The sequence below is a fragment of the Erythranthe guttata genome, chromosome 12 (genome assembly GCF_056151865.1).
Source record: "Erythranthe guttata isolate IM_541 chromosome 12, IM_541, whole genome shotgun sequence".
NCBI lineage: Eukaryota > Viridiplantae > Streptophyta > Magnoliopsida > Lamiales > Phrymaceae > Erythranthe > Erythranthe guttata.
Genome location: NC_142544.1, coordinates 5,036,588 through 5,108,676, shown reverse-complemented (window position 1 = coordinate 5,108,676; position 72,089 = coordinate 5,036,588). Strand labels below are relative to the sequence as shown.

Here is a 72,089-nt window from a genome sequence, read left to right as displayed (position 1 = left end):
GAGTAGAGTCGGATCACTGCCCGCTCAACATTCATTTTGAGCAATCTCAGCCTCGTCAGAGCCGGTTTTACTTCCAAGAAATGTGGTGTGAACACAACGATTTCGAGTCCTTACTTGCAAACAATTGGCCAGTGGAGACTCAAGGGGTGAGGTCGAATTTTGAGGTGAAATTTGCCCATCTCCGTAAATCCCTCAAAAAGTGGAACTAGACCACGTTTGGAAAACATGATGAAAACATTCCTGCCCTTCAGTTTCGAATTGAAGGGATGGAAAGGCAACTTACGGAGATCTGGGACGGGGAAATCTTTATCGAATGCGAGAAAATTAAAGTGGAGTTGGCTCAACAACTTCAATGGGGAAAGGATCTACTGGCGAGCAAAGCTAGAATTAAATTGGCAGAGGATGAAGACCGAAATACCAAATATCTCCATGCCCGAATCAAAGAGCGTAGAAAAAAAATACCATCACTCTCAAGCTTGAGGATGGGTCATTTACATCGGACGGAAAGATATTTGGAGAAAAAACGGTTGAGTACTTTTCATCTCTCTTCATGGCCTTGACGTATCATTTGGATGCCTCTCTTTTCACTCACGTTCAGCCCAAGCTCACGATCGAGATGATATCGAAGATTGGCATTATCCCTGACGAAGAAGAGCTCTTCCAAGCAGTGAAGGACTTAGCTCCAGATAGTGCCCCAGGCAAGATGGCTTTACGGGTTCCTTTTATGTCAAATGTTGGACTACTATAAAAAAGAACCTCATGCAGCTAGTACACGAGTTCTTTTTAGGTGACTATTTATCCAAGGGCATATCTACTACTATCTTGGTTTTATTACCAAAAATCACGAACCCGGAATCATTCAATAACTATCGCCCCATAAGTCTGGGGAATTTCGTTAGTAAAGTCATCTCTCGTATATTAGCTTCCCGGTTGAACAAATATTTACCCACAATAATTTCTGAGGAAGCAAACATGCTTCCTAAAGAATCGCAGCTTTCATGAGTCCATCGCAACTGGTCAAGAATTGGTCACTGGTATTGACCGAAAAGTCGAAGGAGGGAATATTATTTTTAAATTCGACATGTCGAAAGCCTATGACCGTTTGGAGTGGCCCTTCCTTCTTCTCGCTATGCAGGCCTTGGGATTTTCCCACCAAGTGTGCGACCTTATGTACAGATCTTTCTCCAACATTTGGTACACATTCAATTAATGGAGCGACGCACGGGCACTTTAAATCTTCCAGAGGAGTAAGGCAAGGCGACCCTTTATCACCTCTTATTTTCATCATCACCCAAGAAATTCTCACCTTAAACATCAAACATCTAGAAGAGCAGGAACTCATGAAAATGTACAAAGTCCGACACGGCTCACTCTCTATATCCCATCTTTTCTACGCAGATGACATGCTGTTGTTCACCAACGAAAGTAAAAGGTTGGTGCAGGCCTTACGAAACATGCTCCATAAATACGAAGCTTCTTCAGGACATCTTATTAGTTTGGAAAAAAATAGTTTTTACACGTCCAAGGGATTGGATGCGAGAAAATTCCAAAAGATCAAGGAATGGTCAGGTTGCTCGCATAAAAATATGCCTCCTAAATACCTCGGAGTTCCTATTTATAAAGGTCCCTGCCTGGTTAAGCACTTTGACTATTTGGTCCAACAAGTGCAAAACCGCCTCGAGGGATGGCAGTCCGAATTCCTTAATTTTGGCGGGCACATTATTTTCGTTAAATTGGTTTTGTATAGCCTTCCCAATCACACCTTGTCATCGGATTTGGTCCCAAAGTAGGTTCTTGATCGCATGGAAAGGCTGTTCCGCAAGTTCCTCTGGGGTAAACAAGATCGTAAGGGCATTAACTAGATCAGTTGGGATGTTCTACGTCGCCCTAAGGTGGAAGGTGGGCTCGGATTTAGATCCCTCGGAGATACGTAAATGCTTTTAACGGGTAAATTAGCATAGAAAGTTATGGAGGGAAGATCTTTATGGGCTCGGTTCTCGAGAGCTAAGTATGTGGCGGATCACAGTCTTACCCTACCATGCTTCTCCATTATGGCGAGAAATTCACACTCATTTCGAAACCTTGGAGCACAATAGGAATTGACTTGTCAGTCAAGGAAATATTGATTTTTGGAGAGATAGGTGGTACCAATCCGAGATTATTGATGAGAATCGCTCAATGTCTTTCAAGGTCGCCAAAAGAGACGCTCAAGAGTATCGGCTCTTCTTGAATTCGGATCAACAAAATCTCTTTGACATGATCAATTTGGACGAATCCCTGGACGATACTTTAATTTTCACTAAATCTGTCAACGACAAATTCTCGATCGCGGCCTACTGGGAGTTTCTTAGGCCGAAAAGACGGAAGTCAAAATTTGCTAATCGGATGTGCCACTCTAAAATCCCCATCAAAATTGGCGCCTTTTTCTGGAAATTGTCGTATGGAGCAATCCCAGTTGACTTGAACCTCAAGAAACGGGGTTTCATTATTACGTCCCGCTCGCACTCTAAAATCCCCATCAAAATTGGCGCCTTTTTCTGGAAGTTGTCGTATGGAGCAATCCTAGTTGACTTGAACCTCAAGAAACGGGGTTTCATTACTACGTCCCGCTGTCTCTGTTGCTCGAACGCCAAAGAGGAGAGCTTGTCGCACGTTTTCATTCAATCTGACGTGGCACAAGGAGTGTGGAGGTACTACGCCTCTTTATGGCACATGCCCTATTTTTATGGTTCTATGAAGCACCTCGTCAAAGCCTGGACTTCCGACTTTAGTATGAAATCTCAACAAGGTATAATAGCTCTTGGTATATTGATGATAGGGTGTTGGGAGATATGGAAATCGAGATGTAGAGCTGTGTTCGAGGATATCCCCATGAACACGACTGGCATCTTGCATATCATGGCTCCCCAGCTTGACGCTCTTAATGAAATTATGATGGTGAAGAATACGACGGATACTAGCGGCAAGTTGGCCCTGCAACAGCTCAACCTGCGGATCAATGACCCAACGCTGCATAAAGGCTGTTGGATCAAATGGCACCCACCTAACTCGAATGCCTTCTTGTTTAATGTCGACGGTTCGAAGATGGGAGATGTGAGTACAGGGAGGGGGTGCTATCAGAAATCATAAAGTTCGTTTTATCTATGGTTTCTCCAACTATTATGGACACGGGAAGCTTCTCCTAGCCCATGCAACCGCCATCCTCGAGGGACTGCTTCTCTGCCACGACTTGGAGCTGGATCATGTGGTTATGGAGTCTGACTCCAAAGCAGTGATCGACATGATCACAGGTGAAATGAGTGTTGCATGGGAATTATATTACGTGGTTGCTCGTATTAGTGATACCATCAAGGATAATTGGTGTATAGAGCATACTTTTTGAGAAGGCAATCAGGTGGCTGATCGTCTAGCCAAGTTGGCGCACGAGCACAAATCTAAATAGATTATTACCATTATACGGATCTTCCTAGTAGGGTTAGACATTGTGTTTTATCGGATAGACTAGGTTTTTGTACTTTTTGTAATCATTGTAAATATGGGGTACTCTTTTCCTTGTTCTAGGCCGACAAGGTTTTTAACGAGGCCCCCCTGTGCCTTATCAAAAAATAATACATTTTTTTGTCCAAAACAAATAAATAAATAAAAATTAATAGTACATTGTTTTCATCAATTTAATTTGTGAAACTGCCACTGGAAATATCAAAGTAAAAGCAATAACCAAATAATAATAAAATCTAGGGTAAATTAGGGCCACCCCTGAGGTATGGCCAAAATTATGAAAACAAACCCCACTTTTTTGGGTAATTACAGCCATGCCCTCCTTTTAATTATTTTTTACATAAAATTTAAGTAATTTGGTTATTTACCGAACCAAATTGTATATTCAGTTCGGTAAACGGTACGAATGTTGGAGTACCGAAATTTCGGTTCGATTTTACCGATCTAACGTCCCTAAATTTACCTCTGGAGAGGTATTTTCGTAAGATAATACAAAGTTGAGCGGGGTGGCTGTAATTACACAAATAGGGGAAGGGGGGGGGGGGGGGGGGGGGGTGTTTCGTAATTTGGTTGCCTTTTGCATATATATCGTTCCACTAATTATGCAGACATGTAACAATATGTGCATGAATATGTCTTTATTTTATTGAGCTTTACACTTTTATTGACCACAGAAGGTGACAACCAAAACGCTTTAATATATATATATATATATATATATATATATATATATATATATATATATATATATATATATATATATATATATATATATATATATATATCTCCTAATTTCAGATACCAAGAAATGACGTAGACGTACAAGTACATTAGAATTCCGTAAGAAACGAAGAAGATTATTGGCACCACATGTTCCGTCACAAGATCCCGCAAGAAGACTAGCTCAGATTATTGTCATGACTATGATTTCACAGAATTTGGAATACAACAACGAACTCACTTACAACCTTAGCGTGGCATCAAGATCAGCGAGAATCAGTCTTTTTTCGAAAATGGTGGAATGCAGGTCCTATTTTAGTAATAACCTTCTATGATGACTCTACTTTCTTCAGTTCACTCATCTAAAAGTCTTGTTGCATGTACAGAAAGGCTTGGAAACATCTCCAGATTTCTAAGTGGCATTAACAATCACACAAAGTAAGTCTCTAAAGCCAATCTTCTTTTCTTAATAGTAGAAGCTATACCTGGTGAATGTCCATAATTGTTATATATACCCCATCCATTTACACACGTAGACATTGGTATGTGTGTAAGAATGATGAAAACACATTTTAATTTGTAGTGAACGATGTATTGTAACATCTTCAAGAACAGTTTTGTTCTAGTTATGCACCTAAACCGCTCACTAGATACACTGCTCATTTATTAAATTTTTTAGTTATGTATACCAATTAGGTGTACGATACTTTAATTTGATGTATGTTCTTGATATTGTTTTTTGTAAAATGGTTGCTCTTTTTTTAATTTAGTAGAAGAAAATTAATACAATGTATGGTATTGTCTTGTTAAAGACATCATTTGATCTTTTACTAGGAAGGGATAAAACACAAGATATTAAATATGTGAGGTACAAAGTAGACGAAGAATGTGTGGTGCTTCTAGATGCGAATCGTGATATCACAAAGGGTGAGAGGCTATATTACGATTACAATGGTTGTGAGTATCAATATACAACCCATAATTTCGTATAATATAAGTTTTTCCTTCAAAATATAAAGTTGTAAATTTATTTTTCCTTTAAATCAAGCCCTCACAACATATAGAAAGAAAGAAACCAAGTTTTCTACTTCAATTGTGTTGTGTGTAGAACTTTAATTTAGATTGTTCATGTTTTGCACAACCTTTTCACATATATGGAACTGGTATTGAGCTAAATGTGATCATTTTTATTGAATGAACAGTCCTATAGGATATTAGATAAGTTCAAAAACATAAATTCATCTTGTGTGAAAGTAAACTTCAAAAAAAATTCAACATATCCTATTTACCATTATTAATCACTAAACAATTAATAAATAATTAGTAACCAATTATTTATTAATTTATCATAAATTACTAAACAATCTACTACTACCACAACAACTACTATTACTATTACTTATTTTATTAATCACTAAATAATTAATAAATAATTAGTAACCACTTATTTATTAACTACTCATAAATTATTAAAAAATATGAACCAATCATTAATTCATAATTTATATTTTTACTTTGCACCTGAAAAAAGTAAACCAATAAAAACAATGAAGTTGTCGTCATTAAGTTTTAAAAATTCAATTCAAGGGTGCAAAGTGTTATTAAGTATTTTCGAGGATGCAAAGTGCCCAAATTCTACATTTCAAATTTTAAGAAGTGGAATTACATCCTTATTAATTATAATGTTTTGCTTGTCGTGCAGACTTTGTCCAATGCTCGGGGGCTAAAATATCACGATATGAGAAAAGGGGTGTTCAAGTATTATTATTTATTGAAATATTTGAATGATTTTGACAATATATTGGACTATGTTGTTTTAACATACAAGTTTGATAATTTTTATTGGTTTTTGAACTTATCCTATTATGATTGACAGGAAACTCATGTTTTGAGTGTTGTAGCCAATATCGCGATAGAATACGATTATATAAAAAACGATATAAACCGGCATATGTATCGGTTATCTTTAAAAGTCGGTAAATATTTACTATATTTGTTTTGGTGTTGATTTGAGCAATTTTTAGCTCAACTGTTGATTTTTGCGATTTCAGCACATTTTTGATGATTTTGTGCAATTTTCAGCATGCTTGGAGTGATTTTGTGCGATTTCAACACGTTTAGGATTATTTGTGTGATTTCCAGCACGTTAGAGGTGATTTGTGCGATTATCAGTAAAATAAATTTATAACAACTGTGTTTGGTGTTTTTTTTCTTTAAATAAAGCAAAGTCAAAATAAACTATTTCAAATAAATATTATTATTCTCCTGATTAAAATATGAAAAAAAAAATTTAAACCAACAAATTTGTTCAACATTACAAAATTGAAAGGCAATTTATATCAACAAAGGTAATAACAACCAACACTAGAATTTCGAACTATTAACTATGACTTTTTTTTTCTTTTTAATAATTTGATGTTGTTGAAACTTGCATTTAGATCTTACCATACACTACGATAAACGATACGATGCAATATGTACAGAAAAACGATACATTTTGTCTTTTCGATGAAGTTTGATTTGGTATCCCATGGCATTTCACCATATATGTCCCCAACCTATAAGTTTAATGTTTATCACAATTTTACTATATTTTATTTCATAAATATTAACTATAGATCTAAATTTAAGTAATTATCTTTTTAACTTGACAATTTAAAATTTAAAATTATGTTATAAATTGTAAAAAACTATATAAACATGAAATAAAATTAAATCAAATTATTTTACATAGAATAAAATCATACATAACAATAATATCATAAATTATTGCATGAATAAATAATATTACAACATATATTAATCTAAAATCATAGATAAAAACACAAGTTTTAGTCACCATTATTATCATCATCATCACCATCATAATTTTGAAAATCATCTATTTGACCACGTTTATCAAAAGTGTTCTACCAATCTCCTTTTTAGTTCATTGTGTTTTTCTTGATTTATCAAATTTCAATTTAAATAGCTCGTTATGTATTTCGTCAATTGTGTATTTCGTCAATCATCCTGTTGTTGTTTATTATATTTTATTAGTAGCAATTAGTGTATTAGCTAAATAAAAGAAAATGAACTAATCAACATTGATAAAAAAAAATAAGACACAATTTAATTAAAAATAAGTATATTTATATTTATTAGAATTAATGTTTTTATTAATAGTCAAAAATGAATTTATATTTTAAATATTAATTAACACTAATATATTTACAATAAATATTGCTAATAAGTGGGTAATCACATGCAATTAGTAAAAAATCATTATTTTATATGCTAATTAATAAAATGATGTTAATGACACCAAATTCTATTTTCACCTTTATATTTGATAGGAAAATTAGGATTTGGTGAAAAAAATAATAGAAAAATGGTCAGCCGGTGGGAGAAAGAAAAAAATGAAAATTCCTTCACCATAAAATTTGGTGGAAAACTAGAATTTGAATATACGGTGATACATAAATTCAGGGTGGGAGACTAAAAGCACATAAATAAGGTAAAAATGGCGATATAGAGACAAATGGGAGATGCTCGAATGACCCTTTTGCGTCTTCAAATTCTGAAAACTCTCGACGATTGTTTCATTATCGAATCATGTGGATGTATCTCTTAATAAATATAGGGTAAACAAAACTTTATCCTTTGAATATAGGGTATTTTACACCTTGCCCCCAGCCTTCAAAACGTTGCACTTTTTCTGTAGACTTAATTTGTTGTGCAATGGTCTGAAAGTTGCCTATATTTGGAAAATTATGCTGGAATTAAAATAATAAGTCCCAAAACCTGATGACAATCAATCGTTCAATGATCACAATGATCAATACTGCAGAACATCTCTTATATTTATCTTTAAATTTATTAATAAGGTACCATCATATAAATAGAAATTAAAAGAATATGTCCCCAAACTTGACGCAATGGTTCCCAGATCAATATTGCATTGTCCTGCAAGGGATGACCTAACAGTTAGAACAAATGAACTTGTGTTAATTAATCCAAGTTTGAATCCCCTTGTCAATGGTCGCTATCATTATGTGAAGTTTATCACACATGGTTAGTCTGGTGTTGTTTATGTTTCGTATGGTTTGCAAACTATTAAGATTTTATTTGTTATAATTATTGTTGAAGCGTATTTATCTTTAATTTCGCAGGATATATAATTATAAATGACTTTTACTTTGCTTTAGCGTGCAAGAAAGTGCATGGCTGGAGTAACAATTAATAACTTAGGGACGCCATATATTTGAAGACTGTGAGAATGATATGATTTTTCAAATGAGTTAATATACTATAGTTTCTCAAACTAAATCTAATTAGAATTAAATAACAATTCTAAACTATCATTTTTTTTCAACACACACTCTTATTTCAAAAAATAATATGATCCATCTTCCTAAATTTTCTTTTGTCCATAACTTGCTCTTATACCGTATATTAAAGGTGATGTCGGTTCGGTTCGGGTTTAGCCTCAAACAAAAACCGAAGTGGTCGTTCTTAAAGAATCAAAAACCAAACCGATCGTTTTCTTACGGTTCGGTTCCAATATTCGGTTTTGGTTTGTTTTTTGTCGGTACTGGCACTCCCTAAATCCATCATCATTAACGATATTGAATGGCCTATTATCCTTGATGCACATCTGTGCAAGTGCCATTCTACATTTCTCTTGGCTAACGTATGAGTAGTAAGCTCACCACAAGCATCCTCCCCCTTCACGCTAGGCTTGGCTTATAATTCATGATTGACTGCTCTTTTTTTTCTTTTTTTTTTTTTTATCAACCATGCCTTTCCCCTCTTTCCCACATACATAGACGATGTACGAAATTGATGTTTCGAATGGGTACTAAGAGCATCAATCCCGTTTTGTCTTGTATCACATTTAATCTTCTTTAACAATAACGGCATTAAGTGGTCAATGCACCCTTTATGTTAGGAAAATGATCCCAAACCCAAGAAGTACGACGACCGTCTTTTCTTTTCAGTTGGTTCCACATTTGCAGTGTCCTGTTCTTGCTTAGTGTCATTTTGTTGCTCTGTCAAATTTTTGTTTTCGTTATTCTCCAACATTGTGAGATCAATCACAGTGTCCAAATCAAATTGATCCCCAGATTCCATCTACACAATATACATAAAAAATGAAATTAAACACAATTTTTGCATAAAAGTAAAAAATATTCAATATGTAATGGACTTTGAACAACTATATACAGGTTGTGAAAAAAAAAAGCCGTGATTTCAAGAAAACAAACATATGTACCATTTTCCATTATTCAAAATTTCTCCCATTATTCAAAATTTCAACAAATTCAAAATTTTCAACAACATCCTATTTGATGGTTAGCAACCAAAAAAAAAAAAAATTAAACAGCAGCAGGAAGAATCACACACCAAAATAACCCAAAACTAAATTTAGAAAAAAAAGTTGTTATTTATTTTACAAACATTATGTGTCGTCGCTTCTGTTCATAAATAACTATCCTAGGCAAAAAAAGAAAGATGACAAATATTCAATGTTGGTACCCAACAAAATAAATAAACAAATAAAAAATAAAGAAGAAAAGAAAAACAACTTACCCTTAGCATGTTTCTTGAACAGTGAGGCCTTGGAGGGAAATTTCAAGGGCAAGCGAGTCGCAACGATCGGTGAAAATCCGAGGGCTGTAATGTAGAAATTGAGAAGCGGCGTTAGGGTTTCAGTTTGGGAGTGTGGAAAAAAATTTTTGTTAAAAAAAAAAAAAGACAGGTATATATACTTATTCAAACGACGTCTATTGGTGTCGACTCTGTTCATCGGTTCGGTTTTCTATTTGAGAAAAATGAATATGAACCGAAATTTGCAGTTCCCAAAAAATTGAAATCCGAGTATGCGGTTTATGTTTCAGTTCGGTACAATTTGTTTGGGTTTTTTTGGTTTTCAGTTCAGTTTTTTGGTTTCTGGATTTTTTTCTCACCCCTACTATAAATATAACATATATATTTATGTTTCTCCAACTCAAACCTATTTATCTTATTTGTTTTCTTATGGAGGCGACTATAGTGGGTGGCAACGCCTATGGAGGCGCTGTGTATTGTTGGGGGTTATGGAGGCCGGTATGGTGGGTGACAGTGACTATGGATGCAGTGGGCATCGTGGGGGTGGTTAGGGAGGCTACTAAGTGGAGTGCCAGTGGCTATGGAGGACGTGGTTATGCGTGGAGGGGGGGGGGGGGGGGGGGGGGGGGGGCGTGAAGACGGCTATGGCAGTAGCTATGGAGGTTGTGGGTATGTAGAGAGGTTAGGAAGGCGACTATGGAGGTAGTGGGGTATGGTTACAGAGACAACATGGCGGCGGATACGGAGGTTGTGGGCGTATGGTGGAGGTGGTTATGAATATGGTTAGGACTTTGGTGGTGGCGATTATGGTGGCGATGATTATGCTATTTTTATTTTTTACATCCTTTATAAAAAAAAAATGTTCTCAACTTTTAAATTTTATTCCAGCACGTCTTACTAAATTGAAATCCATTACATGAAATCCACTATGCAATCAACTTAATACGCTATAAAATTAACATAATTCACTACAAAATTCATGTAATCCACTATTAAATTAATAAAATTTACTACGAAGCCGACTTAAGTGTGTCGTTTTTTGGAGGTATGTTGGCCATTTTGAACACTTACATTTTTTTCTAAAACTTTTTTCGGTCACCACCGTAGACTGCCAATCTTCGGCATTGTTTATTTTTTTTCAATCTTATTTATTACTATTATTTTTCCAAAATTCTTTTCTTCTGAAATATAATTTTTCCGCCATCGCCTTTGAATTTTTCCGTTATTGCCTGTGAACATAATAATATTACTCTGTAAGACATGAAGATTATTGCATTGTGTTCACAACAATCATATTTGTGTTGAACGGTCAACGGCAGGAAAATAAAAAATTTCAAATAAAGAGTTTAGAAAAAAAAATAAAAAAAAAATAAAGACAATGCCGGAGACCAACGAACAAGGTTGTGGGCGAAAGAAAGTTTAAAAAAAAAAAATAGAAACAAAGTCTTTTTTTAAATAATAAAAAGAAAAAGTAATGCTAGAGACCGGCGATCGATACCGGACAATGGCTGGAAAAAAAAGTTTAGATCTCTAATTTTTTTTTATAATTCAAAAAAATGTTAAGATGGCTGTTGATGTGATATTTTTGTTAACATTAGGGATGAATGTGTACAATATTTGTTAAATTAGTATATTATAGATGAAACTGATGCAAATTATATTACGCGGGTATTTTAAATAAGAGTCAAAGGGATTAGTTTTTTGTAAGAACTGAATTTGGTCTTAATAACAGTGCAAATAAGTTTAGCCCAATGGAATAATATGCAATTCGAATGTTAGAAGTGAAAGTCAAATGATATCACAAATGTTATATGTCAACTCTACTCTAAAAAAAATAAAAGAACTAAAATAGTACATGTCAACTAACCCAATGTTGCAGAAAACTTGGTCTTCAGCTAAATAACGAGAATAAATTATATCGAAATCATAACTTAATTATGTCAATTAAGAAAAAAACAAAGGGAATTATGTTATAACTGACCAAATTTGATTTTAGGAGAACCATTTTGAAGTCATAATGATAGATAATTCACACAATATAAAGTTTAATCAAAATTATTCGATGTATATAATTCAAGACTGTTGTTAAAACTTTCATTTGAATTTGATTTGTAAACATAACGAATCAAGTTTGAAACACATATTTGCGCTCGATAAACAATAGGCTCTGATTGGTTCATGGATTTTAAATTAAGGAAAATGAAAATAATGTAAAGGAAAAGGAAATCAAGAACTTTTGAAATTTCCCTTGTGTTTGGTTCCTAAATAAAATGGTGATGAAAATGGCTCTGTGAAAATTTTGTTTGGTTTCTATGAAAAAAAATGTGAAAATAACAATGAATTATTAAATGAAGTAATTTAATTTTCTATCAAAGACGTCAAAGAAAAAACAATTGTTATGTTAAAAAAAAAAAGAAAAAAGAATTGTCAATATTAATCTAATTTAATAATTTATTGTTATGATGTGTGTAAGAGAGAAGAGGAAGAGGAGAGAAGAAAGGAAAAGAGGGAGAGAAGAGAGAGAAGAGAGAGAGAGAGAGAGAGAGAGAGAGAGAGAGAGAGAGAGAGAGAGAGAGAGAGAGCTAGGCTAGAGAGAAGAGAGAAGAAGAGAATTACATGGCATTTTCCTCACTTTTTTTGAGGAAAATGTATTTTTCTAGTTTTAGTGTAATTTTTTTTCCATTTTTTCCTCTTAATTACGTTACCTAGTATTTTACCTTACAAGCAAACATGAAAATTAATTTACCTAATAATTTCACCTTTTTACTCATCATTTTTCTTGAACTAATCGGAGCCATAAAGTTCGACACAAGTTAGACCTCAGTCAGAAAGTTATTCGAGCTCGGTTAGTATTCAATCCGATTAAATCTTATTCGAGGTCAACTGGAAACATAACTTTGAAAGTTCGAAAAGTATTCAAGTAATTACTTGAAATAATCAACATGCACTCAACTTGGCTCAGTTAGTTTACTCCTTTAATGTTTAATCTATATAATATTGAGGGTTGATTGATGATAACTAGTTATAAAATAAAAATATATTCAGACTACCTCTGTAGATGAATTATATCACATTAAAATTTGCAAATTGAAATTTTATAATGAGATGATGAGATCAAAAACTTATTGCTTCTCTTGTAATTGTCAACCCAAAAAACGTAACGTGGTGTGATGAGTTTATATCGTGTCGTTGACTCGTCTTGCATTTTTATTTTTTTACGAGACGATGTTCATTCCGTACCTGGCCGGATCTACTGCCTCCATTCAGACAAATATGTATATGCCTATGCCAATATAAAAACAATATATATATATGTCCACTCATTCCCCCCAAAATCCATATACGAAAACCTTGGAAAAATATCTTCCGGCCGACCAGGTGCTTTATATCTCCGTCGTCCTCCACCATGGCCACCAGCACCATCGTCGTAGATGAGAGTGGCAATTATGGGTTCGAGAGAAGTGACATGTACGAAAGCAAACTCGCCGGAAGTGTTGAACAGTACGGACAACACTTGTTCCTATGCTACAAGTCTCATGAGTCGTGGCCTACACGCGTCGAGGAATCTGATGCCGATCCTCTCCCTAAGCTTCTCGCCTCTGCCCTAAAAGCTCGTAAAGACGACATTAAACTCAAGGTCCGTACTTAAAAAAAAAATATTAATAGCAGAATTGAATATATTATTTTAGTTGTTTATATTCTCACTGTCTTTAAATGTTGTGGAAAGTAGTCGGTACGAGCGCACCATACACCATGCATATTTGTTTTCCTATCAACTACACATTGAAGAAGAAGTGAAACTTGTGTTTATCAACCCCTGTATTACTATATTTATGCATAACAGATAGTCAACAAGAAAACCTAGGTTACTCGATCTGCATCGATTTATCATTTATACATAATTCGTAAAAACATGATATAAAGTCAATACATACTTAGTGAAAGCACAATATATATATATACTAATTTGTTGCACTGATAACTAAAAAAGTCCATTTTTGACCAAAAGCTACCGGAATTGCCCATGTGCGACTCATAGGAGAGAATGGATGGGCAAATTCGCCAATCCACAAGGTTTTTGGTAAAAAGAAAAAAAAAAAATAAAAAATATAGTTTTGGGGGGCAACTAAAAAACGGCTAAAGTTTAGGGGGCTAAGTGCACTTAACCCAAAAATATATAGTTTTGCATCTCGCGCGTGTGCCTGCATTTTGTCTTTCTGGTATTTAATTTTTTGGTGTATTTAATTTCTTGGAAATATATCAGAAAACATAAATATACATTTTAAATTTGATGATTTGGGAATTTGTAGACTCGTTTGACCATATGCGAGGCAGGCGACAATGGGAAGTTGTCCGATGGAGACGTACTGATTTTTCCCGAAATGATTCTATACAGGTATGAACATACTTGAGGAATATATACATGCAGCTAAACATCTATAAATTAATACAGTCCCGACTGACAAAATTCTATAATTTAGCGAAATATTAAATTATCGATCTAATAATTTAGTACGTTTTTATCGAGTCGGGACCGTAAGAAATTATTACTTAAGCAAAATTATTAGTTTATCGAGTATTAATTTATCGAGGTTCTACTGTTTATTCATTATTAAATTATTGATATTGCCTTTATTTTAATTGGTTGGAAATCGTGCGTCTTTGTTTTGGTTTACTGAAGGGGCTTAATAGAATCCGAAGTCGATAGCTTTGTTGAGGATGTGCTTGTAAATGAAAAGGCTAAGTTGTCTGGAAAGATCGAAAAATTGAGTGGCTCATACGTATTTGTCTGTTGTCATAACAATCGAGACCGAAGATGTGGGGTTTGTGGCCCGATTTTGATTGAGAAGTTTAAGGAAGAGATTGAATCCAAAGATTTGAAGAAGCATATATCTGTGACTGCTTGCTCACATGTAGGAGGGCACAAGTATGCTGGCAATGTGATCATCTTTAGTGCAACTCCTCATGGAAAAATTGCTGGTAACTGGTAAGGACTACACTTTTCTGTGCTTTGTGTTTTATTTTGTTTCAACTATTAGTACAAGACTTATTTTTGGCTAAATGTGAAATTCATGAGTGACAAAGTTCCGGCTTAAGAGCTGAAATCGCCGATTTATTGTCTGGAACGACGATAAACGCCGCTTTGGCGCACCAGAACCATGAGTCATCCCTATTTGAAACAATATCAAAAGTTGTTACTAAAAAGTGACAACATTTTGTATGATGTCAGTAATTGCTCATTTTGTTGTCACTTAATAATTTTTTATGTCACTATATAATTATACATAGAAGTGACGACTGATAATGAACATCAAACTGGATAAGAATTGCAAAATACATATTTAATTCGGAGAAGGGTTATTAATGGACATTGGTGAAAATATCGAAATAAGTTATGCATGAAACAAAACTCATGAGCAAAGCTTGTGAATCACGTCAGATTTCAGTAATCCATTGTCGTTTAAACTCCTAAAAGTTCGTTTTTACCATTTTAGGCAAGTTTTGGATTCAAATCATAGAAAAATCGGATTAGGATTCCGCAGATTGGGTTGTTTCCAAAATTACGAGATCTACTAGAATCACGCTCTAACTCATTTTTGAGATTTTTGGTAATTTTTATTATTTTCCTAGTTTAATTAGGGTTTTCAGTTTCATTAGTATAAATAGCTGCCTTCAGACTTTATTTTGAAAGAATTTTCCAATTTTAATAAAATATTTAGAGTTTTCTCTATTTTCTAGTGGATTTCAGAATTTTCGGTGGATTTCGAATGTTATTTTGTTATTTAGGATTAATTCATTCCAATTAGTTCTTCACCGTGCTTTCGCTCTGCGTCACTGAAAATCACATTTTATTGTCACTCTATAGAGTTAATGCCACCTTATTAGTAATTCATAACATTTGTTTTGCCTGATTAACAATGTAAAAAGAGGTGTTATCACTCCAAAAATTATTTTGTTGCATGTGTGTCCACATACATCATAAAATGATTCATGCTCTTTTTTTAAGGTACGGGTATGTTACACCTGGCGACATTCATGAATTGCTTGATAAACAAATTGGGCGGGGGGAAGCCATTGATCGGATTTGGAGGTGTGCTTTCTTTCTTCATCTTCCTTTTCTTAATATCTAATTATTGTTTCGCAACAATGAGAAGGTATATAGTACGGAAAATTCAACTTTTTAATGTTTCTGTTTCGGACACGTTTTGTGTACAAAACTAAAGGACAGAGTTGCCGGACACCTTATGGACCATTTCACAATTTCTGCAAAATTGGAAACGTATTTGAATAGTAAATTTTGAGATATTTGTGTTACTTCCCTAATCAATTACATGATTTATTGATCAACTACAAAATGATAGATTATAATAATTTTAATTTTGAATATATTTGTATTGAAATATAAAATAAAAATTATATATAAACAAAAACTTATATTTGTTTATATAGCATATTTATAAATATACCCATATACTTTTAAAATTTATATGTTTCCCCTAAGTTCATGTATCCCCATTTTTCCAACATGCCGTTTCGACATGCCCGTTTTCATGTTTCCGTGTATGTGCTACATAGATGAAAAATGAATATTTTATGCATATCATGATTATATACAGGGGCCAAATGGGTGCTAATGTGAAAAGAGTTGAGGAACCGAATCATACTAATGGAACAAATGTGAAGAGCAGCGAGAAACAACCCGAAGAGATTGTTGCTGCTTCGGCAAGTAATGGTGGAGGGTGTTGCAGAGGTGTTACTGGATTTTCATGCTGCAGAGACGAGAATGTTGAGAAGAAACCAGTTAAAAAAGGACTCTTTTCGTGGATAGGGAATGTTGAGCGACGCCACGTTATCACTACTGTTGCAGTGGTGGGTGCAGTTTCTGCAGCTGTTGTGGCTTATGGTGCGTACTGAACTCTACTATGGCGACCACTGTGCGCGAAAAAAATGGAATACACTAGATAATCGAGTTATTTGAGATTTTGATATACTATTGATTGGGTTTGTATAATCATTTTTTGTTTGATCTTATATTCTTGTATGTGTGTATTTATTGTTGGAATTATTTCAATAATTATGTGGGCTCACATATGTGACGTAAATGTGTATGGCTATCTAAAAGAAAGTCCAAATTAATTGTGATCTAATAAAGATTATTGGGTTGGACTTATGGGTATTAGACTATAATTATGGGCCTAATGTGTAGAGACAATTAGGGCTTAATTGTGATTTATTGATGGGGCTGAATCACAATTATAGAATAACTGGAATCTACAGTTATATAAAGGGTCGTGGTCCCCAAAGAAACGCAACCATTCCGTCTCTTCTAAAATCCATCGTTAGAGAGATAATTAAGGAACTGCGGATTCTTTGGAAGACCTGTCCCAAATCCGGTGGAGATTCGAAGACTCGATTACATGATGTAAGGTACGCTTCCGTGTTTATGTTTAGGTTTAATTCTCGTTGATTCAAGCATGTTGGTTCTTGGGAATTCGTATGTATGTACGATAAATTTTCTAACAAGTGGTATCAGAGCCACCGTGTTTTGAATTTTCGAGAATTTATGAAATTTATGAATTTTGTTGTGTTGTATTCAATTCGGCACTATGTAGCTTTGATTTCATGAATTCGCTGTCATGGATCAACATATAGGGTTTCTAATGCAATTTTATATTCAGTGATTCAAATTGCATGGTTATTTTCGTTTTTTGGATTAATGATTTTTTGTTTTGGTTAAGTCAATCATGGTTATCGTATTTAATTGTATGCAATTATTCAATTGATGGTTGATTTATTTCATTATGAAATACGTTCGTCTGGCCTGGTGTGTGTTGATTGATTTCAATTTGAATAATATTTCCATGTTCAATAATATTAACCGAATTAAGGTTTGGTGTATATCTGACATTCGGATCAATGATTAAGGTTTAAGGAATTAATTTTCAAATTCAGTATGATTCTATGAAGTTATCAATCGTTGGTTGATTAATTTCTATTAGTGTTAAAATAATTTGGTTTCAATCCATTGGATTGAAGAATTAAGTCTTACGGCAAAAATCTGAGAATTCCAAATCTGAAATTTGGGGCAGCGGCCATCAGGTCAAGCCTGCTGCACCGTTTTTCAGTACCACCAATTTCATCGGCCGTCGTCGACCACCAACCACCGCCCCCTCACTTCTTTTCCGGCGTCCATTAGGTGAAATGGGCGGATTGCGTGCGGTCCTATTATTACTGATGTTGGGTGGCGTGATTCGCCTAAAGGGAAGCCGGAGCGCCGACGGTGGATTCCGACGGCGTTGATATTTGTGGGTTGTGTGTTTCCGGCGGTGGTATGTGGTATTGATGGTGGCGGTGGAGTTGGCTGAGAGGTATGACGGCGGTTGATTTGCTAGAGAGGCAAAATTAGGTTGATAAAGTTCTAGCAAATTACAACTTACCCCAATCAAGTTTTTTGAAATTACAAATTGACCCCATATTTGGGTTATTCCTGATTTTGGGCTGGGGTCAATTTATAATAAATGAAAATCTGATTTTGGGCCCAAAGCTTTCGAAAAGTGCATTTCAGTCCCCACTTTTAAAGTTTCTTCGAAAACAGTCATATATTTTTCAAATTAAGTATTTCTGAATCTTAGGTCCCTTTTCACTCAAAAGCTTTTCTTTCAAAATTTCAATTCAGTCCTTTAAGTTGAAAGATTTTCTGGTTTTGGGACAAAGGCAAATTTTAAGGAATAAAAAGTTGATTTAAGGTTTTGGGGCCATTTAAAACATTTCAATTATTTTGAGGGACCGAACTAATATGTGAATTCTTTTATATTCATTTAAGGTTTTGTTTGGTCAATAAAGTGAAATTCATTTTGAATTTCAAATTCGGTTTTCTAATGCTAATTTGGGGAATTTTCAGATTTTAAAGTTCATGCCTTATTAGGCTTAAATGTTTTAATTAATGGGTCGAATTAAGGATATGAATTAATTTTTTAATTCAATACGTTTCTGACCAAGTATAATTTAAACATTAACGAATCAAAATATGAATACGGTTATTAATTAACCAAATAAGGTTTGACTCATTCGGCATTTGACTCAAAACCCTTGTTTTAAGTCTAAATTGAGTTACTGATATAGTCCAAATCCATATAAAGTTAGATTTATTGGTTAAGATTTATTTTGGCCACTATCTAAATAAGATTGAATTGTGAGCCCCACATTATCTTTAGCTCAAATTCAAAATAAAGATGGGTTCGATGTTTTCAATGCATACTCATTTTTTTATGAATAACCATATTACTGAGTTTGATTCGAAAACAATACAGTGAGGTCTTTAGAGCCTTAGCGTTCAACGACGACTTTTAATTTTTTGAGTAATTTTTGGGTACATCTAATGACTTGTTATTAAGTTTGTCTGACATTTAAAAGAACTAATTGAAGCATGACGCCACCCTACGTGACCTCTCTGTGTAGATTAGCTAATTGAGAATGTCAAGATGTTTATGTGTATGTGAATTCATGCGAATTTTAACACTACCCCTACGGTAGGTTAATACTTGGCCGAACCACATATGCAACTGTGGTAATAAACATGTGATAATTATTTGGCTCCATGTGAATAAAAGTTACATCCCTACGATGAACTTATTATTTGACAGGATTTATTATCAATGTTTGATTACTACAATAAGAGTGTCACTTACAATTAATATTACTGTCCCTACGACTTGATATTAATGTTGTGCTAGACATCTTGAGATGTATTCCATAGTTAGTTAAAATTTCAAAGTCAAACTTTGGATTATAATGTGAGCATATTGATTTTATTTACGTTCTCTATTTAATTTATTTATATGCTTACACATTATCTGCCTATAATACTTTGTGCTTAATTGCACAAATATTTTTATTATTACATATTATGGTGCATAGATCTTGAATTTGTTTTTGGATAGAACAATAGAAGAACCTAGAGTATATCGTCGTTCTATTTATAAAATTTAAGATCATTAGGTGCATCCATTTTAAAATAATTTTTTGGGGGCATAAGGTTTAATTTGGGGCTACGTACTAGAAGGTTCCTTAAAGATAGTAAGGATACGTTTTATTTTAAAACGATAAAGTTGCAACAAATTAGATAATGATATCTATTGTTTAAATAAGGTATAAAGAAAAGGAACATAAATGAGCACATTAAGTAATAGTCTAATCTCATTTTGAGGTATATCACTTCCGTTAGTGTGGTTTCGCTGACTTGAAAGTGAATATGGTTTAATTTATTTTTCTACGTGAATGGTCAATATAAGGTTTGTTGTAAAACATAAATAATAAAACTTTGACCGTTCACACGAAGAATAAATAATTAAGGGAGAAAAGACTAAGTGCTAATTTGACTAGTACATCTTAAGATAAATCATTATAATTGCAGTTTACATCTGAGGTACGTTGAATAACGTAATTATGCTTGTTTCTCACTTTAATCTGTTCTAAAATATATTTTGACTTTGTACCTAGACACATTTAGTGAATAGATCATGGGTTACACTGTTCACATAAATGTGTATATAAAGGGTTATTCACATAACCAACATTTAATTGATGTTGAAAGATATACATGATCTATAAAGGTTACGTAAGATTTGGGATTGAGACTATGAGGACTCTTAGGTTTTCTTTTGAATTATGAAATAGACATTTGGTACCGTCATTAGATGAATTTAGATTTTCTCTTGAACAAATTCGGTTAGCTTGTTCATTTGAAAACATTAAGCTTGGTCTATTTCATAATTCAAAATTTGACCTATAATTTAAGTAAAAGTCTCATACAGTAAAATCTTACATAAGCAATTTAAAATGGTACAAATTTCAAGAATAGAACATTCAAGACATTCAAAGAAGTATGATAAGTCATTCTTCTTTGCTAAGGTACATTTAGGAGAAACATTAAGTGCTGCAATATATTATGTTTTAAAAGGGGAAATTTAAAATCTTTTAAGGATGTTGAGTTTGAGGGGAGAAATTTAGATTATAGACATTGTCTTTAAAGATGAATCAATTTGATTCCTAGTACTGCTTTTGACAATGTACATGTCTTTGTACTTGTCATTGTTTGAAAAGTAGATATAGAGTTTTGATAAGACAATATTGAACAATTCCCAATCAAGCTTTGGTAATAGTCACTTGAGAGCAAACTCAACAACCTTAAGAGAATAAGGCATTAAAGATGAGTTGAAATTTAGAATGACAAGACATTAGGATCTTATCGAAATGCCATAAGGTGTGAATTTCTTTGGTTACAAATAATTGAGACCAAATGTAATTCAAATGGGCAATATTGAAAGATATATGGTACGTTTAGTCATTAAATATTTCACTCATATCGACTCTATTAAGAGATTAATGGACACAAGGAATATGTTTCTCAAATAGTAATATTTTTGGAACAATAAAGTGCAACCATAAAATTTTAAAGATTTGAAGGATATTGATTGCAAACTAAAGTAGTCCATTAAGGAAATTAAAATTCCCGTTAATGATGTTACAATCCTAAGCTTATAATTATCTCATATGTACTTTGAGATAAATAAAGTTAATGATTGTACATTCTCAAGGATCAGTGGGAGATAATCTCACAACAAAGTAGACTTGTTTAGTCTCAATTCAATGCCCAATAAATATTTTAAATAAAAGAATGTACGTATTTGGTTAAGGTGTGCATAAAGTTAGGCAGATATTTGAATAACCCTATAAAGTGGATCATTTAGCAAAGCAGCCAAATGGGTTATACAGTAATTATAGGGAATGTAAGTTATATACATATGCTCATTTATCAAAATCAGATATTTTGGGAGATCGTGTGGTTTATTCATGATTTTGATTTTTTATGATGCTTAAAGTATAGATCCATTTTGGTTAATGTAAACCTAAGTGATTGAGCTATTTTGACATGAGTGTTAAGCAAACACTTTAAGCTCTTTTCACGATGGTTAAGTTCTGGTAATTTTTAGCATCTTATTTTTGAATATAGCTATAAACACTCGTTATTAGGCTGCACATGTTGATTTGTATTAAAGTTATACGGTGACAATATTTAACAGCTATAATTTCGAACAACAACAAGAGCTTGTGAAAGTTCTTTGTTGTTAAAGGTACAAAGTGAACAGTACATAGAGCATATTAAGATAAACTCCACAATTGCGGATCCGCTTACTAATGGATTAACACATAAGGTATTCATGAGCATTGCTCATGTAGGTGTTATATCATTTAAGGATATTTTGGTTCAGTGGGAGTTTGTATGTATGTGTACATATAAATACATTTTGGTAGCTCTATGATATGTTTGGACACAATTTTGTGTATTTGGTTTTCTGCAGAAATAAAGTATTTGGCTACACTTTGTACAATTATGTAAAGCTTTGGTCTCAATAAAGTTTAAAGTAGGACCAGTTGGAAATAGGCATGTTAAGATCACATTATATGTAATTTCCATGCTACACACCATGATTTGATCTATGTCGTTTGGCTATATTGGTATACGTGATTACTGTTGGGTTTAGACACGCTCAATGTGACGAAAGCCTCTTTAGTCCTATATTAGTATGGTCAATGGACGAGATTGTAAGGAATACCTTTTTATATGATAGCAATTTTGAGCTCATAAGGTGTACACATTTATAAGGTATATAACATATGTGGCCCAAGTGGGAGATTGTTGGAATTATTTCAATAATTATGTGGGCTCACATATGTGACGTAAATGTGTATGGCTATCTAAAAGAAAGTCCAAATTAATTGTGATCTAATAAAGATTATTGGGTTGGACTTATGGGTATTAGACTATAATTATGGGCCTAATGTGTAGAGACAATTAGGGCTTAATTGTGATTTATTGATGGGGCTGAATCACAATTATAGAATAACTGGAATTTACAGTTATATAAAGGGTCGTGGTCCCCAAAGAAACGCAACCATTCCGTCTCTTCTAAAATCCATCGTTAGAGAGATAATTAAGGAACTGCGGATTCTTTGGAAGACCTGTCCCAAATCCGGTGGAGATTCGAAGACTCGATTACATGATGTAAGGTACGCTTCCGTGTTTATGTTTAGGTTTAATTCTCGTTGATTCAAGCATGTTGGTTCTTGGGAATTCGTATGTATGTACGATAAATTTTCTAACATTTATTACTTCCTTGGTTGCATGATTTCCGAATAAATAAGTTGTAACGGGAATCCCTTTATTGTGGATATATTCTACCTATTAAAAGGTCGTGCAACAAAGTCTTTTATGTATTTTTTGAATTGATGTTTGTGTGCTACTTTGACATTATTAATCCGTAAATGTGGTTTTAATATTTTTGATATGATAGTGTTTTATTTTTGTGTACAATAGCTGATAGTACAGGTTAAATTTGCTAATTGAAAATAATAAAACTAAACCAAATTTAATATTAAAAAACTAAAAACTTTCAGACTTACTCACACTCGTCGCAAACATAATCGACACTTGGGACAAATCACATTACGAAATCGTCGCAACATTGACGAGTGGCTTGCGACGAAAATGTTTTTTAGTCACCAAAATATTCAAAGCAGTTGCGACGAAAATATTCCAAACGATGATATAGTTTGCGACAAAACCAATTATTGCCGCTAAATGTTTGCAACTTATTGTGTATTCATCGCGAGTAATTTGCGCCAAAATAATGCAATCCCTCGCGAGTAATAAAAAAAAAAAATCCAAAAATACGAAATTGGCGATGATTTTTAGAATTCGTCACAAAACCTTATGTCGCAAATGTATTTTACTGGCTTTGCGACATGGCAATTGGCGACTATCCTCGCTCGATTTGGCGACGAATTTTGTTCGTCGCAATACCTGAGAAATCGTCGCGAGAGGTCCGTTTTCGTCGCAAGTCTTGCATTTTGGCCTAGTGCGTATATCGCAAAAGTGAGCTTCTTCGCGATTCAAATCTCATTATAATAATGAGTACATGACAAACACATTATATTTTAGTTTGAAACAATATAGAAAATTACTACTTGCACCAGAGCAATGGACGTTATGAAGTGAATTTTGAGTAACTAGAAATTCATTTGTATTTGAGATCTACCAAAAATTATTTATTTTGTGTTAGTTTTGAGGGAGGGTGCACTCCCTAAACTCCGTCATTTTTAAGCCCACCATATTATCATTCCAGGCTCTGGAACTGTAGATCAACCACTAAAATTCGAATAACTTTGACTACAATTTTGAATTCTCTTGTTTTTTACATGAATGATTAACAAAGTTAAAAAAAATCCATAAGCATTTTGTCTATAATATTCTATTAAAATCATTGTTTTTGTAAAATAATTAAATATTACATTAAGCTACAAAACATTATTTGAAGCTAAAGTAGTCTTTTATATTTATAAGAATACTTTAAAAAAAAAACATATCAAGAGAAAATTAATTTTATGATTAGAACGATGTCATGTCATTTTTTTTTTTTTTAGAAGAAATGTGATATTTTATTACTCATTAAAAGTCTCCATATCAGGAGGTAGAGAGGGTCCATACAAACCAGCTAGCTTAAACAACTCACTGGCAAGCACATGAGCCAAGTTATTACAATTTCTCTTAACAAATGAAAATCAACAAGAGCGAAAAGAGGTAGAAATAATCCTAAGCCAAGTCGCCGAGGGGCGTGAACCAACAGAAGCGGACCAGAGATTCACGGAAGGAAAATAACGAGCTCTAAAAAGATTGGAAAGAAAGAGATTTGGATTTGTGAGAATTCGCCAAGTTTGCTTTGCAAGCATGGCAAGATTAAAGCTTCGTAAGTCTCGAAAGCCCATGCCCCCGTTTTCCTTGGATTTGCACAAATAAGCCCACGACATCCATGCCATCGATCGTGACGTTCCATCCCCCCCACCAAAATCTCTGGATGGCCGATTCAATTTCTCTAATTAATCCAAGGGGTAAGTTGAAGCAGCTCATAATGTATGACGGAATAGCTTGGAGAACGGCCTTTATAAGTACCTCCTTGCCTGCTTTAGAGAGTTGCTTCTCCCCCCAACCTTTGATTCGGGCCCACACTCTATCCCTCAAAAAAACTGAAAATTGCTTTACGAGATTGTCCAATTCTCACTGGCATCCCCAAGTATTTATCGTGGCGGTCCACAACATGAAAACCTGAAGTGGAACGAATGATGGTTCTAACATCCAAAGAGGTGTTCGGGTAAAATGTCATGGTGGACTTGTCCAGGTTGATGACTTGACCTGAGGCAAGAGCGTTGTCATTCAGGATCTGGCGAAGGGTAAGTGCGTTCGTCTCAAAGGCTCGGTAGAACACTAGTGTATCATCGGCAAAGCAAAGACATGAAATCGTCGGAGCCTCATGATCAATCTTAATCCCTTGAAGATCTCCCCTCGCTGCAACACTGTGAATCATAGCCAAGAGAGCTTCAGTACAACATATGAATAAGTAAGGTGAAAGAGGATCTCCTTGCGTGAGCCCCCGTGACGGGCAAAGTGAGCCAAATTGATAACCATTAAAAAGAAAAGAGTAAGATACCGAAGAAACACATAACATGATCAAGGCAATGAACTCAACAGGGAAACCAAGTCTACATAGAATTTTCTGTAAGAAAGACAATTCAATTCGATCATATGCCTTACTAATGTCCAATATAATTAGTTTGCTTACTAGAATTTGATATAATGAAATGATTGATTTCGTAAGAAATGAGAACATTATCGCTAATCAAGCGTTTAGGAACAAAGGCAGATTCGGTAGGCACGATAATACCATTTAAGAAGGGTTTAATCCTATTAACTCTAACTTTCGAGCCGAATTTATAAATAACATTACACAAACTAATGGGCCGATACTCTGTGAGTTTTTTATGGGCACTTCACTTTAGGGATAAGAACAATGAAAGTGAAGTTGAGTTTACTCGAAAGTTTCTTGTGATTAAGAAAATCAAGTACGCACTCAAGAACATTAGTACCAAGAATATTCAGTATTTAGTGTAAAATAATAAATACTGGAATACTCTATCGATCACACTCTCTTCTGGATTTGTTGATTGGAAGATAGATGTAAAATACTCTGAAATCACCTTCTCGATATCCTTTTTTCTCTCTTTCCATGAACCCATCTCATACTTAATCCTATTCACCCGGTTAGTCCGCTTTCGAGAAGATGCCCTCGAGTGAAAGAAACTCGTATTTCTATCCCCTTCACGAATCCAGTAGACCCTACTCCTCCGACGCCAATACATGTCGAGATCCACATACAACTTTTCGAGCTCACCCCGAAGAGCCCCAATATCCTCTACCACCTGAGCCGACTGATCACCCATCTGTAGTTGATGAAGAAGTTTTTCAATCTCTGCAATGCGTTTCTTTGGGTGCTGAATCACATATTTACTCCAATGAAGAAGTGCCATTTTGCAGTTTTCGGTTTTGCTAAGAATATCAGCAATTGGATCAGAATCAAACTGCGCAGCCCATTGATTTTGAACTATCTCTTCGCACTCATCTCGACGGATCCACATTGCCTCGAAGCGGAACAGTCTACGACCTCTAGCACGTACTTCGGTGTCGAGCACGCTGCCAGAATGTCTCGAAATGTTGCGATTAGGGCTGGATTTTTTGTCCGTGTGGAAATAAATTAAAGAAAACAATTCAAACACTTCAACAACTTATAAAAATTAAAGTAACTCATAATTTCTATATCTAAATTAAATTAAAACAAAAGGGCTAATATTTATTTTGATCAATCAAAATTGGGACCAAGACCATAGTCCATATCTAATTCTTGTGAAATAGAATGCGAGTAATTTAAGTGAAAAAGCAAAAGCAACAAAAGAGTCAAGAAAATCAAGAAAACAAATTGCCTAGTCAAAAAGTAAATTACCAACGTACATTAAACCTTTATAAATTAATACAATCATCACTAGTAAAATTCTATTAATTTAACGAAATGTTTAATAATTTAGTAGGTGTTTACTAAGTCGGGGTCGAAACAAATTATTATTTAACCGATGTCATTAATTTATCGAGGTTTTACTGTATACGATGTTTCACATTTTCATAGTAAATGGAGCTGCTTTGGACGAGCCGGGCTATTCCAGACAGTCAAAGTTCATCACCCACTCACCTGTCGCCACGTCATCTAAACATTACCTGCTACTTCCTCTTACAAAATATAGTCAAAATAAAAAAAAGAAAAAAAAGGAAATAGAAAAAGGCATTAATAGCACACCCCCTATATTACGACTACAGTGACTATGAGTATTAATATACCCAACTCATAACTTTGTCAAGTCCTTTGCTCAAAAGCTCTTCTTCGAATAAAGAAGAAAAAATATATTTTTTTTTTCTTAAAACCAACCTTCACATGGCATAGAAGTACATATGTATACCAAGTTGTTTGTTGAATTGTAATATTTAAGTGATGTGTATAAAATTACTCTGGATTGTGCATGTTTTGCGCAATATTTTCACATATGTAGACCTTGTATTTGAGCATAAATTTTCACATATATGGAACATTTTGTTCTTGATTATGCCCCTAAACCGACACTAGATACACTTTCTTTTCTTTCTAGTTATGCGCCTAAATTGCACATTAGATACACTGCTCATTTATTTAATTTTAGTTACTTGTATCAATTACGTACGTGTGAGCACTTACATTTGAAGTGCATATATTTTTTATGTTTATCTATAAAATGGTTTCTCTTTCCATTTCATTACAAGAAAATTAATAATATGTGTGATATTTTCTTGTTAATTGCATCATTAGATTTTTCGTAGAGAAGGTAGGGAAAAAAAAGACAAAATATAAAGTGTGTGACATACAGCGTAGACGAAAAATGCGCGATGCTTTTTGATAAGAATCGTGATATGGGAAAATATAATGCTTTTTTATTATGCCCCTAAAATAATGGCTCTCGATTGTGCATTTTTTGCACAACCTCCCCCTCCCCTGAAATTCTCTATAGGGATTCACATAAGTTAGTAGAGATCTTGAAAGGGTTAAACTTTTATCAACAAAGTATGAAATCTTAAACATAAAGCTTGTAGTTTCTACGGCCAATGTTTTAGAGCCGACATTAGGGTTTTTTTATGTTTTTGTTTTTTAAATAAAATTATAAGGGCCCACGGAGAATGATTCAAAACTTCCCTTCTCAAGACATGGAGGATATTGTTACAAAGATTAAACAATCAGCACTCTCATGATTTTCCATACTTCTCGATGTATACCTCAACAAGCTTTATAAGTTTGGAATGAGATATAGAAATGTACAAATTAGTTGATTCCGTTGTGTTAGTAATTTGGTGGGATTGCAACTTTATCGACATACACCTTAACATTTAAAGATCTTTATGGTTAAACTTTTATCAACAAAGTATGAAATCTCTTAAACGCAAGCTTGTAGTTTCTACAACCATTGTTTTAGAGCCGATATTAGATTTTTTATTTTTTGTTTTGGAATAAAATTATAAGGGCCCACGAAGATGGATTCAAAATCTCCCTTTTAGAGAGATGGAGGATACTGGTACAAAGATTAAACATTGAACAGTCTCATGATTTCCCATACTTCTCGATGTATACCTCAACAAGCTTTACAAGTTTGGAGATGCACAAATGTACATATTAGTTGATTCCGTTGTGTTAGGAATTTGGTGGGATTGCAATGTGCTAAGAACTTTATTGACATACTTCTTAACATTTAAACATCCTTTGACAAATAGAGCGGGATTATAGCTATATTTATCGTAGTGTAAGTTGTATCGCAAATTCCCTCGACCAGTTTCTTTATATGTACAAATACAATTGGTGGCGAGTTAGCAAATCATACATAGTTTCGTGAGGCAACGGCTCCGAATCATTTTTCAAAAAAATATTATATTTATATAGAGATCTGTTATCTTACCATAAGTGTGGTATTAGTGCATATTTTGCACATATAAAACGAAGACACCGTAACCTGAATAATACATACTATATGTGCTACAGATAGTGAATGTGCATATAGTTGTTATATCTACCGTCTATTGTGAGGGATAGACGTTGGTATGTGTTTATGTGTCTACAGTTGATAGAAAGACATCTTGTGGTTCACGATGTATTGTAACATCTTCTAGTCATTTTTTTGTTCTAGTTATGATCCTTAACAGTACAATATATACAGTCTTGTTTTGTTTTAGTTATGCGTCTAAACCGCACACTTAATACACTTCTCATTTATTTCTCTTTTATTTATATCAATTACGTGCAGGACTTAAATTTGAAGTACATGTATTTTTTATGTTTATCTATAAATTTGTTGCTCTTTTCATTATATTAGAAGAAAATTAATACAACGTGTGATATTTTCTTGCTAATGGCATCATTTCATCTATTTTAGGGAAGGCAGAAGAAGAAGGGAAAAAAAAAAAAGACAAAAAGACAAATATTAAATGTGACATAAATGTTTGACATACAATGTAGATGAAGAATGCGTGGAGCTTTTAGTTGAGAATCGTGATATTAGAAAAGGAAAGAGTCTTTATAACGACTACAATTGTTATGTGTATGAAATAAAATGTGAAATCATTCTCTCTCAAACTCTTGTCCAAAATATGAATAAAATGTTTTTTTCTCCTCTAAATCAAACACACTCACATCACATTAAAAAAAAAAAAAAAAAAAAAGTTGTTGACTTTAATTTTTTTGGTTAAGCAAATTCAATTTTACTTTTGCCTGGTCTTTTTCTCTCTTATCATTTCTCGTCTGAAAATTACTACACTTCCATGGAACAACTAACATTCCAAACTCTTGTGGGTATCTTCATTTCTTTTCTTAGTTTTGGTTCCGCATTTTACTAAGGGCATCTCCAATAGAGTATGTAAAAGGGATTTCTAAATTTGATTTTAGAGATCCAGTTAGAGCCTCGGTCTCTAAGAAAAAATCTCATCTCCAATGAGGAGTTCTAAAAAATCAATTTTATGTATTCATTTATAATTTATTTCTTATAATAACTAGATTGTAGTTTAGTTTTGTACATTAAATTTTCGATAATTAGTTTTTATTTACATTATCTTAATTTTTTAATATATATCTCACCTAGGGAAAACATTGATATTTTTGTTTTTGTATTTTCAACAACAAAAATAAATATTTCAAGTAACAAAAATAAATATTTTAACCACAAAAATAAAAAATTAATTTTCTTAAATTTTTTATTAAGGAAAACTTTAAGTTAGAATTGTATGCAATCCTAAATACAGGAAAATATTTAGAAACTTTACGAATAGTCTCTATTTTAGAGACTCTTCCGGACCTTCAATGGTATTGAGTCTTTTACCAAAGTCTCTAAAATATGGAGACTCATGAGTTTTAGGAACTCCATTGGAGATGCCTTAATGGGTTTTCTGCAACCTATTTTTGTTCTTCGATAGGAAAAGAATCGTATTCTTTTTCGGTTGTCGATGTAGACTTAGTTCTGCGAAGAGCCGAAGACTTATTTCTGCCATTAGATTGGTATAGCTTTGAGGAGGTGATTTAAAAAATGCCAGCAAAGCTTTTATGTTCTTTAACAAATTGCTGAAAAGAATTGGATGTTGACTTGAATTTTTCAACTATCACAAGGACCCATCATCCACATGAGCTATGGCCTTCTCAAGAATGCCATGATTGTTCAAGTAAGCCTTGTGAGACCCATCTGGTATCAAGGACGGCCCCGGAAACCCCATCTAGACATGGCCACCGGTTCGGTTACAACCGGAATCGGAACTAGAACCGGATCGGGGTCAACGGTTTTTGCACCGAACCGAAACTAGAACCGAAATGTTTGACCAGAACCGGAACCGCAGCTGAAACCTAGAAAATCGGTTTGGTTCCCGTTCCCCATTCTCGGAACCGAGAACCGACAGTTAGAACCGCGAACTGGTTTTTTTTTTAAGAAAAACAATAAAATTTTTTATTTTTTATACTAAAACTAAAACTAAAACTAATTTTTCTTTTTAATTTTTAATTTTCTATGAAATTCATTTTTTAATTTTTAAAACTAAAACTAATTACTTCAATTTTTTTAAAAGTAAGAAAATATTTTATTAAGTATTTAAAACAAAAAAACTTTAATATTTTTAAGTTTTCAAAGTATTCTTCCCACTGTTTTTTTTAATAACTATTTTTAAGTATTTTTTTTAAGTTAAATTTAAAAAGAAAAAATATATGTTCAGTTTGCAGTTTTCAATCTATGTTTGCAATTGCTTCGTCTCCGCCCTACCATAGCTAAGAATTGTTCGCAGTTTGCAGTTTTAAAATTTCTATTTGCAATAGCTTCACCCCTATCTTGCTATAGCTAAGAACCGAATGGCAAGAATTGTTCGCAGTTTGCAGTTTTAAAATTTCCATTGGCAATTGCTTCGTCCCTGCCGTGCCATAGCTAAGAATCTTTCGCAGTATGCAATTTGAAATCTCCGGTTGCAGTTTTGAAATCTTTATAGCTAATAATCGTTTGTTTCGAGCCTAAGAATTGGTTGTAGTGTCAAATCTCTCCATTTGATTTTTTACTAGTATTTGTTGATTTGATGGTTTAGAGAGAGGAGATAGACGTGAAAAAAGGAGAGAGAGAGAGAGAGAGAGAGAGAGAGAGAGAGAGAGAGAGAGAGAGAGAGAGAGAGAGAGAGAGAGAGAGAGAGAGAGAGAGAGAGAGAGAGAGAGAGAGCGCGCTTTTGTCTGAAGAAGAGACACATAGAGAAATTTGTGGAAGAGAAAGGCGCAGTGATATGTGGGATTTGTTTTCTCACTTACGTAAATAACTAATTTCATAAAGAAAAAAAAATAGTTTTGAGGGTATTTATGTCTAGTAACTTAATTTTATTTAATTTATATTTTTTTTTTCTGGGTCAAAAGACCTAAACATATATTCATCTAACCATTATAATCTACACTCGTGTAATTTCAAGAAATATGACCTCTAGCCAATTTTTTCTGTCTAAAATTACTAAATTGTTATAAGTATTTATAATATCTTTCATTTGTTATATTTTCCTAAGTTACTGTGACAGTCACAGTTCATGTCATCTTATTACACTCTTAAAATTTACACCCCCCCATCCCAACAAAAAAAATATATGTAAGGTTAATCCCCTCTAAAAAAATAATTGGAGAAAACCTCTTTGTTAGTTTGGATAATTAGTAAACGTAAACTACCAATTGCACCCTTACTCCCTTCTGTTACGTCATTCATTCTTCTTTTTTTTTCCTCAATCTGCCTTCTCTCCTGTGTAATCTGCAAATAGCAAAAAAACCCCTATGATAAATAAATTAGCAAAAGCCCCCCAGCGAAATTTAGTCAAAGCAGAAACCCTCCTGGTTGACTTTTGTGTAGCTCACTCGATGGATGTGCGGTTGGCAGCTTATTTTTTGACGTGAAATGACAAAATTGTTCCTCAAAATATATGTATGTGTATATATACTTTCTTTTTAATTTAATTGTTCAGAAATTAAAATATAATTAAAAAATAGTAAATAATTAAATTGAAAAATTATTAAAAATTTGGTAATCAAATTAAGTAATACATTTTTTAGTGATGGAATTTAAGTTTTCTTTTGATGTAGGAATAATTTAAAATATATATAATAAAAATAGAAATAAATTAAAGACCCCATTGTACCTTTATAATTAAGATATAACAAAAATAAAATAATTAAAATATTTATAAAATATAAGAACTTATTAATTGCAAAAACCCGGGGGTATTTATGTCTTGTTATATTAAGTCAACACTCAAATAAATAATGGGCCGAGTGTGCTATATAAATAATATCACAAGGGTGTTTTGCTAGTTTATTTATCACAAAGGGATTTTTGTTATTTGAAGATTACACAGGATACTTTTTACAGTTTACTCATCTTTTCACCCTTCTCACATCATTCTTTCTGCTATCTCTTTATTTTTTTTTCTTGATCTGCTTCTCTTCTCATTTTTTTTCTCCTTCTCTCTGAGATTGAAGGGGCGGAGGAGTTCAGCAGAGGTGGTGCATACCAGTTAGTACAAGAGCGGAGAAATTTATAGTTGGAATAACTTGTTGGTGATTGGATGTGGAAATTCTGGGATGGCGGCATTTGTGGGTTGTGGTGGTGGCGGGATCGATGTTGGAGGGGAATGCGGTGAGACGGACGACGTTAATGGTTGGGATGGTGATGGTGTGGCGTAGCGACGACATGGTGACGATGGAGGCAGATCTATGAGTTTTGGGTATATTGAACGGAGGATGGCGCGGTCTGATAAATTCGCACATGTTGGACCCTTAATCAACTACGTTCAATAGTCGATTAAAATTTAATTGACTATGTTCAGTAGTCGATTAAGGTTAATTGCTACGTTTTTTAATCTATTTTCTAATTTTCGGATATTGATTCACTATTTCGCCACGTGTAGTTGGACATGGGGCACATCAATGGTGTGTTTGTGTTCTGCCATTGTCAATCTATCGTCCGAGTTGTATAAATCAATACAATTTATGTATATTTGTTATTTTGTAAAAAAACAGATGATTTTTGTATTCGTTTCTATTGGTTATTTGTTTGGATTCTTTTTGTTGAATCGTATTGGGCTTTCATTGCCGCATTACGGTTGGTTTTGTTACTTTTAGTAGTCAATTTCATTATTCAACCACGATTTTTGGTGTCATTTCGTTAATCGACTATGTCTTAGTCGATTAATATCATAGTCGATTAGTACACCTAACATTCAAAATATTTATAAAAAAAATTAAAAACTAAAAAGAAAAAAAAAACGAAAAAGTAATTACAAAAAAACAAAAAACAAAAAATGGAGATGTGAGTAGTGAGAAGAAAATAGTGGAACAGCAATTTTGAGATAGTAAAAGAAGGGAAAAGAGCACTCGCTTTTCTCAAAGAGTGAAATGTTCAGTGGACCTCTCTCCCTATTAAAAAAAGTATTGAGTAGTTTCTCAAATAACCCCTAAATCACATAATCTTCTGGTGGCACATGTTTGGTCCGTAAAAATTATTGCAGAGTTAGAAACTATTACAGAGCCGCCGTGGTGGAAGGTGGGATGGTGAATGTGTTTGGTTTAGTGTTGGGACTTTTTCTGGTAATCCAAACCCTGTGGTTGCAAAGGCTCGCTCATGCAGCAGTTTATGCGATCTGTATCGCACTAAGCAAATGAGTCCATTCAAAGTTCAATAATTAAAAAACTATACATATATATATATATATATATATATATATATATATATATATATTATAAATTTCAAATCCTTGTAGGAACCCATCACATTCAAATATAACCTTAAATATTTGACGACATCACAAATAAAAGTAGTAGTAGTAGTAGTAGTAGTAGTAGTAGTAGACACTGATGAACAAATACATAAAACAGGGCTTTGACTTCGAGTTCAACAGAATACACAAAAGGCGAAGTCGGTTATAATAATCATATTTAGTTGTCAGTATTTTGAGAGTGGTATGTACGGCGCCTCAACTGACTTTCTGAATTTGGCTGCTGCAGGAAAATTCTTGTCGGGTCATTAGGATCAACGTATCTGCAAAACGAACACATTGTTTTATTAAAATATAAAAAAAAAAATCAACGAATAATTTTAAATCAAAAAAGAGAATAAATTCGTGTAAACACGTACGCGTGTCTCATCATCTCATCGACGGGAGTTTGTGATGCTTGGAGAGGATCCACTCGCGGCTGTGCAGCCTCTGCACTAACATGTCGGTTATATTGTCGGACAGAAGCAATTAAGTTGAAGAAGAGAGGGATAAAAGTTCCACAACCGCCTTCTTTGAACAGAATCTTGAACGAATGGGCTGAATATAGAGCCTGGTGTTCTGTACTAGGCACAACCTGAGATAACGGGTTTCAGACACATATATATATAGTAAAAGACCATAGAAGAAGCTCGAAATATTTAAAGTTATTTGGGCTTACAGGATCAACACGCCCAGAAATATTGTTGCAATAGAAAATTGGCTGGTTGAATTTTTCTCCATGAACATAGAGCTGCAACAGAAATTCCAATGCTGGATTAAAAACCGAACAAATCCAACAAATTAAACACAAGAAGCATGAAAACCGAACAAGATAAAAAGTAGGGCTAATTACGGCCACCCCCTGAGTTGTGGTCAAATCACGAAAACCCCCTCCTGTTTGGGTAACTACAACCACCCCCTCAACTATGTATTATCTTACGAAAAAACCCCTCTATAGGTAAATTTAGGGATGTTAAATCGGTAAAACCGAACCGAAATTTCGGTACGCCAACATTTCATATTGTTTACCGAACTGAATATACGATTTGATTCGATAAATAACCGAATTACATAAATTTTATGTAAAAATATTTAGAAAGAGGGGGTGGTTGTAACTACCCAAGCAAGAGGGTTTTTTTTTCGTAATTTGACCATACCTCAGGGGTGGCCGTAATTTGCCCTAAAAAGTATCGTCATTACACTAACAACTCATGCTCTACATATCTCCCGCTACAAAAAAATGTATATGATACCAGAGCCAAAACTGAATCTTTCATTCTTTCTTTTTTCTTTTCTTTTTTTAAATTAAAAGAAATCGAAGCAAAATAGTTACTCAACAATGGATTCGGGCGAAAATCGCTTTCCTCGGGATGCTGTCATATATTTGAAAGCAACGACTTTCAGAGAAAAAGCAAAACTATGTGGCACAACGGTAACAATTATTACGGCAATGGTTTTAAGAGTGGCAAACGAGGGTGGTGATATATAATACATACCAGGGGCATATCAAACGCAACAAAATTCCCAACAGGTTTGCTTGCAACGAAGACCATTCGGATATTTGACAAGAAGATAGTTCCTTTGCCTTTAACATTCCCACCTTGATTCCTGAGTGTGTAAAACACGAAAAACCCATTTACGATTATCAGTGTACAATATATTACTTATAGGCTTCGTTTGGTTCATATATTTCGAAATGAGGAAAAAGAAAACGGCTCTTAAGAAAAATAGTAATGAAAATGATTGTGGAAAATCAATTTCACTAATTTCGTTTCGTAGTTGCGATAAAAAAAGGAAAATAAGAATAATAATGAATTATTGAACAAATTTTTATCTTCTTGTGACTTTTTATGTTGAAAAAATGAACGAAAACTCAATTCCTAACCAAAATAATATATATAATGTAAAAAATTAAAAATGAAACATTAAATACGGACGATAAAGCCTGAAATTTAGCTTAAAAGTTAATCTGACTCTGACAGAATAGATAAATTGTGCAACAGTTTCGACAAACTATCGAGGCATCAAGAAGGGTGACCATATTGGAATTAAGAGTAACAGGACACAACCAAATTTATTGATTATTATCGGAAAATCTACGAATTATTGGTAGATATTACGCTACAACTATGGAGCGCAGATATATATATATAAAAAAAAAATTCAAAATATTAAGCTAGAAACACCACTATCTGCTGTCTATCTTCAACTCTATCGACTTTCAGAGTCAAAAACCAGAAGGAAAGAAACAGAAACAAATGAATTCATTTACATGCAATCTAACCATCAAGTAGCATCAAAAAGAAACTAACTGTTGTAATTGTTAAAATTAGAGGCAAATAGTTGGAATTTGTCCAATGAAAAAAACAACCACTTGAAAAAACAAAATTTACATTATGTTAGTTATGTGATCTGTGATCATAACAGAGGGTTTATTCCGATTTCCATATCAACAACAGTTATCCAATATTGATTCACATGAATACATAGATTTTAATTCGTCATGGATTCAACCAAATCAAAAAGCAAATTAAAATAACACCGAATTGCAAAATCAGAGAGAGAGAGAGAGAGAGAGAGAGAGAGAGATAAGGGGGCAAACCCAGGGATCTTGTCGATCTCAAACTCGACGCCATCTCTGGCCAAGACAAATATCTCATTGACGAAGGGTACAGGCATCCCGTTTGGGTAAAGTTGTGGATTCACAGCCATTTTCTCTAATTATATCTTAGGTTTTTTCTCTCTCTCCTTCACAACTGTTTCTTGCAGAGACGATTACAAATTGAATCACGTGATCGACCGATGACCTCCAAATATAAACGCGATTGCGCAACGACCAAATACGGCGGCGGCGACGGTGGCAGATTGAACGGAGAAATTTGATGGGAATGTTATGATCGCAGCTTTTGGAAGAGAGGACAGGAAAATTAAGATATTGGGGATTTTCAGAAAACGGCGTCGTTTAATTGCTCCCTTATTTTCTTTGTTCTCTCCTTTTTTACATACATTTCTTCTTATCCGGTGTTTACCAAAAATAGGCTGGGATATCTCCACACCATTCTCGGAACTTCTCCAATCTATTCATAACATTTGGGCTTTTATACGATTTTTTATGGTGGTCGAAAAAGCCCATTTCTTCGTATTCTTTGACTCGTAGATTTACAACCACACACTGTGACTTTAATTTATTTGTAACTTTTCAACAAGAAAACCTCACAATTCTCTTTAAAAAAAAAAGAACCAAGATCCTCTCACACTATTTTCGAACTATTCGGAGTTAAACGAGCAATTACGGCAACGATTTGAGATAAATGATTACTTGTTTGCGTAAATTTAACATCGTATTGTTGTTTAGTGCCCTAATGGCATCGATTTAGGATAGGTTTGAGGTTGAATCAATCGATTTCAAAAATAAAAATTATATAATTTATGTTTCGTGCTACGCGAAATGGATTAATTTATTTCGTTTTCTGTAGAACCAAATAGGGCACTTCATATTTTTTTTACATGCGTTTCGTGTAGATTTTCCTGAAAAATATTATATATATATATATATATATATATATATATATATATATATATATATATATATATATATATATATATATTGGAACCAATGAAGTGTCACAATTGTACAATTTTGAAGACATACAACATCATAACATATAGTTATGGAGACACTTGAGTAGTCATGAAATTAAATTTATTGCCACATCGGGAGCGTCATCATATCTATATTTTGGGACGCCGATAGTTATCATAAAAATAGGTAATTGTATCATAGCGAAACAATCAACCTATTGATATGGAAGACCCAACCGATTCTTTCAATATCTCATTTCTGGGTCCAATGGAATTCGTAGGACCCTAATTGTATCCGTATGTACGGCTTGGAGGGAGATGTTTTATATCTTTCGAGATTCACCCTACAATATGGGGTAAAAGAATCAAAATAAGTGATTTTAGCCCTTATAAAAAGAAAACTAATTCTTAAACCCTTTCACTCTCACGTCACGTCGACTTAAATGTTTTCGTTCCACAGGCCTTTCCGGAGTCCTCTGTAGCTGAGCTGCGAGATCCGGCTAAGATCCGGCTAAGATCCTCATCTCGCGTTCCGATAAATATATTCAGCATGTTCTCTTGAGCTAACATCCCCAACTCATCTTTCAAATGACTACACGCGTCCGTCTGGTGGCCGTATTTATTGTGATATCGGTAGTATCCTCTCTCATTAGGATGTCCCGTGGGCCCTTTCCTATATGTCAATGGCCACCGGATATCGAATCCCCCTTCTATTGCCATCAACACTTGTGCGGGCATCATACTTAAGACAACGTAGTTAGTGTGTAACAACAAATTCTTATCTGCGATATAAACAAACAAGAAAAATTGAACAAAGATAATTTATTGAATTAAAATAAATAAATTGCGGGTTACAATTAATCTTCTGATTCTTCTCTCTAGAACAATATACAGTTGACTTGAATTTTCGGAGTCGGGTCGTTGACCTGATCTTCTCCGGATTTGATTTTTGGATTTGAATAACGTTTTCCAAGGGTCTTGCGACTTGAATTTTGGATCGAACATTGAACTTTGACTAAATTTGACTTGAAGATCTTGAAATTCTTGATAGATTTGACCCTTCAATCTTCCAATGATCTTGACTTGAATTGATTAACGTTAATCCGAAAGTTTAGCACCGTTATCTTGGATCGAACGCTGGATTTGATGAAGAACGCCTTGAATTTGCTCAAGAACACCTCGAATTTGACGAAGAACACTTTGAATGTAGAGAGAGAAACTTACCTCCTATGAATTCTTCTTCCTTGCTTCTTGAATTGTAGAGAGAATTTTGTTCCTACGGTTTCTGCTCCTTCTGTTGTGTTTGAATTGTGAAGGGAGGGTCCCTATTTATAGTGGTAGAACAAGAGTCCTTGATGGGCCTTCTTGATGGCATGACCCGATTTGATTGGCCTGATTTAAATTAAATCAATTAATATATATATATATATATATATATATATATATATATATATATATATATATATATATATATATATATATATATATATATATATATATATATATTATCAATTAAATTAGGAATTAATTTAATTAAATTCCTAAAATTAAATGGAAAAATATATAATTGATAAGACTTATACTTCACTTTACATGGCACATATCTTCAATGCACCATAGAATTAAATTTAGCCATCAAATTTCTTTTGTCTACAAATGCCCCCTCGAGACTTATTTATAGAAAATGCGTCTTGAAGTGAATAAGTCACGAATATATCGAGTCGATTCGTAATGTATTTTGGCCTTTCATGATTTAATAACCCCTCACTTGTCTATTCTTGGGCATGTACTCCTGAGAATATATATATAATTTTGAGCGCAGCAGTCCTTTGATCAATTCGGCCCAGCAATTGGTTGAAGTCCAGTAGGATGCGAACTTGAGTTGTAAACCAGGCGTACACAAGTTTATGCCAAACAAATATTTTGATAAATTAGAATAAGGTCCACTTAAGGAATGAAGTATAATTTTAATGGGATTCGGCATCATTGACGAGAAAAGAATAAACACAATTCTACTTCAGCTAAAACTTCGTATAGCAGATTTAAATTCAAATCCACCGATGAGTCTTTCTCCTATTCAATTTAAAACTCCTTTTTTGATTGATTGATTCCAATCCTATTATTAATTGGTTTTCACCCACCCATGCTTATAAAAAGATCCCATACGCATTCTTCCATTCAACAATATTCGGTCGTCAAGTCTTCTGTAGAAGAATTTTCGGCAATATCGAATTCAGTCCTTCCCTTTTCTTTTTTTTTTTTTTTTTTTTTACGGTGGTTCTTCTGAATTTCGGGTAATCTTGTTTTATCAAATTTCTGCATAATCAGTTTTCTTGAGCGAGTCCACCAGGTGTTCGATGATTTGACGATGAGAACTGCTCTTACTTTTTTTGTTTTTTTTAGTTTATTTTGCTCGATTCCAGATTAGTTCCAACTATCGAAACTAAACCCTCTTTTCCTCATTCATTCAGGTTTCGCAACTCGAAAGACTCGGTACGAAAATTGGTAGAATATTTGATTTTAGCACGGTTCCTTGCCCCCGCTCTTTTTTTTTTTGTTTTTTTTTTTTTTTGCATGTCGAACTAATCGCTCTTTCTTTGAACTATTTTGATAGATTTTCCGATGGTTTGTTTCAAGCAATCTTTCTCCTCTTTTGGTGACGAGCAATTGGTAATTCTTGACGATCGTTACCAACCGAATGACAAATGAACCATCTTGACGATTTATGCCCCCCTTACTAGTTCTTACGCAAAGAAACGGCCACGTCTCACGACTCCGAATCGCATGTCTGTTTGGTTCCACGAGCATCCTCATAGTAAGTACGAGTACGTGTATATTTTGGGAGCATCAAATCATAAACCCGACAGATCCTCGCTTCCGGAAGAATCAAGCGGTCCAAGCCTTCTGCCGACTTTGGGTGGCAACATCGTGAAAGGAAAAGTCAAGTGGGGAGATACTCTTAAGCTTTACAGCGGCTTTCAATTCTTCAAAGGGTACTGGGAATGGACCGAAGACATTCTCAGCCGTTGCCAGCACAAGCTAAAGTCCGCGAAGATCTATAATCATGTATACGCTTCCCTCTTCACGTACGACTACAATTCCGAAGTTATGAAGGCATTCTTCGAGGCATGGTGTCCAACTACAAATACCCTCTTGACGTCTCTTGGAGAAATGTCTATCTCGTTATGGGATTTGCACACCCTCTCTGGGCTACCGTTAACCGGGCTCCTTTACGATGAAGTCGTCCCTGCCTCTCAAGAACTCGTTGGTTCCGATGCAAAGGGTGTTCGATATTCTCACCATTCCTGCCGATATCTATTCCATGCCTACCACTTACTTCGGAAGCGCTCTAAAGATCCATCCTTCCATGTCTCTGTTGAAAGCTCGATTCAGTTTTGGTCGAAGAAGCAGAAGAAGTACACTCAACCTCCTCCGCGCAAAGAAAAGAAGGGTGTTAGCCCCAAGTCAACTCACAATCCTTCCGGCAATATTGAACCACATGCGAAATGGATCAACATTGAAGAAGTTGTGTTTTCGAGCATTAGCGTTGATGTCGAACTGAGGTCCGAGACATACTTGGTGGCCCATTTGGCTTGTTCGCTTTGCATCTTCGTTCTTCCCACTGATGATGTGGGCATGATACGTCCTTCAACGTTCAAGATGGCTGGCATAATGGCGAGTGGCGAAGAAGTCTCTCTTGCAGTTCCTGTCTTAGCCAGCATCTTCAACGGCATAAATAGGATCTCGAGATCCTTGAGACCCCATCAAGAGAACTCTCCGTTCCCTATTCACTTCGTCTATAGTTGGTTGGCGCTTTATTTCAAGACCCATTGTCAAGTTCTGCAAGGCGTAGCTGTAGATGGCCCAAAGATGATATCTTATTCCGGAGAAAAAAGCGCTAGACACTACACTCCCGCGGATGCATGCAAATGGATTCACAAATGAGATCTTATGTCTTGGACCTGTACCACGATCCCTAGGAGCGAGTCTTATTTATATGTTGATGATGGAACAACAAAAGGGTCCAAGAGAAATTATTTCATCGCCATTTGCTCGAGCTATCTCTCCTTGCGGCGTGGTAATCGTTTCGTTATTGAGCCCTATAGCCCTCATTGGTTTAGCCGTCAATTTGGGTATTACCAAGATGTGCCCGGAGTACTTGATGAAGACATTCGCGAGGCTTTTTTAATAGACGGACTCCGTTATTGGCGTCTATGTGTTTTGCTCGAGTCCATATCTAAAGTGATGTTTTCTATCGTTCCTCAAAATCCGAGAAAGTTTCACACGGACGACTATAAGAGATGGTGGACTAAAGCTTACGGAACTTATCTTGAGAATAAGGCTGCAAGTCTGATGAACTTGGAGTTAAGTAAGATTCCACTTGAAGACAAAGAAGATGAGGCAAGAGATAGTCCCGGCAATCTTTCTCACGAAAATGTGCTCCAAACCAAAAACCCTCCTAGAGATATAAAGAAGAAGAACGTTTTGCCTCCATCGGATGAGAATGACAATAGCCACATAGAGCGTCACTGGAAAAGGCCGAAGAGGGACCCGCAATCTTCAAAACCACAAGATAATATTGATAATAGCGTGGACAGTCATTCTCGAACAAATGACATTTTTGCTGAGAAGGTTGCACTTAACACTTTCATTTTTTTTTCTTTTTCTTTTTTTTTATGATTTTTTTTTTTAGTTGGAAAATGAGATAATCGACGTTGACGATCGCGAGGAATCTCAAGCTAGTCATCACTCCACTGCCAAGGCTTGCTCAATGGGTGCAGCTTCGCCGCCGACTGCTTTGATGCCTGCAAGAACATCCAAGATGAAAGAGACCGCGAAAGCGTCGTACAATGGTGCTTTTTCAGTTTTTGTGGGTGAAAATTTCCTGAAAAATCACAAGCGGGTTTTTAATTCGCCAATTATGGCTAGATCTTCGTGCGAGGATAGTACGGACGTCAATTGATTCCATTTCTTCTATTCAAGAAGATGTCCAATTAGTTCTTGGAACCATGAGGGATCTTGGTGATTTCGACATATCTTGCATAGAGGAATTATTGAAGTCATTATTTTCCCAGGCGACGGCTTATGATAAGGTGAGGTCGTCGAACTCTGAGAAGGCATCTAAAGAGATTCTAGCATGACAATTAGATGGGGCTAAAGATCGTTTGCATAATACTCGAGCTAGAGAACGCAAAGAGACTCTTCAATTTCACGCTACCAATAATGATTTGGAGAGTGTCAAGAAAGAGTGTGCTGCTTTGAAGGTGAGGGTGGGACAGTTGAGATCATCATTAAAACGACAACAAGAACTCCTTGATACTGTTAAAACTGAAATTCGTGAGATTAGTGAAGAGATTGCTGCTATTAAAAATACATCCCCATTAAGTGGTGATTTGGTAGAAGAATTGTGCGCTTCTGCCGAGCTTTTAGAAGATGTCAAAGAAAAGTTGAACGATTTAGACCCTTTCACTTGAGATAGATTTAGATTTTCTTCCCTTTTTTTGTTTATTTCACTTCTATGATTCATGAAATAAAAGTTTCTCATTTTCCGTCTTGCTCCCTTAGTATTCTGTACTTATACTTTCAACGATTTTTTTTTTTTGGAAAGGACTGAACTTAGAGAATATCTAAGCTGCCTACGTACCCCGAATGGGATCAAGTCATAACCTATTTCAAAGGAAAAAAGATAGAATTTTTTTTTTGTTTCTTGTTTTTTTTTAGGAAAGGACTGAACTTAGAGAATATCTAAGTTGCCTACGTACCCCGAATGGGAACAAGTCATAACGTAGTTCAAAGGAAAAAAGATAGATTTTTTTTTTTAGGAAAGGATTGAACTTAGAGAATATCTAAGCTGCCTACGTACCCCGAATGGGATCAAGTCATAACGTAGTTCAAAGGAAAAAAGATAGAATTTTTTTTTTTAGCCGTGCGCAGTTTCAACTCATGCGGGCCAGGAGCCTTCTCCTCCGCTTCATGCGTAGTACCGCTTCAAGAACTTTCCATTTATCGGACCAATTCTTAAACCATCTTTCGCAACCAACTTGTACGCTCCATTTGTGTATGCTTCTTTGACGACATAAGGACCATCCCACTTTGAAATAAATTTATTTCCCGTTTTATGTGTGATGATGATGGGCCTCCTTACGGCAAGTACCAAATCTCCAACTTGAAACAATCTCGGCCGCACTTTCTTGTTAAATCCCCTAGAAAGACGAGCTTGGTAGCACTCAATACTTTGTTGTGCCTCTAATCTTTTCTCATCAAGAGCTTCCAATTCTTCAAGACGCAAACGAGTGTTTCTTCTTGAGTGAGTTCTTTTTGTTCAGCTATCCTCAATGATGGAATTTGTTTTTCAAGAGGCAAGACCGCTTCCACACCGTACACCAACGCATATGGAGTGTCTTGAGTAGGTGTTCTATACGTTGTTCTATAAGCCCATAAAGCTTCTCCCATCCTTTCGTGCCAATCGCGTTTTGACTTGGCGATCACTTTCTTCAGCAAATTACATAAAGTCTTGTTGAAGGCCTCGGCGAGTCCATTGGCGGCAACGTTGTACATTGAAGACTTTCTTTGCTTGAAGCCAAACTTTTCGCAAAGTTTATCTATCACAGCGTTGCAAAATGGCTTTCCGTTGTCTGTGATCATATATCGAGGAACTCCGTAACGGTAGATGATGTTGATGCGGATGAAATCGGCAACGTTCTCCTTCTTTACTTCTCGAAGAAGCACTGGTTCAGCCCATTTGGAAAAGTAGTCTGTTACTGCCAAGATATAGAGATGTCCAGCGGAAGACTTTGTCATAGGTCCAACCACATCCAAACCCCAAGCATCAAAGGGCCATGAGGCAGTAGTAGGGTGTAATGGCTCCGGCGGTTGATGAATAAAGTTTGCATGAAATTGACAAGGTTGACATTTTTGGGCATACTCCATGCAATCATTTACCATAAATGGCCAATAATAACCCATTCTTTTTATTCGGAAATGTAATTTGAGTCCTGACTGATGGGCACCGCAAATTTCGGAATGAGCTTTTTCTATGGCTTGAACGGCTTCGTCATCACCTAAACATCTCAAGAAGACTCCATCAAATGAACGTATGTAAAGTGTATCTTTGTAGTAGATGAAACGAGCCGCACAATGTCGAATATTAACTCTTTGACGTGGATCATTAGGCAAATTTTCGTACTTCAAGTAATCCACAAATGATTGACGCCAATCTTCTTTCTCGATTTTAAACACGTAAACCACTTGAGTTTCGTCTTCTTCAATTTCTTCATGTTCAAAGATTGGTGGTACGACCCACCTCTTGAAAATTGATATACGAGCTCCGTCTTCGGGCATGGCTAAAGTATAAGCAAGTTTTGCCAATGCATCCGTTTGTTTGTTATCCATTCTCGACACATGTTCTATCATCACATCACCAAGGTATCCGATAAGTCTTTTAGCATAATCCACATAAGGGAGTAAATCGAGCTTCTTTACTTCGTATGATCCGAGTATCTGATTGATCACCAACTTGGAGTCTCCATATACCTCCAAATTTAGTTGCTTTATATCAACTGCCATTTCTAGCCCAAGGATAAGAGCTTGATATTCAGCAACATTCTTAGAGCAATTTTGTGTTAAGGTAAAAGAGTGAGGCAACACTTCGCCGTTGGATGTGACGAATACTACTCCAGCGCCCGCTCCTTCTCTGTGAGAAGCTCCATCAAAATACATCTTCCAAGGAGGACTAGCTTCAATCACAAGAACATCTTCATCGGGTAAATCATCGGATAACACCCACTCTGCAGGGATAGGGTGACCCGCCAAGAAATCGGTTAGAACTTGTCCTTTCACAGCCTTTTGTGGAATATATGTAGGGGTGTGAACGAGCCGAGCTCGCCAGTTTTGGAAGGCTCGAGCTCCAGCTCGACCATTTGTATCTGAGCTCGACTCGAGCTAGACGAGCTGCTGATTTTTTGGTTCGAGCTCGAGCTAAGTTGGTTTTTTTTTTTTAATTATATATATTTATATATATATATATATATATATATATATATATATATATATAATTAAAAAAAAGTATTATAACAAACTTACAAAACGGAAAAGAAAATACAGATACATATTAATTGATTTAACACTTCACTTTTAAGAAACATTAAAAACAGTTGCACAAGTTATAACAACCAACAATATAAACATGTTGAAAATGTATTTCAAAAATAATGTCCAGCCTGCATAAGTTATGGATCATAACTATCATATTCATATTTATGCAAAATCTATATTCCAAAAATAATTTCTAGAACCCCTATAGCCTATTCAAAACAAAATGTCCAAAGTCAAGAATATATGAAAAACCCTATTAAAAGAAAAAACTGTCCAGAAGTATTCAAAACAAAAGGTGCATGATTCATATTCAAAAATATGTCCAAAATCCACATTCCAAACTACGCAAGTTCTTCCCTAGAATCTTCTATACTTTGACATAATCTTGATTTGCATGTAAGATGAACAATATATTATTTGATGCCTTTAATCTAAAACCGAAAAATATTAATTATAAGCTTACTAATTACTCATGTAGTCATGTACAACAAATTCATGTCAATTATCCTTGGAGGCTTCATCGTCAAATGGAAAAATGATTTGAATTGTTTTTTTATCAACCTGCAACACAAACAAAAGTAGTAAATAAAGAAAATAATAAAATAATAATTACAAACAAATTTTATCGATAATACAGTTTACCTTCGTCTTTCTTTTTACTCCAAAACGTTGTCTCAACCAATATCCTCCACACATCAATACTTGAACGTATTCAAATAGGCTTGAAACTTATCAATGACTCTACTACCAACACTAAAAGAAGCTTCGGAAGCAACACTGGTGATAGGAATTGCTAAAATATCCTTTGCCACTATTGAGAGTATCCTGTATTTGAATTCATGGATTCTCCACCACTCCAAGACATTGAATTCTCTTCTATTTTCTTTGTCTGACATATAGCAATTTTCTTGAAGATACATGTAAAGCTCGGACTTTTGAGGTTGAATTGATTCAACGGACCTCAAGAAAGTGGCATACTCAGACAAACCACATAAAGACTCGTAATTTTTGCTCTGTTCACTTTGAAGACCATCGTCCTGTGGTACTTGTCCACTTGAGTGTTCAATATTATACATTGAAATATATTCAGAGTAAAGCTCGTTTAATGTTTGTCGAACACGAGCAGTTTCTTTCTTAACTTGTTGTGGCGAATGAAGTTTGGGAAAACAAAATTGAAGTGCTCTCATTTTACATCTTGGATCCAAAACAGCTGCGACACTCATCAATAAATTTGACTCCCCCCAATACTTGTCGAATTTAATCTTCATCTTCGCGGTCATGTCTTTGATGAATGCATCATTATCCAAGCTTTTTTTTATCCAACACCACTTTCACTCTACAGACTTCATTAAGAAACAAGTTTGACGTCAGATAATCACTCCCAGAGAAAATGTGTGTGGCAGTCCAGAACACCTCAAGTACTGAGCAAACTTTTTCAATCTTCTTCCAATCTTCTTCACTTGGGCAGCCTTCAAAATGAAGATCTCGATCAGCAAATCTTGGAAATACATCTTTGAATTTGATTGCAGCAGCCAACATCTCATACGTAAAATTCCATCTCGTTCGACAATCATCAATTAACTTTTTATCCGGCAAGTTTAATTGTTTCACAATCTCCGTGAAAATCTTGAGTCGTGCATCTGATCGACGTATAAACTCCACGCTATCACGAATAATATCAATAATATCTTTAATCTCAGAAAGACCGTCTTGAGCTATGAGATTAAGGATGTGCGCACAACACTTAACATTGAATAAACTTCCATCACAAAAGCAATGATTTTTTACGTGTGATAAAATCTTTAAGGTTGTTGATTGCTACGCCATTTGCAGATGCATTGTCGACCGACACAGTGTGAACCTTGCTTTCAATACTCCATTCTTCTAAGCACCGCCAAATAGCATTTGCAATATCGATACCCCGTTGAGGAGGTGGAAGATGAATAAAGTTGAGAATGCGCTTTTGTAAATGCCAGGTTTGGTCGATCCAATGGCCAGTAATCACCATGTATTCGATCCTGTGGTTTTTTGACTTCCAGCAGTCTGTAGTAAGACTAAGTTAGTTTACATTCTTCAAAACAATTTTGAACTTTTTCTTCTCCAGGTCATACACATTCACACAAACATTTTTTGCCGTTTCTCTTGAAAATCCCTTCCACTCGGGCATTCCACATTTTTGCATCCAATTAAACCCTTCTTCTTCTACAATTGAGAAAGAATGCTCGTGCATCATTATCCAATGAGCTATCACCTCTTTCATTTTGTCCATGTCAAAATTTGCATCATGTAGCGCGGGATATGAAGTTGAATCTATATTATCCGGCAAAAAACCAATTTGTGTCTGCAACGAATTCTTCCTGTCTCGTAGGGCCTTTCTTTCAGAAATGTGGCACATTTTTTCAAATGTCTGTGCAACTGAGTTGTCGGAGTAGTTTTACTTTTTGCAAACACACTTTTACAATGTTTGCAGAAGATCTTTATGACACCATTAGCATCCTTAATCTCTTTAAAATCTTTCCAAATAGTTCATGTTCTTGGCCATTTGCCCAGGCCTATTGTCCGACGCTTATTTTCTACTCCACCATCTTCAACCATATTGTTAGTAGTAGTCTGCCCAAGATCTTCAGTATTTGAGGGTACAAACATACGATATTTAGCCTACGCAAATTCTTCTTCTTCTGCATGTGACGGACATTGCATGAACGGTTCATTGTTTTCGTCATGTGTGTGAAAACTCATTACTGCAAAAACCAGAAAATAACAAATAGGTAAGAAAATTATTATAAAATTGAAAATTAAATCGAAACAAACAATAATTAAATTATATGTTATTTTCTCACTAAAATGACTCCAAAAAAATTGAAATCAAGCCACAAAATAAAAATATTGCTCGATCAAAAAACAACAATGCACAAAAAAGAAAAATACTGCTGCAAAAATTAAAAGACTTATTGCTCCATAAATTCGCACCTTACAACGATTGATGAAAGAATAAAGCTTCAAAACTATGAAATTCTTTTGTGGCCTTTAAAGAAGATGAACAGATTTTTTTCTTGTTTCTCTCACTGACGGCTGCCCTAGTTTCACTTTTTTTACCGTCTAAGAGTAATGAAGGACTAAGGAGTAAAGGGTAAACTAAAGAATAAGACCTACCGACTTTTAATTACTTTTACTTTATTGATTTAGTTTATTAATTTAAGTATTAAATTGTAAGTAGTCTAATTTTTTTCTATTTAAATGCTAGTAATACGTATTATAGAATAATTCCATCCATTTTTTCCTGTAATAATAAAAATATTATTATTAATAATAATAATAATAACAATAATATATTAATATATATATATATATATATATATATATATATATATATATATATTCATAAGCAGCTCGCGAGCCGGCTCGCGAGCTGTCGAACAACCTAAAACTGGACTCGAGCTCGAGCTCGTCCGGAGCTCGAGCTCGAGCTCGAAAAACCCGAGCTCGAGTTCGAGGCATTGTCGATCCGGCTCGTCGAGTTCGCGAGCCGGCTCGGCTCGTTTACTACCCCCAAATATATGTTATGTTAAACTGCTACAATTGTAGGTACCACCTTGCGAGTCTGTCAGATAGGACGGGTTTTGAGATGACATACTTTAGAGGATTCATCCTTGAAATTAGACGGACAACATGTTCTTGAAAATAATGCTTCCACTTTTGAATTGCAAAAATGAGCGCTAAGCATGTCGAGTATAGTTCAATTCATTTGGTGTCATTGTTCTACTCAACAAGTATAAGGCGCTCTCTTTTCCATCATCATTCTCCTGCGCTAGTAAAGCTCCGACAGATCGTTCTTGAGCAGCAATATAAAGTATTAACGATCTTCCGGACACTGGTGCAATCAACACAGGTGGCTTCGTTAAATACGCTTTTATGCTTTCAAAGGCACTAGCGCAGGCTTCATCCCATTCAAAGGGAACATTTTTCTTCATGAGTCGGCTGAATGGTTGACATCGACCGGCTAAGTTTGAAATGAACCTTCTTAGTTATGCCAACTTTCCTTGCAAACATTTGAGCTCATGAATGTTCCTAGGCTCGAGAATCTTTAAAATTGCATCAATCTTGGCTTGTTCGATTTCTATGCCTCGGTGACGAACTACGAATCCAAGAAACTTCCCCGAAGTAACACCAAATGCACATTTCAACGGATTCATCTTCAATTGGTACCTTCTCAAGCACTCGAAGACTTTTCTCAAATTTTGGAGATGATCTTCCCTTCTTTTGGATTTAACCACCAAGTCATCCACATAACATTCAACATCTTTATGGAGCATGTCATCAAATATCTTCTGCATGGCTCTTTGGTATGTAGCGCCGGCATTTTTCAAGCCAAACGGCATCACTTTATACCAATATATGCCCTTGGGAGTGCGAAAGGATGTTAATTCTTTGTCTTTCGGTGCTATTCGTATTTGATTGTATCCGGACGACCCATCCATAAATGATAATGCTTCGTGGCCCATAGTAGCATCAATCATTAGTTCGGCTATTGGCATTGGAAAGTCGTCCTTAGGGCATGCTTCGTTTAAATCTTTAAAGTCAACAAACACACGAATTTGTTCATTCTTCTTTCTGACAGGGACAATACTTGAAATCCATGTTGGGTACTTGACTTCTCGAATGAAACCAACCTCAATAAGTTTGTTCACTTCAGCCTCATTGCAGGGACTAATTCAAGTCTAAATCTACGTTGGCCTTGCTTCACAGGGCGAGCTCCTTTCTTCACGGCGAGACGATGTATTGCCACTTTTGGGTCCAATCCCGACATTTCTTTATAACACCATGCAAACACATCCTTGGACTCGTGCAACAATTTACTATAAGTCTCCTCTTCATTGACAGCCAGTAAAGCGCTAATATAGATTGGTCGAGGATTCTCCGTATCTCCTAAATTAATTTCCTTTAACTCATCGATCGTGGCTTTGACTCCTTCTTCAAGCTCGGGTGGAGCAGTTTCAGCGTCTTCTTCCTCAATCACGTCTATTTCACTTAAAGTGATATGATATGATGATGCCACACTTTCTCTGTCATCTTCCTCATCGTCTTGGATTTTTGTAAAGACGATAGTTCGCATTTTAGCTTTCAACTCTTCACCACATGATATGGTCGAATAAGTACGCCGTTTCATGCGAGATGGTTTGTTGATGACAATTCATCTTCGATTGTGTAATTATAGGTAGCTCTATCGATAGGAATATGAATTGGCTTTTGTGGAACAAATCCAAGACTAACTCAAGGACTTTGCATAGCATGTCCCTTTTCTTTCAACATTATCTCAGTAGTATCGAGGCCATGCATCTTTTCGCCAACAACTTCGGCAGGAAGCCTTCCAAGTGTAGAATCTTCACATGGGTTGTAACCGGCTTTCACTAAGAGTTTATAAGCTTTTGGGCCAAACCATTTTGTAATTTGGGACTCAGATAATTCTTTGCATTCCTCTTGGGTTCCTTCTGTGGGACGAACAAATCCTTTAGGTGGTTGAGAAGTTGATCGCTTCTCAACAATTGGTGTTAGGGGAAACATCAAATCTTTCAAAGCCTCACACGCAAAAGGATCCTTGTCTTGATTATTTCTTCGCTTTGGTTCTTCGACTGGTAGAATTTCTTTGGCCTTTACCGTCTTCTCATCATCAAGATAGTACTTAGCATTGGCAAAGTGGGCTTCTACCTCGGTGAACGATTTATCATCGGCGAGTATTATTTTAACTACCCCATCTCGACAATACTTGAAGCATTAGTGCCAGGAAGAAGTAACCACACTATTCTCATGTATCCAAGGTCGCCCGAGAAGCATGCGATATGAGGTTCTTGCATCAATGATATGAATAGCGCGCTGGACAACATATCATCCATTAACAACTCTATCCTTATGATACCAAGGGCCATTTTTCCTTCTTGATTAAATTCTTGGATCATCAAGCGACTAGTTTTGAGCTCATCCGTGGAGATCCCCAATTCATTTAAAGTGTGTAACAGCAGAATATTGACTGCAGAACCTCCATCAATTAAAATTCTATTCACCTTCTGCTCACGAGCGTAGCCGGCAACAAACAATGGCCTATCATGTGGTTTGGAACCAAGAAGTAAATCTTCATCAGTGAAAGTCATTGTTGACATGCATTTACCAATCACCGTACAAGCTTCATTTGGAGACGGAGTCGTTCTATTAACAGCGATCTCCTTTTCGATTGTTGCGTTGCATGAGATGTTGATACAATCATCATCTCATTCGTGTACGTTCTTTGTCGTCATGTCAAGGGACCTGAAAGTGCTGACGATAAAATTTGTAGTGGCGTTGATCTCTTCAAGTGATATCTTCCCTTGGCGAGCTAGCTGCATAATTTTATCTTTGAATACGAAGTAATCATGAATTGGGTGCCCGACTAACCGATGATACTTGCAGTATTTTGGGTCATCGGTCTTGTTAGCTTCTTCGGGGCGCTTCATTTCAGGCAACTCGATAAGTTTTAAACCTATCAAATCGTCAAATATTCCAGCCACATCAGTGTCGAGGAACGGATACTCCCTCGCTTGCATTTCTTTTAGAGTAAGTCTTCTTCTTTCTTAGGAAAAATCTTGTTTTTCCTCATTGTTTCCGTTCACTTTTCCTTGAAAGTTGATAGGGGTTGCATTCACTGCCAAAGATTCTTTGCTTGAGGTCTTAGAGAAAATTCTACCCCCCTTCCGAAAGTCCTGTTTTTCTTTCGACTGTCGAGGCTCTTGAACTCGTGGTCCCTCAACTCCACTAGCCATAATGCTCAACTCCATGTCGTGCGCTCTAGTGGCCAGCTCTTCGAAAGTCTTACGTTGAATCCTTGTAGGATATATCGGGAGTCCCCATTGCATTCCTTGAATGCACATCTCGATAGTTGAAGCCTCTGACAATCGATCCTTGCAATTCAGGCTTAAATTCCTCCAACGGTTAATGTAGTCAATGACGGCCTCTTCTTTCCACTGGTAAGAGTTTGTGAGCTCGATCATGCTCATTGTTCTTTGGGTGCTGTAGAAGCGATTCAAAAATTCTTGTTCCATCTGATTTCAACTGTCAATTGAGTTCGGTTCTAGGTCTGTATACCAATCGAAAGCATTCCCCTTCAATGATCGGACGGATTGTTTAACGAGATAGTCTCCAAAAGTCCCGGCATTGTTACAAGTTTCAACGAAATGTAACACATGGGCTATGTTTGTTTACGTTTTCAAACGAAATGTAAAATATTTTCAAAAAATTTCCCCAAAAAGAATTCAAATTTTTCTCTCTCCAATAGACATGATTTGACTGCTACAGTGAAAATTGTCTTCACCAAAATACAAACTAAAATCACTTTATCCTTCAAATTCTTCTTCCAAAATACATTTTTCCAACACCTTCTAGATATGATTTGACTTGCTACAGTACAAATTGTCTCATCTCAAAACACAAACAAACTTTATTTTATTTTCAAATTCCTCCCCCAAAACATCTTTCTCCAGAATAAAATGGAAATGAAAGCCCAAAAGCTTACCAAACATTGCCATGATGTTGGGTTGCCCTTGCCATCAAATTGCTGAAATTTCGGAAGTTGGTAACCGATTGGCATCTTCAAGTGGTCTACTCTTAGAGTGCATGGCTTGGTGTATGTTGACGACGATTTTTAACCCTCATCGAATTTATTCTTAATAGTCCCATGATGAACTCCTTCAATTGGTCTATAGGAATCAACCCCTCTGATGAAATCTGAAATTCTTCAGCCGGGCTCTTCTCCCTTTCGATTGGATGTCGCTTTGCAGAAGTTTCAGCTTCAGTGTGATTTTCACCTTGTTTTCCCATGTCGTGCCTACCATCAACCTTGTTCCTCAATATCGCGATTTGGGAGTCTTGTTCTTGAATGTGTTTTGTTAGCCCTTCAATGGCCTTGGTCAAGATCGCCATTTGCTCCTCCATGGTCGTAGCATGTGTTGTCATGACGGGGGCCACCTAAGAGTAATTTGATGTTGAACGGGACGTGGATGATGAAGCTTCTCCTCTAGATCCTTCCGCGTCTTCAGCTGTGTTGACGAGAGGTGATGAGCCTTTCTCAATGATTTGTGGTGTCGAGCTAGTCTCGGAAGATGCTTGCAGTTTCTTAGCCATACTCCTTGTAACTACGCCCACACTTGATGAATTCGAAGTAGCAACCTTCATCGCGAACATAGAGCAGTTACTGCAATCCTTCGAGGATCTTCAAGAGAGAGAAGAGATGAGAGGTAGAGATGTCCCACCGGGCATGCCAAATCTTGTAACAACAAATTCTTATTTGGGATATAAACAAACAAGAAAAATTGAACAAAGATAATTTATTGAATTAAAATAAATAAATTGCGGGTTACAATCTCTATTTTAATCCTCTGATTCTTCTCTCTAGAAAAATATATAGTTGACTTGAATTTTCGGAGTCGGGTCGTTGACTTGATCTTCTCCGGATTTGATTTTTGGATTTGAATAACTTTTTCCAAGGGTCTTGAGACTTGAATTTAGGATCGAACGTTGAACTTTGACTAAATTTGACTTGAAAATCTTGAAATTCTTGATGGATTTGGCCCTTCAATCTTCCAATGATCTTGACTTGAATTGATTAACGTTAATCCGAAGGTTTAGCACCGTTATCTTGGATCGACCGCTGGATTTGATGAAGAACGCCTTGAATTTGCTCAAGAACACCTCGAATTTGACGAAGAACACTTTGAATGTAGAGAGAGAATCTTACCTCCTACGAATTCTTCTTCCTTGCTTCTTGAATTGTAGAGAGAATTTTGCTCCTACGGTCTCTGCTCCTTCAGTTGTGTTTGAATTGTGAAGGGAGGGTCCCTATTTATAGTGGTAGAACAAGAGTCCTTGATGGGCCTTCTTGATGACATGGCGCGATTTGATTGACCTGATTTAAATTGATATTTATCTCTTGTAACTTGAAATAGAAGAAATAATTCTATTGACCAATAATTAATTGATATTTATCTCTTTATAACTTGGGGTAGAAGAAATAATCCTATTGGTCAATATATATATTCAAAATCAATTATCTATTTAAATTAGGAATTTATTTCAATTCCTAATATTAAAATAGAAAACATATAATTGATATTTAATATATATATATATATATATATATATATATATATATATATATATATATATATATATATATATATATATATATATATATATATATATATATATATATATATTATCAATTAAATTAGGAATTAATTTAATTAAATTCCTAAAATTAGATAGAAAATATATAATTGATAAGACTTGTACGTCACTTTACATAGCACATATCTTCAATGCACCATAGAATTAAATCTAGCCATCAAATTTCTTTTGTCTACATAGTGTATCGGGCCTTTTTGTATTCTCGCCAGGGCATCTCCTGAGCTGGGGCACGTCGGCTGGGCCCCAAAGGATCTCTATCTCGCGGGGTCGCGGAGCAGCCCATCCCGTATTGCGTTGAACAGGTAAGACTTCCACTTCGTCGTCCTTCATCTTCCTCGCCTCTTCCATTTTAATATACTTTTCTGTTCGCTTCAACAACTCTTCGTATGTGGAAGGTGGTCTCTTAGCGAGCGACCTGAAAAGCTCGCCATCCTTCAATCATTGCATCAAGGCGTTCGTGAGAACATCCTGGAAGAGGCCCGGTACTTTTGGAGTGGCACTCATAAACGGCGAACAAAGTTTCTCAAGGACTCCCGCCCTTCTTGTCGAACATCCTGGAAGAGGCCCGGTACTTTTGGAGTGGCACTCATAAAACGGCGAACAAAGTTTCTCAAGGACTCTCGCCCTTCTTGTCGAACACTGAACAACGTGAGAGCTGACTTATTTTGCCTTTTGGATCTTGCAAAATGTTCTAGTAACATGGAACTGAACATTTTGGAACCCTTTATAGATCCTTCAGGCATTTGACCGAACCAAAGTTGAGCAGATCGACTCTCGTAATTTGGTGGCAAAAGCATGGCATTTGATTCCATCTGAGAACCGGTGTAAATAGGGAGTGGTCTGAAACCTACTCAAATGATCCCAATGATCGTTTGTACCATTATAGGCGAGATATTCCAAAGCTTCAAGTCCTGGGGGCAAGTCGTTGGCCATAATCGTTGGAACTTTCATGATTTCCAATAATTAATATTGAGTAATATTAATTAAATTATGTAAATATTAATTTTATTTATTTACTTGATCATAATCATGAATAAAGTGAATGAAAATTATCTTGATTAAATGGTTAAAGTTCAAAAGATGTGCGCTCGATGTGATCGAGTGATAAGACTAGTTTGGGTTAAGGTGTCCACAAATATTATTTTTGGGGACATTTAGTAACTAGTCAAATTAGTTGACCCAAAATCTAAATAATAAAATATATGGCCCAAACCAAATATTTAATTAATTGGCCCATGACCAATTAATTTTCCTACGTTTTGAACTCGGTAAAATGAACAGGAACAACCTTCTGCTTCTTCTTCCAACCATTGCAACCCTCTATGAATGGATCTCTACCGCCTATAAATAAAGGCAAAATCTGGCCAATTCTGTACTGAAATTAATCGGCAATTAAGAGATAGTTCTTCATATTCTTCTTTTTCTTCGTCAAAGTTTCATCTGTTGTTCAAGTTCGCCGTGGATCGAATATTCGTGCAAATATTTGACAACCGATTGTTGTACCTTGGGAGACCACCGGGAAGAGACTGTGCACAATTGGCAGCCCGAAAATATAGTCTTGAGGGAATTGTTTCGGCAAGCCTCGATCGTTCTTTGTATTTTTCACAATTCCTCTTTTCAACAGACAAATATTTTTCGTTTACGCAAATTGTTATTAATTACACCAACATAATCTCGCTTGAGAACGGATTATCCCGCTCTTGCCACTCAGACAGGGACAGGGGTGATGAACTCAACAGGGAATCCATCGTTTGTCTTGCATCTGGGGCGACCGTTGTTAGAACCGAATTTCGCGGTGGGGGCGGTTTGATTGGTTTTCTACTCGCTCGATCTTGTTTCATAGCTTGGTTGACTATCCTTTGAATTTCTTCTAAAGTAAGTGTCAGAGGAGTCTCAGGACCTTCATTCTGCGGAGCTATCCACACGAGCGGCGTAGCCGGCATGGGGGGATCTTCCTACCGTGGTGGCGATGATTCTGCTGCTATGAGGCAAGCTTCCAATTTCTCGTGTATTGTTTTCATTGTACCTGCAAACACCAAAACACGGAAAAACTGGGGGGGTCACCGTGATGAGGAAGCAAATCAATCATTAACTCACGCCTATAATTCAAATGTTCCCATAGACGGCGCCATTTGATGTTGCCTATTTGGCCAACCAACAAATAGGCTGTATAAATATGATGATTATGGAATTATATAGTTTATGGTTTTATTGGGCCAAGATAATAATACATTTTCTACTTAAATAGTCTTGATATTTAAACGTTCTCTCATTGAATGAGCTAGAAATAAATAAAAAATAACTTGGATCGGAATAATAGCTCTGATGATCATGCCCATCAGAATATATTACTTTTAAAGATCAAAATACATGTATGTCTTCTTTATATAAAAATGGCAACCCCAATACTAATATGAGAGGCATTATTTATACTAACACCCTATGAGTTTTATGGGCCTAACTTTCCACGAGGAAGGCTTACATTGGTCTTCTTGCTGCCATTTACCTGCTTTACCTTGCCACGTGGGGGCCTATACTGACCTACTTTATTCCCGCCCATCTTTCCTAGTCTGTCAAATGTCTTCTCACATCAGTCTCTCGCCCACTCTTTACCTTTAGGAAAGATAAAGATAGCTTTAGGCGAGACAGCTTCGTCCTTTAGGCGAGGTTAACCTTTATAGAGATGAAGTTACTCTTCCCTAGGGCGAGCTGACTTTGGACGTTAGACGTTTGACTACTGCCCGCAGACTTTCCGTTCTATTCTTGACACCCTTTCTCAAGTTGTCTCGTCTGTCCCCCATGTGGATGACCGTAAACGGGCCTTCATTTCTCTAACTGGGCCCATGTTGCTCCAAAGACTAATCGACCCAACAACCCAATGAGCCCAAGCCCTCTCTATTAAGGTGAAAGCAAACTGGCCAGGGCCGGCCCTGAGGTAGGGCGAGCAGGGCCCACGCCCAGGACCCAGATTTATAAGGGGCACATTTTTAGTTTTTTCTTTATATATATATACTAATATTTTTTTATGTTTGAAAAAATATTTTTCTATTGTTTATAAAAAAAAGTTATTCTTCTATTGTTTAAAAAAAATATATTTTATATTTATAAATTTTCAAGCTTAGTTTAAATATATGTACAATTTAAAAATCTTTATTTTATTCAAACAAAAATTATTTCATACATTTCTAACATTTGTTTTATAAAAAAAATATTTAGATATATATTAACATTTCCAATATTTTATTGATAATAAAATTTAATTAATAAATATTTATCTATATTATTTTTTCAAAAATAAAAATAAAATAAAAAAGGAAAAAAAGTCGGGGCATTGCCCGAGACCCCATATTATTAAGGGCACAAAATATATTCTCGCCCTGGGCCCCCAAATACGCCAGACCGGCCCTGAAACTGGCCCACATCAGTAAAGGTTATGAGCGTCACAAAATATCTATATTTGATGAATAAGGCATCGTAAAGAATGTCAAATTTTGGTCTGATTGATTTATTGAGATCTTCTCATTTGGAATTTATACTTTTGGTTAAATCATATCCTACAAGTTACAACCGTATCCCTAATTATTAATTATGAAGTGTGCGAATCAGAATACCTAAAAAAGGATTACTATTAGATGAAAAAACAATGTAGACGTTAATGCGTCGTAATAGTCAAGCTGTTGAGACGGGTCTGTCGTCACAATAAGATACTATGCCGGGCACCTATACGCCGCTTTTATTGTGCACCACAATAGCCAAAATGTCGCAGTAGGTCACTGTAGTGAGTCTAGTGACCATTTAAGGCGTCACAATAAGCAGTTTTGCTAGTAGCAATATACTATGTAGCACGAAAAACTTCAATTTTTTAATGTTTCTGCGTAACGGACACGTTTCGTACCGGAAACTCAAAGATACATGTTGGACACTAATGGGCCATTTTACAATTTCTAAAAATTTAGGAATATGTTTGAATATCAAATTTTCTAATATTTTCGTTGTTTACCTAATTATTTATATGATTTAATGATCAGTTACAAACTGATAGTTGTAGTAAAATTTATTTTGAATATATTTGTATGAAAATATATAAAAAGAGATTATCTATAAATAAAAGCTTATATATGTTTGTATAGCGTATCTGTTAAGTGTATATTTATACACTTAATTATACCTTTTAATTGGAGCTTTTGGTGTGTTTTTATGATAATTGGAGCTTAAAATGGCTATTATTTGTATTTTAGGTGCAAATTGGAGAATTGACAACTTTTGGGGTGAAAACTGCAAATTCAGAGAAAAAGTGGGCCAAAAGTGAAAAAATCAGATTTCCTGCAGAATTAAAGCCCGCGCGGCCGTGCGGATTTTAGAGCTTAATCTCACACGGCCGTCCGGATGGTCGAATTGGCGCAGTGAAGGAATCCTAATTACACAAGGAAACCCGCCCTATTATAGTTTTGCACCCTATTTAAAGGCCACAAGCACTCAATTAGAGATATCTTTTACCTTTTATCTTAAATCTTTAGGTTTTTATTTTTCATCTTTCTACACGCAATCAAGGAGCACAAGAACGAAGACGAAGACTTGACGAATCTTCATCATAGTTCTCCTCTTTTATTGTTATTTATAGTTTTATGATTTTTCGTATTTTTATTATGTTTTTCGTAACGAACATGCGTAGCTAAGTTTTTAATCTAGGATTTTGTTGGAACCCTATGTAGGGATTGCGAACCCTTTTTCTTGAGATTATGCAATTATGATTTTATGATTATTTCTTCTCCCTGTTATGATTGTTAGTGCATGAGCCTGATCAATTTATGTGCTTTATCTGTGATTATTGGGATTGACTCGACAGAGCTATTTTGATAATTAGACGGTAGGTAGAAGAGTCTTCGAGTAGTTTTCACCGGATGAGTGTGTCAATTGCATGTGGTGTCGTAGACATACAGATATCACCTTAGGTAGCCATTTACGAGACTTGTTAGTTAATGCTTTATTTATAATTGGTTTGCATAGACATATAGTGAATCGTTTATGAATAATAGACTCATAATACACGCGACAGCGGGTTATGAGTAAATAAGTGTCTCGGGTTAATAATCATGAATCATGTATTTCATAATTGAGGGGTTTTGGGTGAGCAATTCTTGCATAGGGGGAAGATAAAATCCTAGGTCCGTTTTTATTGATATTTTCCCGTGTTTATTTGCTTTCATAATTAGTTTAATTGTTTTATTGATTTATTTAACAACTTTGCGTAGGCTGAATAAAAATCATAATTGTTAGAATTTGGTACTTAGGATTAGATAATTTGAGTATTCCCTGTGGGATCGACATCCGACTCTCACGAGTCCACTTTTACTACTTGTTTGCGATACGTGCACTTGCGTGTTAGGTATTTAGCACCCAACAAGTTTTTGGCGCCGTTGCCGGGGAATACGGCTAAATTATCTATTTATCCTAATATCAAATTTAAGCAATTTTTCTTACTTCAGCCGTTTTATTTATTTTATTTTATAATTTTATTTGCTTATTTTATTTTTATTATTTTTGTTTAGGTACTTTTTATGCGAATGGAAGAAGAGAATAATCGTAGGGGAGATGACCAAGGGCGCTTACCGAATGCGGCAGGAGAGATCGTCAACGAGCAAGAGCAACGTCAGCTAATTAATCCACCACCTCGTCAACGAGCATTGCATGAGTACACCGTTCCAACACTCAATGGGTTTCAATCAAGCATCCAGCAGCCCCCCATTGAAGCCAACAATTTCGAAATTCGAGCGGGACTACTTACTATGCTCCAAAACAATGGGTTATTCAGCGGATTAGCTCATGAAGATCCGCATCTCCACTTGGTCAACTTCCTCGAAACGTGTGATTCGCATAAGATGAACGGAGTGTCGCCGGAAGCACTGCAGCTCCGCCTCTTCAAGCACTCTCTCCAAGGAGCCGCAAGAGAATGGCTACAAACTCGTGCACCGCATTCCATCTCGTCTTGGCCCCAGCTAGCACAGCTCTTCATGAATACGTACAACTCCCCAACCAAAACGGAGAGAATCCGGAGAGAAATACAAAACTTCTTACAAGAAGCCGGTGAAGCGTTGTTCGAGACGTGGGAGCGATTCAAACAATTAATTCGGAGATGCCCGAATCACGGTCTTCAAGAGTGGCGGCAACTTCAAATATTTTATGATGGATTGCAAGATAATTCGAGAACGGTGCTCGATTCAGCAGCTGGTGGTATGTACATGAGCTTGACATATGACGAAGCTTACGAACTTTTGGAGCGAATCGCTAGGAATAAATACATGCGGGCATCGGACCGGTCAAATAGCGGAGCCATAAAGACGGGAGGAATTTTGGAGTTAGACGGAGTCACTGCAATCACGGCCCAATTGGAGAAGCTATCGAAGCAAGTAGCGGCTTTGCAGGCTCAGCAAGTCCACGCAGTCCAAGTTCCCGACCAACGCATAGAAGAAACGGAGTCTCTGAATTATGTGCATGACACCAACCGACAACAGAGGAACCCGTACCCCAACACGTGCAATCCCGGATGGAAGGATCACCCCAACTTTGGATGGGGAGGAAATCAGCAAGGACAAAGGCAAGCACCACCTCAAGCTCCACCCCAAGGAGTTGACCTCGCTGACATCTTAGCAAAATTCATGACGGCGACTCAAGCATCCATTCGGAACCTTGAGACACAAATGGGGCAACTTGCAACCCAACTAAACGCGAGGCCGTCGGAAGCACTGCCGTCGAATACGGAAGATCCTCGAAAGAGCAACATCGAGCAGTGCAATGCTGTGAGTTTGCGAAATGGGAGGCAATTAGAAGAAGTTCCTAAAAAGTCCGTTGCACCACCGCCTATTGTAGAGGAGCCCAAGGAAAAAACCGAGGTCGGGCCAAGCAACACAAAGATCACAGTAAGTGAACCTACTCCCAAGGTACCTTTCCCTCAACGTTTTCAAAACTCTAAGCTTGATATGCAATTTCAGTCATTTTTGGATTATCTTAAAAAATTGCATGTTAATATTCCTTTTGTTGAGGCACTTAAGCATATGCCGAATTGGGTTAAGTTTATAAAGGAACTTGTATCGAAGAAGATGAGGCTTCCGGAGTGTGCAGCAATCATAGACCTCAATGAGCAAAGTAGTGCTATCCTTGCAAATAAAATTCCACCGAAGCTTAGAGATCCGGGCAGTTGTACCATTCCATGCACAATAGGTACTAGGTATTTTGGGCGGGCGTTGTGTGATCAAGGGGCGAGCGTAAATTTAATGCCTTTATCAATTTATGAGAAATTGAATTTAGGAGAAATTAAGCCTACTTCCGTGACCTTGCAGCTAGCCGATAGATCTTTTACTCACCCTTTAGGTATAGTGGAGGATGTATTGGTCAAGGTAGATAAGTTCATACTCCCGGCCGATTTTCTAGTACTAGACATAGAGGAAGATGAAAATATTCCCCTTATCTTAGGACGCCCCTTCTTAGCAACCGGTAGGTCAATTATTGATGTAGGAAAGAGAGAGCTAAGAATGAGTGTGGGGGAAGAAACAGTGATCTTCAAGGTGTACCGGGTGGATGAAAAGCCTATTACGGCTAATGGATGTTATCTTCTTGATGAGGTAAGTGATTCTAAACTTTTTCCTGTTAAATTACATGATTTAAATTTTTTTGTGGATACTAATGTGCATGTAGGAGAACATAAGAAAAAGGTTGAGTTGGTTACAACACCTACTCAAAACACCGTGATAAAAGACGATGTTGGCAAGCCTCATGACATCAAGAAAAATAAATTCAAGGGCAGTCCTAAGCGAACCAGTCGAAAGAAGAATCGGATCAACCCATTTATTCAAGACTTTCTCCAAAAGGAAGTTAGGAGATGGGTTCAAAAGCTAAGGAATTGAAGAAGAGGAACAACGTCTGGCTGAAGACTATAAACTTAGCGCTTCTCGGGAGGCAACCCGAGCTTTCGTTTTTCTTTTCTTTTATTTTATTTTTTTTATTTTATTATTTGTGTTTTTATTTATTTAACTTGTTAGTGTTTGCTCTTATTTTATTCCAGCTTTGAAAAAAAAAAAAAAAAAAAAAAAAAAAAAAAAAAAAAAAAGTTTTAGGGGCACTAATAGGAAGTTTTTATTTTGCAGGGACCTAATTGCAATTATTCACACGGCCGTGCAAGAAAAGGGCAGGAATCTCACACGGCCGTGTGAAATTTCGGGGAAGCCACTGCCCAAAATAGGAAAAGGGCACGGCCGTGCGGATTTTACACTTAAATCTCGCACGGCCGTGCGAAATATGAAGAGCTACTGCCCAAAATTGGAAAATGGCACGGCCGTGCGGATTTTTCACCTAAATTTCGCACGGCCGTGCGGAAAAAAAAAAAAAAAAAAAAAAAAAAAAAAAAAATTTCCATAATTCCCAAATCCCCTCTCTCCCCCAATTCGAACCCTCGTCTTCCTTTTTCGAAATTTTCCCTTTTCTTTGACAAATTTCACCGAAAATTTACCAACTACACACATATACTACGTAATCAAGGTGGTTTGTTGTTGATTTGCGCAGGGAGATTCAAGAACGGTGCAATTTTCTCGAAAAAACCCATTCCACCAAGAACGCCCACAAGGTGTTCGACGAAGTGCCCAAGTCAAGTTTGGGGGAAATTTTGCACACCAATTCACTCCAAAGCTCCTCCACCAGCATCCTCAAATTATGGGGAAACGAGAACGTGACGGGTAGGGCACCTCACACGACGATGGTCCCGACGCTTAGACAGGTGTTTTCTATCCTTAAACTTTGGGCGAATCACATTGAGGGCAATGTGAATTTTAAGTTTGGGGGTGGTTATATTTGTGTTTTGCTTGTTTGTTAGTTTGCTTGCGTTATTTTTTTTTGCTTTAGTTATCGTTTTATTATTCGAAAAAAAAAAAAAAAATAATAAAAAAAAAAAAAAAAAAATTGGTTCGACGCATCGATGAATTATGATGATGGGAGATGGCCAATGTTTGATGATGAAATTGTTTGCTTTATGTGATAAGGAGTTGGTATTTGTTTAGCTTTCGATTCAACGGAACGTAGAAGTGAATTATTGCTAGGAATCACACCTTATGCATTGCTTTGGTTGAATGTTTTGTATTTTAAATTTGGAATTTATTTGTGCTAAATCATGCTTTGTTCGGTTTTAAATCTCACCTTAGGACATTTATGATACGAAGTGTTGGGTAGTAAGTGATTTGGGATATGATTTAGGCCTTCTTTGAACCGTTTGAGCCTTTCAAGCCTACCCTTTTTGTCAAATTTATCCTTAGAACCTTGATTTGAGCCTCGGAGAAAAGGTGTTCTTTCTTTTAGCCAATATGTAGAAGGAAGAAAAGTGGAGATTCTTGAATAATTATCCCTTGGAGGTCGATCGAAAATTCTTATAAGATCTTTCTTCTTCTTCTTCGAAAAAAAAAAAAAAAAAAAAAAAAAAAAAAAAAAAAAAAAAAAAAAAAAAAATAGATAAAAAGAGAAATAGATATATATGTGCATCTTTATATATATATCTAAATTCCTCGATTCGAAAAACAAACAAACCAAAAAAAAAAAAAAAAAAAAAAAAAAAAAAAAAAAAGAAAAAGAAGAAGAAGAATAGATTAGAAGATTAGAAGGGAGAAATAAGGACTAGTGGATGAATTGTGTTGAAAACTCGAGTCATTGCCTCAAGGCAAAAGTGTTGACGTGTGAATTTTGGAGAATCGAGTTTATTAAAGTCCCTAGAGGTGAATTCATTGTTTCAAACGCCTATCTCTCAAATTTTGGCGTAATCACCTCAATTCAAGAAAATTAGCCACACATTCCCATATTACCTACCTCGGACCAAAGAGCCTAACAATTGAAAGCCACAAAGTCCCAATGATCCCAAGAGCTTATTGTTCAATATTAGTTGAGTAGAATAATTTGGTGAGTATTTGGAGTCAAATATATGCATGTAAGTATAAATTCTTTCTTTCTTTAACTTGCAAATATTGGATACTTGAAGCAATTGTATGATTTGTGGTTTTTGGTAATAATGAGTGACTAAGTGCCGTTGAATGTTAAGCTTGCGAATACCTATGAATTGTCATCATAATTGCAAGTTCTGAAAACGCGAAGTTGACCCATCGATCTATGTAATGAGATGTATGGTTTTGTTTTGTGCTATTTTATTTGATTTTACTTGAGGACAAGCAAAAGTTCAAGTTTGGGGGTGTGTTAAGTGTATATTTATACACTTAATTATACCTTTTAATTGGAGCTTTTGGTGTGTTTTTATGATAATTGGAGCTTAAAATGGCTATTATTTGTATTTTAGGTGCAAATTGGAGAATTGACAACTTTTGGGGTGAAAACTGCAAATTCAGAGAAAAAGTGGGCCAAAAGTGAAAAAATCAGATTTCCTGCAGAATTAAAGCCCGCGCGGCCGTGCGGATTTTAGAGCTTAATCTCACACGGCCGTCCGGATGGTCGAATTGGCGCAGTGAAGGAATCCTAATTACACAAGGAAACCCGCCCTATTATAGTTTTGCACCCTATTTAAAGGCCACAAGCACTCAATTAGAGATATCTTTTACCTTTTTATCTTAAATCTTTAGGTTTTTATTTTTCATCTTTCTACACGCAATCAAGGAGCACAAGAACGAAGACGAAGACTTGACGAATCTTCATCATAGTTCTCCTCTTTTATTGTTATTTATAGTTTTATGATTTTTCGTATTTTTATTATGTTTTTCGTAACGAACATGCGTAGCTAAGTTTTTAATCTAGGATTTTGTTGGAACCCTATGTAGGGATTGCGAACCCTTTTTCTTGAGATTATGCAATTATGATTTTATGATTATTTCTTCTCCCTGTTATGATTGTTAGTGCATGAGCCTGATCAATTTATGTGCTTTATCTGTGATTATTGGGATTGACTCGACAGAGCTATTTTGATAATTAGACGGTAGGTAGAAGAGTCTTCGAGTAGTTTTCACCGGATGAGTGTGTCAATTGCATGTGGTGTCGTAGACATACAGATATCACCTTAGGTAGCCATTTACGAGACTTGTTAGTTAATGCTTTATTTATAATTGGTTTGCATAGACATATAGTGAATCGTTTATGAATAATAGACTCATAATACACGCGACAGCGGGTTATGAGTAAATAAGTGTCTCGGGTTAATAATCATGAATCATGTATTTCATAATTGAGGGGTTTTGGGTGAGCAATTCTTGCATAGGGGGAAGATAAAATCCTAGGTCCGTTTTTATTGATATTTTCCCGTGTTTATTTGCTTTCATAATTAGTTTAATTGTTTTATTGATTTATTTAACAACTTTGCGTAGGCTGAATAAAAATCATAATTGTTAGAATTTGGTACTTAGGATTAGATAATTTGAGTATTCCCTGTGGGATCGACATCCGACTCTCACGAGTCCACTTTTACTACTTGTTTGCGATACGTGCACTTGCGTGTTAGGTATTTAGCACCCAACAGTATCTATAAATATGCACTTATATTTTAAATATTTATGTCTCCCCAAATTTGTGCATCCTAATTTTGGGGACATGTCGTTTCCATGTTTTCCATTTTTCCATATCGACGTTTCCCCGTGTACAGAGTAGTTTCCCCGTGTTCAGAGTAACATAGGTAATATACATAATTGGTAGCACATGACCCATAACATAGGTAATATACATAGTTGGTAGCACATGACCCATTTAACATACAATTTAAACTATATATTTCCTTTCTTTCTTTTTTCCTGTCAAAGTATATATATTATCTATAGTAAACTACTATAAATTAAATAAAAAGGTGTGTTTTTTAGTAAAATTAAACACTTGGTATTTGCAACACTAAGTGTATTCTTTAAAGTACGAGATTACAAGCGTTACATGTATACTATCGTCTATCAGAGATCGTGTACTTTACCGAAAGAAAAAGAAAATTTATTTTCAAATTCCAAATGTTGAGTTGTATTTCCTTTTTTATTCCTCTTAGAATATGAATTTGAAACTTGCATCCAGAAGTTCTTAACCAACTTTATCTAACTGTCACTTCAATAGTTCAATTTCATTTTACCAAACAATTAAACAAAATCCAATATATCATAATATATACCATAAATCAAAACTTTACTTTTTATCTGTAAACTATCACAAAATTACCAACACTTTATTTTGAAAATTAAAACGCTTCGAATATATTTAACATTCTATGTCATCTAAAATTGTAAACATTGACCAATCATTGTACATGTATTATCTTGGGGAAGATCTAATGTATAATATGCCCTATAGTATGTCCAATTGGTCATCGGACGAAAAACGATGACCTCTCTGCTAATCGACTTGATCAATGATTTTTTCATACAACCACGCAGGATTCAATTATAGTACATTTTGATTCATTTCCACTCGAAGGTAAAAAAAACTAGAAAAATATTTTGAGAAGTTCCTATGTAAAACGAGCGAAAAACAGAATATGAATTGCAAGATAGGGTTTGCTCCGAATCGATCGCGAAAATACCGTTTAGTGGGCGAAATCGGACAAACCAGATTAACGTATGACAAAAGCGTGAAGAGAATTAATTTCTACGAATTAACTCTATAGAATATTAAAAATTCTTAAATTCATCTGAAAATAGAGAAAACTCGTAGATTCTTAATGAATTTGAAATAATGTGTTGGAGGAGAACCCTAACCAACTTATTTATACTAATGAAATTTAAAAATCTAATTAATCTAGGAAAGATACTAAACAATATTAAAAATTGAAATATGGTGATAACTCCTAATTTTAATAGAATTGTTCACTCTAGAAACAACCCAATTTACGAAATTTGAATCCAAATTTTCTGCAAAAGATATTAATTTTCTAGATGAACTTTCTCAGCTAAAATAAAGTGAATGTATGAAGGTCTAAACGACGTTGACTCTCTAAAATCTGAAGTGATTCATGAGCTTTGGTCACGAATTTTGTTCCCTGGACTTTTTTGCTTTAGACAGAATTCGTTACGGACTCAAATACCAATGTCTTCCGAAATAAAACCCTTATTTCCCTTAATTAGATCCATTTACATTTTCACCTATGCAACTTAACAACATTTATCCCTAATGAAAAAGTTGGACAGGTGTTCCAAAATATATTAACTAGTAAATCAGCAAGGGATAAATGCCTTTTGGACTTAAAACAAGAAAATGTTTTCTCGGAAAAATGAAAAAAGAAAGACAAATATATAAATTAAAACTTTATAAATTAATAAAGTTCTACGCAGTCGGATCGAACGGAAATTCTCAAAGCAGAATGTTGATTTTTTTTCGTTTATCAACAACACCAAAGTTATGATTATATTAAACAAATTAAAGCCAGAGATATGATATTCGAAATAACACCATGTCAACAAGACGAAAGTAATAATAATTGAATCATTTTCTTATGTTCATAATGGGGTATGTATATGAATTCTCGTAAATATGTTATCATACAAAGTTACTGAGTTATTAATCGTTGTACGTACTCAAATTGGGACCGGTAGAAATCATTATCTTAACGAGATTATGAACTAGTCGATTATTTAACAAAGGATGTTCTAGTGTGTAGATTAGTGAACCAAACGTGAGAAAAAATAGCAACATAATAAATTAAAGAAGCCCGTATACGTATTCTTGGAGAAGGTTTGCTTTGCTTTGAATACAAAGCATTCATGTGTATATATATAGTATTTTCTCTTATTTTTTTTTATTTTTTTTTCTTTTCAACCTTATCCAATTTCCTTTCTTGGAATATTTTGGAATGCAAGGCTGTTTTAACCTTATTTCACAAGATTGCTTACTAGGGGAAAGCAACATAGTTTGGCACGTATTTAGCCGCCCTTCAAACAAATAAAAATAAATAGCCAAAACAAACATCATAACATTGCTAAAGTTTAGATCGTTTGGATATGTTTTCTTTGCAGCAACAATATTATAATAATTAGAGGTGCAAGTTGGAGCAGAAATTCCATTTTCCATCGAATCCAAAAAAATTTGATTTTGGAATAATTTTTTTCATTATGATTCTGAAAGACTAGTTTCCAATGTTTTTTGGACTGTAATTGGAATTATATATATAAAAAAATTAGAATTTCCGATTTTCAATCCGATTTTATTTCCGAAATTAATTCTAAAAAAATCCGAAAAATACACCTTATATAAATAATATATATTATATAATACTTATTTTACATAATTCAAAATAAACTAGGGATTTAATTGTATTTATAATATATATTATATAATGCTTATTTTACATAATTCAAAATAAACTAAGGATTTAATTGCATTTATATTTTATGGGCATGTCAAAGACTTGGTATGATATATGTCACCTAACAAAACATTAGTTTCTTTTACTTTATACCCTAGTTTCTCTTACCTTATATTTAAGTTTTGTTTTAAGATTTTGACATATTGAATTATTGCTAGAAGTTTTATTGGATATTATGATGTGTTTTATTTTATTTAATTTTTTAACTGAAATTTAGTAGTGATTAGTTTTACATTTATCGACGTGGATATTCTTATTTTTTGATATGAAATTTTCAGAAAATTTCCACTAAGTTTTGAAATTTTAAAACTTATGTGATTTCCGAGAATTTTCCGAAATTCTGAAAATTCCGGGTCTTTTGGAACTGGAATGAATTTTTAGATTCCGAATATTTTTTTTTTTTTTTCGAAAAGGCTAATTCCGATCCAATCTATCCGACTTTCACTCCTAATAGTAACTTATTACATATCAGTCGTTGAAATACATTTATGTTCCTATATGGAAAAGAATATCTTACACTAGTATTCCGCGTGTACCAATAACATTTCAAAGTGGAAAAAAATGATTATTTAAATACATCAATAACAATTATAATAAAAAAAATATATTACATTATATTATTATAATAAAATTTATTAGTGATACATAAAACACAAAGAAACGTGAATACATAATTAGAGATGTACACTTGAAAAATAAGGATTGATTTTGAAATAATTGTACACTGTTTGGTTTTATTTTGAACTTTTTATAAATAAAAAATAGTAGAAATAAACAATTTAAAAAATTAATTGCAAAAATATTATTAGTGTTGCTTAGGGCTGGCCAACAATTCTTTCTTTTTACGTATCGAGTCTAATTATAGGGACTATTAGTCATAACCCCCTCTAGTGTTTTTTTAATAATGGGGGATCCAGCCACATTTTCAATATTGGTAGGAAACCCACTATTTTAATTAATCCCGAAAATAGCCTTTTTTGAGCCACGTTATGTCTAATAAAAAATCACTAAAAATCTGGAAAATAAACTGCTGAAACGTGTGAGATTTTCTCCCCAAATCTCGCTCTTCCTAATCTTTCCATAACTCCCACTGCAAAACCTAATTCTGCTAAATAACTACGCCGGCGACAAAACCTATGGGTAGAGAAATTGAATCGCTGCCAAATTCTTAAACTCACTCACCCACCATAATCTGCGATACAACCACGCTGTTCCATTCCCTGGGTAAAGAAAATAAAATAAAAGAGCGACGAAACTCCCAAAAAAGTGAAATTCTTGAAGCTATGGACACCCACGCAGCGCAATCGAGAAATAAAGCAACGCCTGGGAGCAGTAAGTATCCCCTGAAATAGTCTTGTTTACTCATATCCTCTTTTCGATTATATCAAAAAACACAGCCTACAAATGTGCTTTTTTTACATTTTGTTTTTGTGAACAGGAGAACGCAGGACGAAAGCATTGAACGACATTCGGCTAACCGACGCAGGTAATTATTTTGAATTCCTGCTATAATTTCTGGAATTTGTTTGTATGACTTGAATTCCTGCTATAATTTGTGGGATTTATTAGTAAACTGTTTTTGTTAACTCTTAACAGACTATTTAGGTAATAATGCAGTAGTTTTACATGACATTCTGTAAATAGACTATTCTGCGTAGTTATAAATTGACTATTTTGCAAATAGACTTTTTTTTTAAAATAGGTCAATCTCCATGCCATTGTGATTCGAAATAGTCTATTTGCTTGGTTGTCTCATTTATTGTTAAACTGTTTTTGTTAAGTGTTAATAAAATATTCTGGAAACAGTTCATTAGTATGTACATAAACAATTTTGAAAAATAGACTATTCTGCCTAGCTAGACTATTCTGTAAATATTTCTGTAAATTAACCAATAAGTAATTCTCTGCAGACCATGTTTGATATGCATTTATTTTGCACATGATGTTGATCTATATTGTCTTAACAGAGGGTACACAATGATTGTAGCACGTTTCATACGCCAAAGAACATTTTCGAGGAACATTCAATCATCAAGGAAGAAATCGAAATAGACTACCTCCAAACATGTGGATAAAAATTGTGAAGACTCTTCTAGAATGGGGGAAGTGCAAGGACAACAGGACGAACAAAAACGCAAACACTAACATCGCTTGATCACTGTAACCCTTAAAATGGATTTTTTTTAATGTTGTTGACAGTTGTTATTTAAATTTACGTTTTCTTAATTTTCAAGATATGTTTAAACTTTGTTTTGTTATAGCGAATATTGTCCTATTAGATAAATATATGTAATATAGATCAATTTTTATGTAAGCATCATTAATTCTTCAGTTAAAACAAGTATATTTATGTAATTAACTCCAACACAACTATAATTTTTCAGTTAAAACAACTATATTTCTCTGAATAACACCAACACAAGTATAATTTTTCAGTTAAAACAACTACATTTCAGTGAATAGCACCAACACAGCTATATTTCTTCTGTTAAAACAACTATATTTCTGTGAATAACACCAACACAGCTATATTTCTTCTGTTAAAACAACTATTGTTTCAATGAAAACAACTATTTATCAATTAAAACAACTACAAATTATCAAGATCAATTATCTAGTTGGATTAATGAAATCGACTACAACAGTAACGAAAACAACTATAATTTTGTAAATAACACCAGCACAATTTCAACAAACGAACATCCGATTGACAAATAATTGAGCAAAATTAGCTCCCAAAACAATACAAGTTTCTACAATTCAACACTAAAAAATCCGAAAAAAAAAATTATGAACTTAATTAAAAAACGAAGCAAATCTTGTGCGTCT

The 72,089-nt window shown here is 35.1% G+C and overlaps 4 protein-coding genes and 1 long non-coding RNA gene across 5 annotated transcripts; 2 read left to right on the top strand and 3 right to left on the bottom strand.

Moving 5' to 3' along the window:
- The first annotated feature begins 13,273 nt into the window (after window positions 1-13,273).
- On the top strand, window positions 13,274-16,857 carry LOC105969353 (altered inheritance of mitochondria protein 32). Its single transcript, XM_088826589.1, has 5 exons — window positions 13,274-13,444; window positions 14,118-14,203; window positions 14,489-14,794; window positions 15,815-15,898; window positions 16,425-16,857. Exons 1-5 carry the CDS (start codon window positions 13,274-13,276, stop codon window positions 16,720-16,722), a joined length of 945 nt encoding a protein of 314 aa, XP_088682715.1. The 3' UTR covers window positions 16,723-16,857.
- A 7,418-nt stretch (window positions 16,858-24,275) lies between these two features.
- Window positions 24,276-33,008, bottom strand: LOC148766284 (uncharacterized). The gene is made up of 3 exons (XM_088827217.1): window positions 32,828-33,008; window positions 25,900-26,474; window positions 24,276-25,218 (listed from the first exon to the last, which is right to left on the bottom strand). Exons 1-3 carry the CDS (start codon window positions 33,006-33,008, stop codon window positions 25,186-25,188), a joined length of 789 nt encoding a protein of 262 aa, XP_088683343.1. The 3' UTR covers window positions 24,276-25,185.
- A 1,061-nt stretch (window positions 33,009-34,069) lies between these two features.
- LOC105950107 (classical AGP protein) lies at window positions 34,070-37,224 on the bottom strand. The gene is made up of 5 exons (XM_012973424.2): window positions 36,672-37,224; window positions 35,566-35,677; window positions 34,749-34,820; window positions 34,450-34,664; window positions 34,070-34,353 (listed from the first exon to the last, which is right to left on the bottom strand). Exons 1-5 carry the CDS (start codon window positions 36,779-36,781, stop codon window positions 34,251-34,253), a joined length of 612 nt encoding a protein of 203 aa, XP_012828878.2. The 5' UTR covers window positions 36,782-37,224; the 3' UTR covers window positions 34,070-34,250.
- Window positions 37,225-47,044: 9,820 nt separating this feature from the next.
- Window positions 47,045-47,753, bottom strand: LOC148766283 (zinc finger BED domain-containing protein RICESLEEPER 2-like). Its single transcript, XM_088827216.1, has 2 exons — window positions 47,534-47,753; window positions 47,045-47,460 (listed from the first exon to the last, which is right to left on the bottom strand). Exons 1-2 carry the CDS (start codon window positions 47,751-47,753, stop codon window positions 47,045-47,047), a joined length of 636 nt encoding a protein of 211 aa, XP_088683342.1.
- A 22,402-nt stretch (window positions 47,754-70,155) lies between these two features.
- On the top strand, window positions 70,156-71,603 carry LOC148766282 (uncharacterized). Its single transcript, XR_016034951.1, has 3 exons — window positions 70,156-70,592; window positions 70,699-70,746; window positions 71,228-71,603. It is a non-coding gene; the product is annotated as an uncharacterized LOC148766282 (long non-coding RNA).
- The last annotated feature ends 486 nt before the right edge of the window (window positions 71,604-72,089 follow it).

Excerpts from the sequence above, each read along its gene's own strand:
- LOC105969353 (XM_088826589.1), top strand. The coding sequence starts at position 13,274 with ATGTACGAAAGCAAACTCGCCGGAAGTGTTGAACAGTACGGACAACAC. Across the intron at positions 13,445-14,117 it reads AAGACGACATTAAACTCAAG|ACTCGTTTGACCATATGCGA; the intron begins GTCCGTACTTAA and ends GGGAATTTGTAG. Across the intron at positions 14,204-14,488 it reads CCCGAAATGATTCTATACAG|GGGCTTAATAGAATCCGAAG; the intron begins GTATGAACATAC and ends GGTTTACTGAAG.
- LOC148766284 (XM_088827217.1), bottom strand. The coding sequence starts at position 33,008 with ATGTCGTCGCTACGCCACACCATCACCATCCCAACCATTAACGTCGTC. Across the intron at positions 26,475-32,827 it reads CTCCGCTCTTGTACTAACTG|TGTTTGAATTGTTTTCTTTA; the intron begins GTATGCACCACC and ends AAGTTGTTGAAG. Across the intron at positions 25,219-25,899 it reads GAAAAAAGGATATCGAGAAG|TGTTGCAGCGAGGGGAGATC; the intron begins GTGATTTCAGAG and ends TATGATTCACAG.
- LOC105950107 (XM_012973424.2), bottom strand. The coding sequence starts at position 36,781 with ATGGCTGTGAATCCACAACTTTACCCAAACGGGATGCCTGTACCCTTC. Across the intron at positions 35,678-36,671 it reads GAGATCGACAAGATCCCTGG|GAATCAAGGTGGGAATGTTA; the intron begins GTTTGCCCCCTT and ends TTACACACTCAG. Across the intron at positions 34,821-35,565 it reads TTGCGTTTGATATGCCCCTG|CTCTATGTTCATGGAGAAAA; the intron begins GTATGTATTATA and ends TTTCTGTTGCAG.
- LOC148766283 (XM_088827216.1), bottom strand. The coding sequence starts at position 47,753 with ATGGTGATTACTGGCCATTGGATCGACCAAACCTGGCATTTACAAAAG. Across the intron at positions 47,461-47,533 it reads CCTTAAAGATTTTATCACAC|CTCAAGACGGTCTTTCTGAG; the intron begins GTAAAAAATCAT and ends TTAATCTCATAG.